Source organism: Peromyscus eremicus, chromosome 13 (genome assembly GCF_949786415.1).
Source record: "Peromyscus eremicus chromosome 13, PerEre_H2_v1, whole genome shotgun sequence".
NCBI classification, from domain to species: Eukaryota; Metazoa; Chordata; class Mammalia; order Rodentia; family Cricetidae; genus Peromyscus; species Peromyscus eremicus.
Window position 1 is genome coordinate 50873506 of NC_081429.1, and position 71343 is coordinate 50944848.

At 43.4% G+C, this 71343-nt stretch overlaps 2 protein-coding genes and 4 non-coding genes across 9 annotated transcripts in view; 1 reads left to right on the forward strand and 5 right to left on the reverse strand.

The window, feature by feature from the left end:
* Window positions 1–18608: 18608 nt before the first annotated feature.
* Window positions 18609–44857, reverse strand: Nop58 (NOP58 ribonucleoprotein). 3 transcript variants are annotated; one of them, XM_059277920.1, is made up of 15 exons: window positions 44602–44857; window positions 39862–39938; window positions 37741–37793; window positions 34182–34303; window positions 31998–32134; window positions 29735–29799; window positions 28302–28436; window positions 27036–27181; window positions 26229–26355; window positions 24929–25092; window positions 23679–23813; window positions 23329–23390; window positions 21052–21185; window positions 19282–19451; window positions 18609–18864 (listed from the first exon to the last, which is right to left on the reverse strand). In XM_059277920.1, exons 1-15 carry the CDS (start codon window positions 44644–44646, stop codon window positions 18814–18816), a joined length of 1623 nt encoding a protein of 540 aa, XP_059133903.1. In that variant the 5' UTR covers window positions 44647–44857; the 3' UTR covers window positions 18609–18813. The 3 variants fall into 3 exon arrangements, with proteins under 3 accessions (XP_059133903.1, XP_059133904.1, XP_059133905.1); XM_059277921.1 differs by lacking the exon at window positions 44602–44857 and adding an exon at window positions 44297–44321; XM_059277922.1 differs by lacking the exon at window positions 44602–44857 and adding an exon at window positions 37417–37531 and having other exon boundaries at window positions 39862–39935.
* Window positions 26088–26168, reverse strand: LOC131923725 (small nucleolar RNA SNORD11). Its single transcript, XR_009382661.1, has one exon. It is a non-coding gene; the product is annotated as a small nucleolar RNA SNORD11 (small nucleolar RNA).
* Window positions 26897–26978, reverse strand: LOC131923726 (small nucleolar RNA SNORD11B). The gene has a single exon (XR_009382662.1). It is a non-coding gene; the product is annotated as a small nucleolar RNA SNORD11B (small nucleolar RNA).
* On the reverse strand, window positions 37551–37635 carry LOC131923721 (small nucleolar RNA SNORD70). The gene has a single exon (XR_009382658.1). It is a non-coding gene; the product is annotated as a small nucleolar RNA SNORD70 (small nucleolar RNA).
* Window positions 38576–38660, reverse strand: LOC131923722 (small nucleolar RNA SNORD70). Its single transcript, XR_009382659.1, has one exon. It is a non-coding gene; the product is annotated as a small nucleolar RNA SNORD70 (small nucleolar RNA).
* Window positions 44858–64748: 19891 nt separating the features above from the next.
* Sumo1 (small ubiquitin like modifier 1) overlaps window positions 64749–71343 on the forward strand; it is a 23444-nt gene continuing 16849 nt past the window's right edge. The window contains exons 1-2 of one of the 2 annotated variants that reach the window (XM_059278256.1): window positions 65137–65321; window positions 65640–65698. In XM_059278256.1, coding sequence (XP_059134239.1) covers window positions 65303–65321; window positions 65640–65698 — 78 coding nt within the window. In that variant the 5' untranslated portion in view covers window positions 65137–65302. Of the gene's footprint in view, window positions 64918–65136; window positions 65322–65639; window positions 65699–71343 lie in introns of those variants that run through there. The other variant, XM_059278257.1, reaches the window with a different exon arrangement.

Consider the following 71343-nt stretch of genomic DNA (forward strand, 5'->3'; position numbering starts at 1 on the left):
TTAAAATGAGAGGATGTCAGCAGGGCATGATGCCACGTGCCTTTCGTCCCAGCACTGGGGAGGCAGAGGCAGGTGGATCTCTGTGAGTTTGAGGCCATCCTGGGCTACACAATGCCAGCCAGATGGCTCAGTTGGTAAAGGCACTGGATGCCAGACGAGGCAAGTGTGACAGCTTGGGGTGGAAGGAGAGAGTCCACAAAGTCGTCCTCTGACGTCTGCGCGCACGGCGGCGTGGGCACCCCTACCCCAACACCCAGAGAGAGGAGAAAAAGAGAGAGATGAGTCCACAAAGTCGTCCTCTGACGTCTGCGCGGACAGCGGCGTGGGCACCCCTACCCCAACACCCAGAGAGAGGAGAAAGGAAGGAGAGAAGAGACCACCATCACGCCTTTAATCGTAATAACTGTGCCCATACCACACTATGTTAACCACGAGGAAACCCGATGAGAGAGGCCTCTGGAACTCTGTATTACATTCATACATTTTTCTGTAACTGTATTACTATTCCAAAATAAAAGATTTAAAAAAAAAATCATAGAAAATGGGAGAAAGAATGAATCTTCCACCACCGGCTGGAGAATTCACTTTAAAATATTAATCCTCCTTGAAAGTGTTCTAACTAGAGGTAAGGAAGCCAGCAGGGTGAGGAGCCCTCAGAAATGATCCCTTAGCTCTATACAACTCCCTGGCTTAGGGCAGAACACATTAGCATTTGGTGAAAGGAACTGAACCTTTAGGAAGAAAACCTTAAACAGCTCACATTTCAACGTAGGGACCTGCCTGTCCTTGCCTGTGGCTTTATTCATCCGTCCCTGTTTTCTGATAGAAGCTGGGATCTGACATCTGAAAGAACATTTTCCCACTGATTTCCCATGCTAGCCCGGGGCCTCGCAGAACCAGGGGGGTGAGCCTTCAAGCAGAGCTCTGAACTCGGGGAAGGCCCCCAAGAGCACGATTATGCTCAACGGCTTCCTGCCTGATTTCCCTTCCTCCGCTTGGCCGCACAAGCATAAAGTCCTAAAGATAAAAGGCTTCCATTAATACCAAACCAACGGAAGCCGAAGAGATTTTTTTACTGTGGTTAGGTCATAACTACAATTTCTCTTTTCAGTGTCTCTTTTTCCTCCCTCCCTCCCTCCCTTCCTCCCTTCCTTCCTTCCCTCCTTCCTTCCTTTCTAACTTTCTTTTATCCATTCCCCATCCTCTTCTTCAAATGTGCTTACAGTCAGGATTTTGACTCCCCTGGGCTATTGACAGAATTTATATTCTCCAAGTGCAGCATTAGACACAATTTTTAGTGTTTCCAAGATGAGTAGAAGAAGTACCTTAAAGCCTGGCAGCTTCCTTCCCGAGGAAGGGAGGGCCAGAAGCAATAGAAACAGTCTTTCTCTCCTATACAACATTACTGTTGTGTACTTCCCTGGTCCCCGTGGTGGTAGTTACGGCTCCCTAGAGGAACACAACCGATAGAATGACCGTATATCAAAACAGTGATTGTTAGGCTGGCTTCCACAGTACGGTCTGGGTAATCCAACAATGACTGTCTTCACACCGGAGAGGCTGAGAACCCGTAGCTCCTCAGGCCACCAGGCTGGACGCCTCGGCCTAGCAGGCACTCTGCCAGCTGGGCTCCCTCTCCAGTCCTTCTCATACTGATCTTGGGAAGCCTCTTGGAGGTCTGCGATCCGCTGGAAGAGGCAGATGTGGTTGGGTAAATAAACAGCTGCAACCCTGAGAAGTTTCAGGTAGAGGGATGTGGTTGATGTTAGAAAGGCGGTCGGGAGGCCTGGCTGAGGAAGTGTTGCAGAAGGTGGACCCTGTGAGCTGGATAAAGAGTAGCCAAGCATCCACTCAGACAGAGGTTTCCTGAGAAAAGAGCCACTGTTTGATTTTGTCATTGTGGGAATGTCACAGAGTGTAGTTATAAGTCTAGATGGTGTGGCTCGGCACACACCCAGGGTATATGGGAAAGCCTATTGTCCCCAGGCAACAAACCTGTGCGTCTGGTTTCTCTGCTGACAGCTTTAAGCATCTAAAGATCCAAGCATATCTAAACAAGACCGGCACAGCAAAATCCAGGCATGGTCACACACGCCCGCCTGCAGTCCCGGCCTGAGGCAGCGAAGGCAGGAAGAGAGTGAATTCAGGATAAGTGTAGACAACACAGCAACACCTTGTCTGAAAACAAGAAAGAAAATCAGAGAAAAAGAAGGAAAGTTCAAGTAAAAACAGGATGTGAAAGCTGGGTGTGACGGTTCGTGCCAGTAACTTCGTGCAGAGGTAGGAGGATCAGGAGTTCAAAATCTCCACAATCTAAACAAGACATTAGGCAACAGCTTCTCAACTCCATCCTAGTCCCCCCCCCCCCCGTGCCTCGAGACACACACACACACACACACACACACACACACAATGCTGAGGATCAAATCCAGGGCCTGCACAGGTCCACTCAACTGCGTTCCCACCACCTTTCATTGTCCCTGTCTGGCAGGCCCCAAGCCTGGATGAATTTCACTCTGTTTTTAGGTACCAACACTCAGGCTGTTAATAGAAATCCCCCCCTGGGCAGGCAATGCTTTTCTGGATTCATGGGTACATCCCTCCACAGTGGTCACTTCCCATCTCCCTCTCACCTCCTGGCCCGCCTCTGCAGGTGACCTCAGGCTTTCTACAGAAAACAGAATCGGACTCCCAGGAATAGGTGGTAAATGCAGCCCATCCCCTAACTCCCCTGTTCCCATGTCTGCTAACATGTGATTTCCTTTTCCTTTTCTGAGTCCGATCTTTGCTTCTGGACCCTGGGTTTCCTTCTCTCCTGTCTTCTCTGTGAGCATGTACTGTGAGTAAGGCTAGGCCATGGAACAAGGTTCCCTCATCTCACCTTCCAGAGGCTCTTTCCCCTGACATGTCAACACACACACACACACACACACACACACACACACACACACACACGCCACTCCCTGCCAACTAAACCAGAACTTCAACAACAGAGACCTCCGTCTGGACCCCATTCACCACCCCAACTACAGACTAGTTTGTTTGTTTGGTTGGTTGGTTGGTTTTTTCGAGACAGGGTTTCTCTGTGTAGCTTTGGAGCCTGTCTTGGAACTCACTTGGTAGCCCAGGCTGGCCTCGAACTCACAGAGATCCGCCTGGCTCTGCCTTCCAGGTGCTGGGATTAAAGGCGTGCACCACCACTGCCCGACCCTCTTGGATTTTTCCTCTCTCCTTTTTACAAGGCTTCCTTCCCTCGATCCAGAGTGTTCACTAAACCAGCCATAGTGACGTTTGCCAATAATCCTAGCACCTGGGTGGCTGAGGCAGGAGGACTGCATGAGTTTAAGGTTAACATGAGCCATCCAGCAAGATCTCAAAAAGGGAAGAAAGAAAAAGCCAGATGTGGTGGTACATGGCTGTGATCCTAGCCCTTAAGGGGTAGTGGCAGGAGAATGCCTTTAAGTTTAAGGCTAGTCCCATCTACAGAGGGAATTCCAGGCCAACAAGTCCTGTCTACACAGGGAGTTCCAGGCAGGCCACATCTCATAGCGAGACCCTGTTTCAAAACCAATGAAACCAGATAGAATGTTCATCTTTAATTACCTCCCTTCTCTTGTCAAATGTCCGTTTACTCAGGTATCACTCATAAATCACTAGAAAAGAAAAAAGAAAAAGAGAATTCTAGTGGTTCAAATTATTCCTTGAAGAATTTCTTTTTCCAAGACAAGTTTTCTTTATGTAACTAACTACCCTGGCTATCCTGCAACTCACTCTGTAGACCAGGCTAGCCTTGAATTCACAGAGATCCATCTTCCTCTGCCTCCCAAGTGCTGGGATTAAAGGTGTGCACCACGATGTCGAGCCACAAACTTGTCTTTATGTCAAAAAAAAAAAAAAATTTAAGGTCTTCTGTCATGTAACTATAGAATTAGAGATTCAAATTACATAACATTGTAATTTGAATTTGGTTCAAAATTATTTCCATACAAACAGTTTAAAAAAAAAATCCCTGTAGGACTGGAGAGATGGCTCTGCAGTTAAGAGCACAGGCTGTTCTTCCAGAGGTCCTGAGTTCAATTCCCAGCACCCACAAGGCTCACAACTAACTCTAGTGGGATCTGATGCCCTCTTTTGGCATAAAGTTGTATATGCAGATAGAGCACTCATATAAAATAAATCTTAAAAAAAATTTCTGTAGCTGGGCAGTGATGGCACACATCTTTAATCTCAGCACTTGGGAGGCAGAGGCAGGCAGATCTCTGAGTTCAAGGCCAGCCTGGTCTACAGAGAGAGTTCCAGGACATCCAGGGCTACACAGAGAAACCCTGTCTCAGAAAACCAAAAAACAAGAAGAAAGATTTTATTTTATTTTATTTTATTTATTTATTTATTTATTTATTTATTTATTTTTATTTTTTTTTATTTTATTTTTTTTTGGTTTTTCGGGACAGGGTTTCTCTGTGTAGCTTTGCACCTTTCCTGGAACTCGCTTTGGAGACCAGGCTGGCCTCGAACTCACAGAGATCCGCCTGGCTCTGCCTCCCGAGTGCTGGGATTAAAGGCATGCGCCACCACCGCCCGGCAAAAGATTTTATTTTTATTTAATGTGTATGGGTATTTATCTGTATGCATGTTAGTGAACCACATATGTACAGAGCCCATGGGATCCAGAAGAGGGCCGTATGCATGCTAGGCAAATGCTTTACCATAGAATTGCATCTCTAGCTCTAGCCTCTAGTTCGGGTGAAAGAAAAACAAAATTCCTAACAGGTTTTGTGCAATACTACTGATCCACACCATTTTGGAAGGCATATAAATCAGCTGGGTTGTGGTTTGAAAGCGGTCCTGTTTGTGTGGTAGAAAAGTGACTGACCTTCCTCTAGATACCCATAAGTCCGTCCCTTCTAAGCCTGGATGTTGTGGTTTTACCCATGGGCTCCAGCCAGTCGCCTGCACATGGCTAAAAGGAAAAGAAGGCTGTGACTTGGCATGATGTTAAAGTCTTGCCACACTCCCCATACCCCTCAAAGCTGAGATTCCTGGAAGTCAAAGAGAGGGTTTTCTCCAGAACACAATTACAGTAATGCTCTGGCCAGCCAGTCCCCGGGTTTCACGGGGTGGGAGAACATCTGTGATTTGGGATGTGGAAAGAAAACCCAATTCCAAGAATTGATGAGAGATTAAGAAAAACTAAGGAGCAAGCAAGACAGATCTACTAGTGAAGGTTCTTGCCATGAAGCCTGGCAACCGAGTTGATCCTCAGGACCCCAACAAAGGTGGAAGGTGAAAACAACTCCACGAAGTTCTCTTCTGGCCACTGCACATCCGCTGAGCCAGATGCACTCCAACACGCAGCCACACATTAGTGATTAATACAAAATTTCAAAACAAATTGAGCCGGGCGGTGGTGGCGCACGCCTTTAATCCCAGCACTTGGGAGGCAGAGCCAGGTGGATCTCTGTGAGTTCGAGGCCAGCCTGGACTACAGAGATCCAGGAAAGGCGCAAAGCTACACAGAGAAACCCTGTCTTGAAAAACCAAAAAAAAAAACCAAAAAAAAAAAACAAAAAACAAATTGAAGTATAGGAGAAGAAAGACTCTAAGAAAGACTAGGAGAAAGACCAAAGCCCACACAGAACAGGTGGAGGGTGGGAAATTCAGTGATGTCTAGGGCATTCGAGTTAGGACAGGAAGATCATTTAAAGTCAAGTCATATTATCAAATATCTATTAGCCAGGTAGTGGGGCACACCTTTAATCCCAGCCCCCTGGAGCCAGAGGCAGGCAGGTCTCTGTGAACTCCAGGCCAGCCTGGCCTACAGAGTGAGTTCCAGGGCAGCCAGGAATACACAGAGAAACCTTGTCTCCAAAAAAGAAAGAAAGAATAACTAACTAATAGTACATATTTGTTTTATATATATTAGTGCTTAATTATGTATGTGTACCTGCATGCATGTCTGTGTACCATATGTGTGCCTGGAGCCCTTGGAATTCAGAAAAGGGAGCTAAACCTCCTGGAGTGTTATGAGCAGCCATGTGGGTGGTGGGAGTTGAACCCAGGCCCTCAGCAGGAGCAGCCAGTGCTCTGAACCGCTGAGCCATCTCTCCAGCCTCCAATCAGGTCGTGTTATGTGGGGACGGCATTTCACAGCCTACTGTTCTGCAGTGTGTGGAAAGAGTGGGAGTTAAAGAGACAGCCCTGTCTTGTGATTCTTCCGCTGTCAAATGAGGATGAGGCCCAGTGACTTCAGATCCGCGGTGACTTCCCATTCTGGAGTATAAATGATGATATCGGAGAACGCAGTCATGTTCAGGGAGGCAACTGATCTGAACAAACCATGTTTTTTCCTCCTCTTTACAACCCATTTTGTTTCTCACCAGAAGAATCTTGGTGATGATACTGTTGAAACCAAAATACACACTCACACACACATACACACACACTGCACACTCACACACATACACATTACACACACACACTACACACATACACACACTACACACTCACACACATACACATTATACACACACATACACACACACTACACACTCACACACTACACACACATACACACACTACACACACACTCACACACATACACACACTCACACACACTACACACTCACACACAGTCACACACACACACACACACACACACACACACACACATGTATTATCCCGGTGTGCACCTGCAGCTCCAGTTACTCAGGAGGCTAGAGGCAGGAGCATCACTTGATTCCAGCAGTAGTTCGGAGACCACATTGCAAGATCCCATCTCAAAACATAGCAGAACAACAACATAAAACGAAAAGCCCCTGAAGATTTCTACAGGGAAAACCCAGTAACAACAGAACAGTTACGAGTGCTACAGTTTCTCATAAGGGAGACAAGGCCTGCAGCTCCATTTATTTTTTAAGTATTTACTTTATGTGTGAGTATATCATCTGCATGTATGTGTGCAACACAGGTGTGTCTGGTGCCTGAGGAGGCCAGAAGATGAAATCAGTTCTCCCAGAATTGGCTACAGACAGTTGTAAGCTACCGTGTGGGTGCTGGAAACTGAACATGGGTCCTCTGTGTGCTCTTAACTACTGAGCCATCTCTCTAGCTATACGTATGTATGTTCTTCAAGACAGGGTTTCTCTGTGTAGTTTTTGGTGCCTGTCCTGGATCTCTCTCTGTAGACCAGGCTGGCCTGGAACTCACAAAGATCCACCTGCCTCTGCCTCCCAAGCGCTGGAATTAAAGGCGTGCATCATCACTGTCTGGATGTTTTTATTACTTTTAAATATGTATAGCGGTGTGTGTGTGTGTGTGTGTGTGTGTGTGTGTGTGTGTGTGTGCACATGGATATGTGCGTGTGAGTTCAGGCCAGAGGCTTAGGATCTCTTGGAGCTGAAGTTACAGATGGCTGTGAACCACCTGAAGTAGGTGCTGAACCAAAGTCAGGTTTCCTGGGAGAGCAGCAGCAGCAGCAGCAGCAGCAAGTGCTCTTAACCTTAGCCATCTCCCCAACCCTAATGATTTAGAGAGAGAGAGAGAGAGAGAGAGAGAGAGAGAGAGAGAGAGAGAGAGAGAGAGAGAGAGAGAGAGACTTCCTACTTTTACATAAGTCCCAGGAGTCAAACTCAGGTCACTAGATACCTGCTGAGCTATCTGTTGGATTTTAAAGTTAAAATTTTTGTTTTGTTTTCCAAGACAGAGTTTCTCTGTGTAGCCCTGGTTGTCCTGGAACTTGCTCTGTAGACCAGGCTGGCCTAGAACTCACAGAGATCCACCTGCCTCTGCCTCCCAGTGCTGGGATTAAAAGTGTGCACCATCACCGTCCAGCAAAATTTTTGTTTTGATTTGAGACAGGATCTCAGTGTGGATCCCTGCTTTATTATTATTGTTGTTGTTTATGTTTGTTATTTTACCTGTGAGTTTGTGTGTGAGTGAATGCCATGTGTGTGGGTGCCCATGGAGGCAGAGAGGGCACCAGATCCCTTGTAGCTCCCATTACAGGTGACTGTGAGCTGCCTAGTGTGGGTACTGGGAACTGAACTCGGTTCCTCCGGAAGAGCAGTGGGCACTCTGCTGAGCCACCCCCTAGCCCCTCCACTTTGTTGATGAGACAAGATCTGGCACTCATCGAGCAGGCTAGGTTTGCTGGCCAGCAAGCCACAGGTGTCCACTCCTCTCTGCTTCCCCCAGCACGCAAGCACACCAACGCGCCAAATGGATTCTCTGGATCAAACCCAGGTCATCAAGCCTGTGCGGCAACTCCGCCAACAACTAGCTCCCCAGCCCTGCACCTTCCTGTTGTGGAGTATTAGTTTAAGATGTGTTACGTAGCTGAGTGGTGGCGCACGCCTTTAATCCCAGCACTTGAGAGGCAGAGGCAGGCGGATCTCTCTGAGTTTGAGGCCAGCCTGGTCTACAGAGGGAGTTCCAGGACAGCCAGGACTGTTTCACAGAGAAATCTTGTCTCGAAAAACCGAAAAGCAAGCAAACAAACAAAAAGATGTGTTACATTTGTTTAAGCTGTGCAACATTTGTTTAATGATTCAAAGATGTGTTGCATTCTTTTATTGTTGCATTTGTTTAACTCTGTGAAGCTGTGTTACTTTGCCTGTCTAATACACCTGATTGCTTTAAAAAGAGTTGAACAGCCAATGGTTAGGCAGAAGAAAGTCTGTGAGGGGCTGCCAGGCAGAGAGAGTAAACAGAGGAGGAGACGAGAAGAGGGAGGAGCGAGAAAAGGAGGAGAGGAGGATGCCAGGGGCCAGCCACCCAGCTACACAGCCATAGAGTGAGAAGTAAAGAAAGGCATATAGAATAAAGTAAAATGGAGCTGGAGAGATGGCTCAGAGGTTAAGAGCCATTTCCAGCACCCACACGGTGGCTCACAGCCATCTATAATGAGATCTGGCGCCCTCTTCTGGCCTGCAGGCATACTCGCTGGCAGAACATTATATACATAATAAATAAATCTTTAAAAAAAATAAAGTAAAAAGCCCAGAGACAAAAGCTAGACGGGATAATTTCAGAAAAGCTGGCTAAAAATAAGCTAAACTAAGGCCAGGCACGTATAAGCAAGAGCAAGACTCCATGTATGCATAACAATACTTTACTGTCCAGTTTACAAGGAAAAAACTTTTTTCCTTTATACAGTCCCACTGTGTAGCCCTGGCTGGTCTGGAACTTGCTCTGTAGACTAGGCTAGTCTCAAACTCACAGAGATCCATCTACCTCTTGCCTCCTAAGTGCCAGGATCAAAGGTATGTACCACCATGTCTGGTTTGGAACAAATTTTGAGAAAAGGTCTGTTATGTAGTCTGGGCTGGCTTTGAACATGGTCTTCCTGCCTCAGCCTTCTTCCCAGTGCTGGGGCTACAGGCATTGACCAGCGCACCTAAAGGAACTTTTGCATACATTATCTTGAGGGGCTAGAGACATGGCTCAGGGGTTAAAAGCTGCTCTTGCAGGCTTGGTCCCCCACACCTACACGGTGTTTCACAACCGTCTGTAACTATTTGCATGTGATCTAATGCCCTCTTCTGGCCTCAGGGGTACCAGGCATGCATGTGGGTCATATGCATATAAGCAGACAAAGAATCCAGATATTTAAAAAAGCAAAAACAAAAAACAAACTTAAAATCAGATTTTTTTTTTTTTAAATCTGACCACTAGTACAATTGCCTTTCTGTCTTGACAGCTAGCTTGTGGCCTCTCCATCATGCCCTGTTGGATATCAGCCTGTCGCTGACCAGCAGATTTTCGGATATAAATAGATGCATTGTTGTCTGGCTGATTCTTTTCCTACAGTCAAGAACATTTACTCCTGCTGTTGGGCCAAGGTTGAGAACGCAGTTTCCTGAGTTCCCAAGACCGTACATGTTGTGTTTCCTATACGTCTATGCCACGGAAAGACTCACAGGTGAGCACCCAATTGCCAGTGCTCAGGGAAAGGCAGTTTGGGGTGTCAAGATGGATGTAGCTGAGCCAGGCGTGGTGGCGCACACTTTTAGTCCCTGCACTCGGGAGGCAAAGATAGGTGGATCTCTGTGAGCTCAAGGCCAGCCTGGTGTACATATCAAGTCCCAGGACAGCAAGGATTAAAGGATTACATAGGGAGACCCCGTCTCAAAAAATAAATAATAAATAATAAATAAAGTAACGGAAGGGGGGAGTTGCCTACCAAGGAGTCAGTCTGCACAGCCACCTGTTTTCTCAAAGGCTCAGCATCTCTTGTCCCCCAACCCTGCCCTGCCCCCCCAGACAGGGTTTCTCTGTGTAGCTTTGCGCCTTTCCTAGATCTCGCTCAGTAGCCTAGACTGGCCTTGAACTCACAGAGATCCGCCTGCCTGTCTCCCGAGTGCAGGGATTAAAGGCGTGCGCCGCCACCACCGCCCGGCAGGCTCAGCATCTTATGACTAGAGGAAACCACAGGCATTAGCTTCTCAGCTCAACTCGTACTTCCTAACTTTCTCCTTACGCCCTAATCCTGTCACCTGAGCTCGCCATCAGCTACTTCCCTGCACTCTCCCTCTCTCAAGAAGGGCCTCTGGTCAGGGCATGCCTTGTCCATCAGGAGCCTCTGAGCTTCCTGTTGTGAGAAGTCTGAGGGCAGAAGCTACTGCCTTCTATCCCCTCGGGCTGCCTTGCTGTCTTGACCAGAGTCAAGCTACTAATAGATGTCCCCAAAATAACCGTTGGCCAAGAATTTCCTAAAGATTTTAAAGTATTTAGGAATAAGGAACCCAAATCAAAATAAGCAGCAATGCCCTGGGTCTTAAAAAATAAGGTTTTTTTTTATTATGACCATTTAAATTCACCAGAAAAAAGGAGACACTATGATGAACTGCAAAGCAATATACCACACTTAACAATTATAACATCTTGCTCTACTGGCGCCATCTATTTATAGCCGTGAATTTTGCTGAACTACTTGAAAATAAATTAGATGTCAGGATATGTCTCCCTATCCTTAAAAACTAAGGTTATCCTACATAACTACATGTACCATTATCACATTTAAAAATCACACAATTCTCCCAAATCCTTCACTACTTTCCTGTCTCCAAGATCTCCGATCTCTTTTTTCAGGGAAGCATGGTCAATCAAGGCTCACACACTGCACTCAACTTTTTCCTGCATGTGTATCTGTGCACCACATGTGTGCCTGGTCCCAGAGGCCAGAGTGTGGAATTGGAGATATAGATGGTTGTGAGCTGCCATGTCGGTGCTGGGAATTGAACCCAGGTCCTCTGGAAGAACAGCCAGTGCTCTTAACCACTGAGCTGTCTCTCCAGCTTGCATGTGACTCTTTCAAATCCCTCTTAATCCAAACCAGAAGTCAGAAAGTCTTTCCAAAGGGCAGGTAGTAGGATTTTAAACTTTGTGGGCTGTTTGCAAACACTCAGTTCTGTTGGAGCCACACATAGCCACAGCTACACAGTCAAAGATAAAATAATTCAGTGAATGAGCACAGCTGCTTACATATTTTACTTAGAAAAGATGGTTATAAACTAAGCCTGGTGGCACAGACATGTGTTTCCAAGTATTTAGGAAGCTAAGTCAGGCTAAGTTCATGGGCCTGCTTGAGCTAGAGTGAGTTCAAGGCTAATGTGGACAACTTAGGGAGGCCCTGTATTAAAATGGAAAGGGAGGGGTGGGGGGCACTGGTGGGGTTTTGCATTCGATGTAGAAACCACCACATAACGGTTTGTTATGAATGTATTATACCAGTTGTTGTAGCGCACACCCTTAAAACCCCAGCATTCAGGGGGCTAGAGATGGCTTAGAGGTGAAGAGTCCTTGCTGTCCCTGCAAAGGACCTGAGTTCAGATTCTCAGCACTCACATGGCAGCTCACAACCACCTGTAACTCCAGTTCTAGGGGACCCAGTGCTCTCTTCTGACCTCCAAGGCACCAGGTAGGCATGTGGTACAGACATACATGCAGCAAAACACACACTAAAAAAGTAATAATAAAGGAAAAAATCCCTTCAGGAAGTTTTGGGAGTTCTAGGCCCACTGGAGACATCGTAAGATCTAGCCTCAAAACAAAAGAAAGACACATTTTTATAAAAAAGATTAAGTAAGAGGCCAGCCTGGCCTACAGAGTAAGTTCCAGGACAGCCAGAGAAATCCTGTCTTGGGGGTAAGGAAGAGATTTATTTATGGGTATGTATGCCTGTTCACATGTGGGATCTGAGGAAGCCAGAAAAGTCAAGTCCCTTGAAGCTATAATTTTAGGCTGCCAGACCAAACTCTTCTCTCTAGAAGTGCAGTAAGCATTCTTTCTTTTTTTTTTTCTTTCTTTTCTTTTTCTTTCTTTCTTTTTTTTTTTTTTGTTTTGTTTTTTTGTTTTTTTGAGACAGGGTTTCTCTGTGTAGCTTTGCACCTGTCCTGGATCTCACTCTGTAACCCAGGCTGGCCTCGAACTCACAGAGATCCGCCTGCCTTTGCCTCCCGAGTGCTGGGATTAAAGGCGTGCGCCACCACCGCCCGGCACAGTTTACATTCTTGACTGCTCAGCCATCTCTCCTGACCCAAGAATAATGAGAGGCAGAGGCAAGCAGATCTCTGAGTTCGAGGACAGCCAGGGTTAGTTACACAGAGAAATCCTGTCTCAAACAAAAAGTTAGATTTGGGTTTCATCTAAACAAGTTAAATGAATCAGTCTGTTAAAAATGATAAAAAGGAACTGTTAACCCCGTACCTCCCAGACCTTTCTAGATTCCAGGGTGTGACTCTTCAAAAACAATCACAGTGTTCTCATGTACCCTCTCACAGCTTTTGAGGCAGTCTCACTAAGCAGAATGGCCCAAGCTGGCTCCAAACTCTGATCTGCCTGCGTTTAGCTTTTCTGAAAGCTGCTGGTGGTCCAGTCCACCATGCCGAGGTACTTTGTTTCTGGTGTGTGTCTGTACACGACCATGTTTGTGAAGGTGGATGCATGTCTTGGCCAGAGGACAACCTTCCATGTTGTTCCTCAGGTACTGTCTCTACCTTTCTTACTTGAGATAGGTTCTTTCGGTGGTCTAGAACTCATCAAGTAGGCTAGGCTGGTTAACAATCTGTTTTGGCCGGGCAGTGGTGGCGCACACCTTGAATCCCAGCACACGGAAGGCAGAGGCAGGCGGATCTCTGTGAGTTCCAGGCCAGCCTGGTCTACAGAGCAAGATCCAGGACAGGTGCAAAGCTACACAGAGAAACCCTGTCTCAAAAAACAAAACAAACAAAAAAACAAAAAATAAAAAAATAAAAATAAAATCTGTTTTGGCTTCCCCTGTCATGAAATTACAAGATCCTGTTTTCTGAGAATCTTCATGCTTGCAAGGCTACTTTCCCAGGCCCCTACTCCCCTTTTAAAGCATAACAAACATAGATTTAAGCAAAAGTGGGAAAAGAAGTCCCTAGACGCCCCCAAGTAATTTCTAACGTTTGTGTTGCACATCCAGATCTGAATGTTTGGGATCGCGCTGGAAAATAGACCCAATTGGATTAAACATGTAAATTTCTCTTAAGGAATACAGAGTGAAAGTGTGACCCAAATCTTCATTTGCAGCGACGCTATGAAGGCGGTGAACCCCTAGCAGTAAGATCTGCTAACTCGCCCTGACACATGGTTTGTAAAATGATGGACGGCAGCACTGTAGTCTCACTCACAGCCAAAGTGCTTAGTTCTCCTGACACCCGACAAACAGCCACCCCAGGGCTGTACTTATGAGCGTGTTTGCCTTTGGATACTTTCGGGAGATACACTCAAAAGCTATGCTAAAATTACCTTTTAGCTTTCAAAGCTGCATTTTGAGGACTTAAAAGCTGAATACTAGAAGCCCTTTTCTTGTACCAGCATAAGTTAGACCTAGGGGAATCATTTTCAAAGTTATTAATTGATGGAGGCTCAAGGCTTGGTGGCTTGGCTAACACCACGAGCAGAAAAGTCCAGCTTTGCAATCAAGCTGAGGGAAAGCTTTGGTGGTCAGCTATCCTGAGCCTCATCTGTAGAGCAGCAGTAAGCAGGTTCAAGAATGAGACTCAAGGCGTTTTCTATGTGGCTGAGGACGACTTACTCATCTTCCTATTATCACCTCCCAAAAGCTAGCTTGTACCACACATCACTAACTTATTTTTTTCTTTTTAAATTTTATGTTTGTATGTTTATTTTTTTAAAGGTATGATTGCTCTGTCTGTGTGTATGCCTACATGCCAGAAGAGGGCATCAGATCTTATTATAGATGGTTGTGGGCCACCAACTGGTTGCTTGGAATTGAACTCAGGACCTCTGGAAGAGCAGCCAGTGCTCTTAACTGTTGAGCCATCTCTCCAACCCCCAACTTATTTTTTTCAAATGAGATTTAAAAAAATAAAAAGGGTTCCTAATGTCTTCATGTGGAGAAAATGTTCAACAATACATACATGGTAAGAAATGGAGGGCTGGAGAGTTCAATTCCCAGCAACCACATGGTGGCTCACAGCCGTCTATAATGAGATCTGGTGCCCTCCTCTGGCATGCAGGCATACATGCAGACAGAATACTGTGTACATAATAAATAAATGAATCTTGAAAAAAAGAAAGAAATGGAGCTGGCTGGTTGTAGTTTGTAGTGCTCGCCTTCAATCCCAGCTCTGGGGAGGCAGAGGCAGGCAGATCTCTCCAAGTTCAAGGACAGCCTCTACACATAGAAACCCAGTTTTTAAAAAACCAAAGGGAAAAGGAAAAAAAAAAAGGAAAAACAATCTTAAAATGATTATCAGACACTTCCCAATGGAACCCTCTCACTAAAGTGTTGTGGATATAAATTACTGAAATGCTTTTGGAAGCATACTGGTACACAACAGAATTGAGGTGGCCCTCCCCCTTCCTAGGCAAGCACATTAATACTGAAGACTCCTAGCTCCCCCTCCCCTTTTTGAAACAGGGTCTCATTATATAGCCCTGGTTGGCCTCTGCTTCCCCACTGCGGGGATTTTAAAGATGAGTGCCTTTAAAATCAGGCCCCTGGCACTATTTTTACATTCTACCCCAACAGTAATGCTACAGCAACAAATCTCTCCATTATTTGAGCATGTTCTAACCATGTAGTCCTGGGTTGCCTAGAACTCTCTGATGACCAGGCAGGCCTCAAACTTGTGATGATTCTTCCTCTGCTTCCTGAGTGCTGGGTTTACAGGAGTATACCACCACAAGGCACTCACTACAGTGTAATTGCTAACAAACCAACTAGGAGCTAGGGATATAGCTCAGTAAGTCCAGGAATGGTGATGCATGCCAACAACATCATAATGCAGGAGGTGGAGAGGCAGGAAGATCAGCTCCAGACCATCTGCTACACAGCAAGTTCACGGCTAGCCTGAAACCCATGATATTCGTACCCATCCTCAAATCTGAAAACATTCAAAAAACCCAATCCTCTGAAGAAAAAGACTGGGGGATAATTGGATATAAAAAACAAAAAATGGTGAGGGTGTTGTACCAACACATGACGCCATCATTAAGTTTACAGTCAATGAAAATGAGATGGACAACTGCTCAGATTTTGTGCAATGTCCACAACTGCTCGTAACACACCTCACTGTTGACTCTCTTAGAGGTCTTTGCATTGTACGTTTGGTATATTTTGTGCAGCTGAATGCTCTCAAATTCAGTAAACACAACTAAGTTACTTGCCTCTCACACAAATTACACGAATTTCTTATAAAATTGGAATTTTGAATTGTCCAGAGCATAGTTGAGGTGTCTAACCCTGAAGCACTCACCTACCTACCATGCAACACTACAGCTGAGATCCTGTAGTGGAGCTTATTTTACCAAAACGCAGAACATTACATTAGGTTCTAGCCAGAGAAATCCAGGGCTAAGATAACATGAAACAATCTTCCTCATTTATTTGCCCAGATCCCATGTTCTAACTACTACCAGCAGTGAATTTCTAATTTAAATTTCACTTCTGGGATCATGCCTTTTATAAAAACCCTCCAAAGCTTGTTCTACGGTAGGACACATGCTTACCATGTAAGTGTGAGACCCTTGGTTCCATCCCTAGCACAAGGCTTTCAAATGTTTCTAACTCCTACTGGTTTTGAGAACCCACATTCTAATGTACTACTTGTAATTTTGCTTGACAACTAACTCAAACATCAAAACCCAGAATTTTAATTTGACATTTGTTCTAAGAAATGGTTTCAAGAAAATTACCAAAAACTCTAGGGAAAAAAAACCACACACACACTTGCACAAAGAAACCACTGAAAACAATGTATTTTAAAACTGGTAAAAATGGGCTGTAAAGATGGCTTAGAGATGGTCTTCTGGAGAGCATTGGCAGTTCTTCCAGAGGACCAGAGCTTGATTCCCAGCAGCCACATGGAGTCTTTTAACTCCAGTTCCAGGGGATCTGACACCTTTTCGGGCCTCCACAGGTACCAGCAGGTCTCTTGTATAGACATACAGCAGACAAAACACCCATACAAGACATTTAAAAAAAACTAACATAATATAAACTAAAACTGGCCAATAGCTGGGCAAGGTAGCTGAAATCTATAATCCTAATACTTGGGAGAGAGGCATGAGAATGCCAGAAGTTAATGCCAGCCGGGGCCAGTGGTGCCAGAGCTAGTGTAATCCCATCTCAAAACCAAAGCAACCGTGAATAAAACGTTGACTTCTAACAATAAATGGCCACAGGACAAAGCAGATAACCAAGGCGGGCTGTCTTTGATACCTAGAGCCTACGTGACAGAAGTTGTCTTGAAGCCTCCACACATGACCAAGGCAGGCAAGAATTCACAAAATAATGTTGTTCCCTTTTCCAAATGGAAAAAAAGCCAACGCACTAAGTCGTTAAGGTTAATTTCTGAAAACATTTCTGATATTTGTTCTGGTGTCTTGATGTACAGGAGACTGGCTGGATACCTGCTAAGATTAAGTAGCTTTCTTTAATTTTACTAGAATGTAATAGTTTTCCGTGCATTATACATTCACTACATACATAATATTATATGCCAAGATAGGGCAGGAGGAAGGGGAAAGACTAAGAAAATAAGACCAGAATATCTTTTCTTTAGCATCAAGACTCAGAACTCTGCCACCCTACTGGAGGCCTTCATCCAACACGACCCGACCCATGTGTCTGTGTGGTACACCTGGGCTAGAAGGTAAGCCTGAACCAAGCATTCAAAATAAAGATGGCCTTAGATAAGCAAGGCAACGGAAGAACTTTGTGACAGACAACTAGATAAAGCTAGGCTGCACTCTGTGAAACCGAAGAGCCAGACAGCAAGGGGCAGATACAGTTTATTCCAAAGCACAAATTTACATTAAGACTTGAAGGGGTAAATGGAGAATTTCCTGTTGGTAGTGGTATTATGGCTTCATGCATACTAGACAATACTCTACCTACTGAGCGTATCCTCAGCCAACAGTCAGATCTAGTAGATTTTATAGGCAGGTGTGCTAGCACACCTCAACACTCTAGGCTAGCCTGAGGCACAACAGTTGACCTAATATGAAACTAAAAAATTACACAGCTCAGTTAAGCCTAATCAAAGAAATAAATTCAAATATGATATTTAAACATTTAGTGTGCTAGGTAGTTATGATGTCAATCCTTAAACTTGAAAACAGGGCAGGTGGTGGCAGCATACACTTAGAACCCAGCACTTCAGAGGTAGAGGCAGGTGGATCTCTATGAGTTCAAGGCCAGCCAGAGCTACATAGTGAGATCCTATCTGCGAAGAAACAAACAAAAACAAAAAACCAATGGCCAATAATTGTGACAGAACCCCCTTGAAACTGTGAGCTGAAGTTTTATGGCAGTTATGAATTATCTTGTCATTATACTTTACAGGAAGTATTTTAGCATAAAAATCAGCAGGACTCAAAAGAGCTAGCTCAGCAGTCAAGCAGCTCTTACAGTGGATCTTGGGTCACATACTGGTTTACAACCACCAACCATAAGTAGCTCCAGGGGATCCAATGGACTCTTGAACTCCAGCAGGACATACAGATACAGATACACACACACACACACACACACACACACACACAGCCAGCTTACAAGTGAGATTCTGGGTTCAATTCCCAGCACAAACATGAGAGTTTAAACTAAGAACCATTTCATTTCACCCTTTAAGAATAGGGAACTAGAAACTGGGAATGTAGTTCAGTTGGTTAAACCGCTTGGTAAGCATGAATGAAGCCATCTGAAGATGGGCTCCCCAGCACCTCATTAAACCTATTGCAACACAGGTCTATAATCCTAGCACTTGGGAGGAAGAGACTCCTCAGAAGTTTAGTCATCCTTGGCTACACAGAGTCTAGGCATGAGACCTTGTCTCAAAAACCATACATCAAAAGTAGTGAATAAAATACAACTATTCTCTTACTTTCTGAAGCAGGTTTTAGAATCAAGAAGACAAGAAAAACACACAAAATCTTAAATTGGTACATCTAATTACCACCTTAAAAAAAGCTATATCCAATTTTGGAATTTGTAATTTTCAATCATTGACAATTCACTTTTCAACAATAACAATCAAAATCTAATTAATACTAAGTCAAACATAGAAAAGGCTAAAGATTCTCTACCTAAAATATAAAGAGATCACAGAACTACCTTATAATACAAAGAAAATATTTTATTTGTGTATCAAAGACTAAAGTTAGTTAACAGCTGATGTCAAGACACAAAAAAAGTTTGAGAAGCTACAGATAATCACTGTTGGATTGACTCAACCTTCCTTGATTATTTTAAAGATCATCTGATATGCTCATACTCTTAAGCATGATGTATCCAGGTGACAGAATGATAGTTTCTTTCCATTAATCCTCAGCTTCTTTCTTTTTTTTCTTTTTCTTCTTTTTCTCTGGACTCTGAAAATAACCAACAAGAATGCTTTTGAAATAGTGGCAATGTAATCTTTCCTTATAAAGTATAAAATCAGAAAAGAAATTTTGTACAAAAATTTAAAACTGCAATTCCAGGAAAGCAAGTTTCAACAAACGGTGAGCTTGGGGTGTGGTGGAGTAGTCACACCTTCAGTTCAATCCTTAGTACAGCAAACAAACAGAACCAACCATATTCCTTCCTCCCTATAGTAAATTCTTTTCATGGTAAAAAACTAAAAGAGAAAATGCCTCTATAACAAAAATTACATTTTTGTTATCAAACACCTGGTTATTTCTGACCAAGAATACAATACCTATTATTAACATCTATGCTTAAGGTTTGTTTAAAACGCCCTGTCATAAACTCAAAAGATAAAAAAAGCAACAACTAAAATCACATACAGGAATTGCTGTGCTGGTGCATGGCTCTTCGTCGGAAAGCGGCTCTTCCTTAATGTGTTTCTTTTTATCCTTCTTCTTTTTCTTCTTTACTGATGGCTCCTCTTCTACTACCTGTTCTTCTTCCTCCTCTGCCTCCTCCACCACCACCTCCTCCTCCTCCTCTACTTCAGCTGGTTTAGGAAGAATTAGAATTGTATTAGGCTTACTTCCCCCAAACCCTAGACTATTTTTCTTTCTGTCATTATAGGCAATTCTCCAGTATTTATTATTATGATCATTTTGTAATTGGAAGCGTCTAGTAGGATTCTTCCTCCTTGTCTAATACTGTTATTCCAAGCTCAGAGAAGTAATTTTTTAGTGATGAGCTATTACATAGTAGAAGTCAACATTAAAGTGAAGGTCAATCAATTATGTAGCCTGATGATCTGGAAGAGTCAATTTTATTAGAACAGGTCAAGAGGTGAGTTTCTGCAGCTCCACCTACTCAAGAATGTCTGCCTGGACTGAACACTGACCCTGAAGGTAGAGGAATGGCTCAGTAGGTGAAGTGCCCACTCACTGCTCAGGAAGAAGGACCTGAGCTTGGCTCTGTTCCCCAGCGCCCACGCAAGGTCAGGCACGGTGCTGCAGGCCTGCCACCCCACAGCTGGGGACAAGTAGACCTGGAACTTGGTCAATCAATCTAGACAGTGAGATCAGGTCTCAAAAACAATCACAAAACTAAGGCAGAAGACACCGGATATTCACCTCTAATCTCTAGAAAACATGTATATACCCACAGGGACCCTAGCCATAATTATGAATACTCATGAGAGACGGGTGAGACATGAAGTAAATAATAAATGTAAGGATAAAAATAAAGCAGTTAGGGAGCTATCAGAAGGGGAGTTACACATTGACATTTTAACACAAGGGTCAAAGATGGAGGAAAGTGGTACCAAGCCAAGAGTATGCAAGATTACATATGAAGTATGTATTTGGGTAGATGACTGGCAGGTACATGAGAGCCAATGGACCAATATACAGCTGAAATTGTTAACTGCTCTGGAGCATGCTTTCAAATGCTAGAAATAAGACTTTAGTTTTGTTTTTTAAATCTTTCAATTAGGAAAATAGAAACACAAATTAATAAACCTATTATAGTTTCTCTACCAATTCTCTACATCTATTAATAATACATTCTGACAACAAAGGTATTTAGAAACTAATCATTGGATCTCTTTTACTCTGACCATACTAGCAGACACTCAGTATCAGGTATATATGGGGCCTTTGCTTATTATCAACTCGACTGGTTTCTCTTAGATACTCTGAGAATGAACAGCAGGTTACACTAATCCACATCTCTTAATCATGTGACTGAAACTCAGGTAATCAATTTAGAAGCCACCTAACTGTACAAATAGCTCACATGTAAAGACACTAAAATCTAATTTAATAACATCCTAACTTCCCAAAAAACAATGGCATCTGTTTTCATTGAATGCAATGCTAGGCATATTTCCAATACCTAAGAAGTCTATAGTTTAAAAAGATCAAGATATTTGAGTGTATTATTGAAGGAATTAAATTTAAAATTCCAACTAGGGCCAACAAGATGGTTCATTGGGTAAGGCATTTGTGGGGAAGCCTATGGACCTAAGTCTGTTTACTTTCTGGACCCAGTCATACAAAGTGTCCTGTGACTTCCACATGTGTACTGTGCCATGCTCCCCCATCCCCAACGAAGTAAGTAAAAATAGTTTTGTTTTTTTTTTTATTCAAACTAACCTTTAATTTTAATCTTGGCTTTTTTTGCTTTCTTTTCAGTAATTTCATCCTCTTTATCTACCTCTTCTATTTTGCGTTTTTTAGAACAAGTTGGAAGTGTGGAGTCACCAGAGGGATCATATGTCTTCACTTCACTGAAAAAACCAAATAAATTGTGGAAAATCTTTACAAATACCTGTAATTGAAATAATTCAAGAAAAAAGCAAATACTGTCGGGTAATACAAAGGACACAATGCTATTTCATTTTAAGTGGGTTTAGGGTAGTTTAGGTTAGGTCAATCACACTCAAGAAGTGAGGCAAATAAATTCTGATTTATTAATCTACGCACTTACTACTATACAGAAAAACAAGAGCATCAAAAGGAAAATGATCAAGTGAAATCACTTTCCAATTAACTGTACTTATTAAATTTTTAGATCACTGGGTAACAACACAACACAAGATGTTATACAATCCCATTTCAGACAAACCTTCACCACAAGCCCGTAAGTGGTATAACAATACACTGATCCCCTACAAAGTCAATTCATGTTTTCAGTGCATCGAAGTACAGGAATCTGAAACAAAGTGAGTAATGTTCTATCCATTGAATTGCTGTCGGTGAATGGCTGCTAAACTTTATAAGCTATAAATATTTACTATTTAAAAGCAAAGAGGCAGCCAGGCGGTGGTGGCACACGCCTTTAATCCCAGCACTCAGGAGGCAGAGGCAGGTGGATCTCTGTGAGTTCGAGGCCAGCCTGGGCTACAGAGTGGAGATCCAGGACAGGCACCAAAACTACACAGAAAAACCCTGTCTTGAAAAACAAAACAAAACAAAAAAAGCAAAAAGCCACACAAGTCAACCAAAGGATGGATTCTACATGTTTATAATGAATGCTGTTAAATATTAATTACCCTATCTACTTATAACCTATGATTTCATTAAAATTCACACATACCTAGAGATCATAGCATATGCTTATAACCACAAAAACTGGGATACTAAGGAAGAATAATAATTTTGAATTCCAGGCCAGCTAAGATATATATAGCAAGACCTCATAATTTTTTTTGCTTTTTAAAAGACAGGGTCCTGTGTAGCTTAGATTGGCCTCCAACTTGCAATATAGGCAAAGATGAACATTATTTTGAGCCACGCTGCATTCATTTCCCAAGTGGTTTACTGGAGGACCTTGATACACAGTACCAGTTTATCATAAAAGATGCACAACTCCATTTCAATCCCTGTAACTTACAAACATCCCACTTAGCCTCAAATGATAAACAAAGCATCCCTCTACATCCAAGTAAGGCCTCAAATACTTCTTTATGACTATGGACTGTATTTTTAGGCCTGCCTGGGGTTTTAGAAAAAGTTTCACTGTAGATAACTCTTTAAGCTTTTAAATGAAGGGCACACTACAGAGTAAGTGAAGTGACTGAATTAAATACGTGTTTATCAAGGACCAGCAAGAGGGCTTTATTCGTAAAAGCATTCGATACCAAGCCTGACCACCTCGTTTCAATCCCTGGACCCCACATGGTAGAAGGAGTACAAACTCCTGAAAGTTGTCCTCTGACATCTACATGAGTGCCGTGGCTTGCCTGTATACACACACAACCCAAACACACACAAATATATTAAAACAAACAAACAAAAAACTAGAAGTCGAGCATGAAAAACTAAACAAGAAAAAATTATAGATGTATATAAAAGATGTATATAGACAGCATGGTGATGACTGTAATTAACATGTTCCTGAAAACTGCTCAAGATTTTAGTATTATCAACAAAGACAAAAAAGATCGAGCCTGTCAACTTGACTTAGTGATTCTACAACTGCACACATTTCTCAAAATACTGACACACTAAATAAATTCGATTTTTAGTTGCCAGTGTAAAAAAGACTCATTGTTTTCAGGTGTGCATGTTCTGACAGTTGAGAGCTGCCATGTGGGTGCTTAGAATCAAACCCAGGTCCTCTGCAGGAGCAGTCAGTGCTCTGAACTACTAAGCCATTGCTCAAGCCCCGTCAGTTGTAACAATGATTCCTGTTGTGCATGAATGTTTTGCCTCAGGTATGTGTGTACAAGTGTGCCTGATTGTGAGCCACCAAGGGGTACTGGGAACGAAACTTTGGTCCTCTGCAAGATGACCTTAACACTTCATTGCTGATCCATCTCTCCAGCCCCTTTTTCAAAAGTGTTATTCTACACTGAGTTTACAATTAAAAAAAAAAAAAAAAGGTATTAAATATATTTAAATAACAAGGAACTCTACAATGTACTTTACCTTTTGTGTTCATACTTTTCTGCTTTTGCTAAGGCCTTTCCTGTTCCACTTATTTTTCTTATCTAAGAAGAAAAATGAAAATTACTAAGTCAAAATCTACAACACATCCTTTATTGGACAGCATACATTTTCTTTGCTAATTTGAGTAAACATATCTCAACAGAAAGCATTGTTTAACACAAATGTTCGTGGCTAATGCAAAGATAAATTATTAGCAGAAAATATACTACTGAGCATATCAAGAAATATAAAAAAAGCCATGTTAACAGGTGACTTTGTGTTCATGAAACTATAATTCATTAACTTTTGACAGGTTAACATCTGCCAGACAGGGTGTGGTTCTTTCTTACCCCTCGGTCCTCCAAAATTCTCAATCTGGCCTCCAATTTGGCTCTGTTCTCAACTCCCATTGCAGAACTGGAATCTTCACCAAAAGCATCGTATCGGATAGCCAAAACTGTTTTGGCTGCCAACATTCGAGAAATCTATTAAGAAAATATGAACTCAGAGGCAGCAGTGCTCCTTTCCAAGGAAATATAAACCCTCTCCATCGTTTACTCATGAGAAAATTATAGTCAATCACCACACTACCATTTATTCTGGACTAGAAAAGTCCTAGTCCAGTCTTTACCCTTTTCTTGCTTCCACGCAACAACAAGTACGATGATCTGAATTCAATCCCCACAACCCACAGGATGAAAGAGAACTGATTCCTGCAAGTTGTCCTCTGACCTCTGTAAGCGCACACACATGCACCACACACATACTTAAAAGAGATTCTCTTCAGGGCTGGCGATGTAGCTTGGTGGTACAGCTGGTACCAGCATTATATAGGCTTTTAAACTCAACCTCAGACAGAGGGAGAGAAAGGATAAGCAAGTGTTTGTGGATCCTTCCTCAAACTAATTTATAGTGTCTACTTACTCCTTTATTTCTATTAGTGTGCTCTGAATTTCACAAAATTTCCATTTAGCCCTATTCAGTTAGGTATCTACAGAAACACAGAAATGTGTAAAACAGACATCCAAACTTGATTTTTAGAAAATGTTCAGCACACTAAATATGCTATATCTAATACATATTGGTTTTCTTGACAAACAGAGCAGATTACAATTTAGTACCATTTAATATATAAAAATGCTTTTTATTTAAATATTATAGTAAATTGAAAGAAACTTAAGTTTTAATAAACACTGTAATTAGAGTAGAAGAAAAATGAGTTAGGGGGAAAAAATGAAGCTCAGGGGCTAGAAAGATGGCTCATATATATATAAAATTAGTTTTTTGAGATAGGGTTTCTCTGCTTAGCTTTGGAGCCTTTCCTGGAACTCATTCTGCAGACCAGGCTGGCCTTGAACTCACACAGATCCCAAGTGCTGGGATTAAAGCCACACACCACCACGCCTGGAGATGGCTCAGATACTAACAGCATTTGCCAATCTTACTAAGAACCTGGGTACAATTCAACATAGACATGTTAGCTCACAACCACCAAGAACTCAGGGATCTAATGCCCTCTAGCACACACACACACACACACACACACAAACAAAAAAATGTATCTTGAAAAAAAAAAAAGAAGTGGAAAAACTGTACTTACCTTTCCTTTGTGTTTGGGACTTGACTGGCCCACGAGAGAAGCATGATAAATGAGCCCATATTTAGGGGTATCTCGTCTAGATTTGAGGGCCCTGAAAAGTGCTTTTTCTGCGCCAAGAATCTGAACCGTAGAAGCTGCATGCTTGGCCAAATTCAACAGAGACCCTACAAAAAAAGAAAAAGTTAAAAAATATAATTTTAGGTATATGAAAGATTCTATACTAGTGTACATAATTCCCTGAAAACCCTGAATGCTTCCTAGTGCAAGGCAATCTATGAACTGGAAAACTGAAATTCTACATTCCTTAGCATGCTCACATGAGTGGTATCAATGGTATAGAGCCATGTTTATTTTACCCTTGAGGTAGAAGAGAATTAAGAAACATTTATAGAGCCAGGCGGTGGTGGCACACGCCTTTAATCCCGGCACTCGGGAGGCAGAGCCAGGCAGATCTCTGAGAGTTCAAGCCAGCCTGGTCTACAGAGCAAGATCCAGGACAGGTACCAAAACTGCACAGAGAAACCTGGTCTTAAAAAACCAAAAAAGAAAAAAAGAAACATTTATAGGGCTGGAGGAATTTCCCAGTGGTTAAGAGCATTGGCTGCTCTTCCAGAATACCCGGATTCAAACCCAGCCCCCACAGGACAGCTTACCACTGTCTGTAACTCCAGTTCCAGGGGTCTGATACCTTCACACCAATACACATTAATAATTTTTTTTTAAAAAGGGAAACATATTTAGATGTATGCTAAGACACTTTGATGGATTTGCTGCATTTAACATTGTTAGAAATACATAAACCACTAATGGTACAAACTCAAACATTAGAATTTCAGCTAGTCTCTTATCTCTTACTGCTGTTAATGTTACCTATCGACTGAAACAGGGCAAGAAATCGAAAAGAGCCCACAATATTCTGACCTTACAGCAAAGGGTACTTGGAATATTTGTCTGATACTGCTGAAAGAATTATTCCAGTTAAGCTGGAATAATAAGAGATCTTCTGTGATGACGTATAACAATGTGTCCAGTTAATACTGTAATTTAGAAACTTTATTCAAAACTTGGTCTGATGAATTTTCTTGATGCTGAGGATTGACTGAACTTACAGCTAAAATACGATAGTGAACTAATTTTAGCCTTCTAACCAAGAACCACAGTGTCTCAGAAGAGGTAGTGACTGAAGATGCCCTCATTATTCAGAAAATCAGGCAAAGCAACAGTAATCATCATTGAACTGTGGTCCTTAGTCTGTACTAGGTGTTATACTCATTTTTACAAATCACATTAAAACTGTCACCTGCATGAGCAATGAGCCGTGCTCCAACTAACTCCCCAACCATGACTGTAACATTAGGTGCGATGGCCATCATTCGATTTTGCAGATATTCATATAGCTGGGTTCTATATTCAGAAATTTCAATCACCTAAAATGAGGAATTAAATGAGGAAGTCACAAACATTATGAGTAAAGAATATGTAATTAATTTTGAAAATATTAGACTTCAATGGATACAAAGAGAAATGGACAGGTAACTTACTGACAGTTCTCACTACTAAAATGGCTGGGGCAAGATTACATGAGCATGGAGTTTGAGGCCAATCATAGGGAGCTGGAAATAGCCACCTCTAAAACTAAAAATAAAGCTAGGCATGCAAGCACATGCTTATAATCCCAGCACTCAGGAGTCTGAGGAAGAATTACAAAAAAAAAAAAATCTAATTGGTACATCTTTGTAGTCTTAAATTAAGAACTGGGTTAAATCACTGTTCAAAATATAATGCTTGGGCCAAGTGTGGTGGTTCATTCCTTCAATCCAGCCTGGTCTACATAGGGAGTATGAGGGCAGACAGGGCAACTAGAGGCCTTGTCTCATAAAACCAAAACCCAAACAAACTAAAACTAATGCCCATAATATAAATTACTTTATCATCTATTGAATCGCCCACACCTAAGCACACACAAAAAGATGGCATCAGATGAGGTAGTGACTGAACACCTTCATATACTGTCAGGTGAACAATAAATGCAAAATCATCATTGCCATCAGCAAATCATTACAGACCTCGAAAGACGGCAACTACAGCCTCTGTGGGTATCATGTACCTGGGTACACAGATGTAGAATGTTGCAAATATCTTCTTCAGAAACCTCTGTTCCCATGGATATCTCTGCAGCTGCTTTCACTTCTGCCTCTACCTCCTCTGACAGCAATTCAGAAAGAGTGGCAGACGCATAGTTCTTCCTGTCACCTATGGAATGTGTAGAAGATGAAGCAGAATCATTCTTGGGATATTATAAAAATAGCAAAAAAAAAGGGGGGAGGCAGGGGCAGGGGCGAAAACCCAAAATGTGAACAAGTCTGACCTAGGCTTTTCTTATGTAAAAATGATTTAGAAATAAATTTTCAGCTTAGCAATAGTGGCATACGCCTTTAACTCCAGCACTTGGGAGGCAGAGGCAGGTGGATCTCCTGTGAGTTCAGGGATAGCCTGGTCTACAAAGCTACTTACAAGCAAGCCAGGGCTGTCACACAGAGAAACTTTGTCTCAATTCCCCCCACCCCACAATCTCCAAATTTACTTTGGAAAAAAATAAAACAAAGCATCTTGCTGGCCTCTGCCTCCCTAGTGTGTGTGTCACCATCACCATCGGGCTGAAACTACAGTGTAAGAGACCCGAACTTTTGCTGCACCTCGAAGCCAGAGTTAACAATACACCTAGAGGTCACTTAAGACTTAACACTGCACTAGGCAGTGGTGGCGCACGCCTTTAATCCCAGCACTTGGGAGGCAGAGGCAGGCGGATCTCTGTGAGTTCAAGGCCAGCCTGGGTTACAGAGTGAGTTCCAGGACTTCCCGGGCTACACAGAGAAACCCTGTCTCCAAAAGAAAACAAACAAACAAAGACTTAACTTTGCTATCCTACTATGTACTCATCCTATTTTTTTAACCTGCTTCTAAGAGAACTGTACCAATTAACCTCATTTGCCTTGGATTTCTCATGTGATCAATTTTTACATCCTAAATTAATGCATAGCTGTAATCTTACAATCTACCATAGAAGTTGAAAACAACATTTATGGATACTGGTTGACAAACAATAATCTTTGTTATTTGGGTCAGTTGGGATCATTTGAAGCTAGTGACTTTATCTGTTATTTGTTATTTAAAAGAAGCCACTTTTTAAAAAAAAAATCAAAGTTAAAGCTCAGTTTTAACATAACAGAAATGAAATAGCTTCATTTGAAATTTTAAAACTATAGTAATCTTAAGTATGTACTACAATTCTACTGAGTTATATTAATTTATTATTATTACGAGTTATAGTCGCTTATTTTGAATAATTTATTAAGGGTAAAAATTAACTCACCAACTTTCTGTAAACACTTGCAGTATGTCAAATTATCTGAAATAATTTTCCCTAACTCAGGGAAGTGCCAGCCATACCATTCCCTACACCGCATAATGTAGTTGTTTAGTTCTTTATCCAAGTCATCTAATAAGGCTGCAAAATGAAAGAAAAACAACAAATGAGGGACTGATGGTAGTTACCACACACAACAAATTGTCTCAAAGCATTTTCAAGCATTTAGTGGCGTTACGTACATTCAGGCCATACAACCATTAACACCATCTGTTTTCAGAACAGTTCCATTACCCTGAAAATCTTTTTTTTTTTTTTTTTTGGTTTTTTGAGACAGGGTTTCTCTGTGTAGCTTTGCGCCCTTCCTGGAACTCACTTGGTAGCCCAGGCTGGCCTCGAACTCACAGACATCTGCCTGGCTCTGCCTCCCAAGTGCTGGGATTAAAGGCGTGCGCCACCACCGCCCGACTCCATTACCCTGAAAATCTTATAGCCCTTGAAAAGCAACCTCTGGAGCCAAGTGTGCAGGCACCCACCTCTTATACCAGCATTCTAGAGGCAGAGGCAGGTGGATGTTGGAGTTCAAGGCCAGTCTTGTTTACACAGTAAGTTCCAGGCCAGCTAGGACTAAATAATGAGACTCCATTTCCAAACAAACAAGTATCTGTAATGGCCCAGTGAGTGAAGTCACTTCTTGCCAAGCAGACACCAGAGTTCAAACCTCAAGATTCACATGGTGGAAGGAGAGAACAAAACTTTCTAGGCATCTCTTTTTGTGTCTGTGCCCGATTCCCCTCAAGGAGGCATTAAGTAGGATCCCTCTGGAACTGGATGGTTGTGAGCCACTATGTGGGTTCTAGAAATTAAATCCTGGTCCTTTTCAAGAGCTACCTTTCCACACTGTTGGCTTCTCACACAGGCAAAGTTTTCTTCATTGTGGCATGTATTACATTATTTCTTTTGAAGGCCAAATGGAATCTTATGTGTGTCTGTGTTTCTTTATCTACATTTTGTTTATTCATTGAATGATAAAAATTTTCCTTCTCAGCTAGTGTAAGTAATACTTCTATGAACAGAGGTGTGGTAACACAAAGGACCAAGTCCATGATTTTAACTCTTGATGCAGTTAGTAATAGAATTGTTGGTCAAAGCAATTTTTATTACTTGCATGTTTCTTAAAATTGTTCAATTCATGAGAATCTAAAAAAGCCAGATAACAAACAGAACACTTAACTACACAGATCCTTCTTGCAGTTTTAACATTGATGGACAACGAAATCAATCTGTAGATAGGATTAACAATGTGATTCCTTTTCCTACTCTGCTTTCCCAATCATCTACTCACTGAAGTTCTAGTTCCTCTTTCTTTCAACAGATAAAACAGTAACAACCGCTGGGAAACCCAGAACTACACAGATCGGACTCTGCCATGTACTTACAAATTGCCTGAACAATCATCGTGTCTACTTTATCAGCACTGAATTTCAATCTGTATCGAGACAGGCTGGGGAGATGAAAAGAAAACTAGTCAGAGAGCATTTTAAAAGGCACTTTTATTAACACATCCCATTTCCACCTTCCCCTGATTTGTGTGTTCATGTGAATGGGTACCTATCTCCAGTGCAGCTGGAGGCCCACCTTGTTTTTGAGGCAGGGTCTCTCACTGGACTGGAACTTGCAGAGTAGTTGGGCTGGCTAGCAAGGGACCTACCTACCTACCTGTCTATCCTTGCCCCTGGGATTTAAGTGCTGCCAAGCCCAGGATTTTTATGGGCATTCTAGGGGGCGTGAACTCAATGATTGTGCAATAAATACCTCAGCAACTGAGCTAGCCTTGAACTTGCTACTTAGTTGAAAATGAATACATCTGTACCGCTGCAGCCTGTATTTCCATATGAATTTGTTATGGTGAGTAGGGTAAATTAATAAGCTAGAGCAAGTTACATTGATCTTGTAGAGTTTTGTTGTTGTCATACAGTAGAGCTTCAAAGCACTCCAAAGGAAAAAATAACAGCATTTGTATAACATCTGAAAACAGAAAATTATAGGGAACTATACACGTGAAGGTATCAAATCTCGCCACTAATGACATTTGTAGCCTTACAACTGCATACTGTAGGGGTTTCCTTTACATTGCAGGACATTTTTATTATCTCTGACTTTTATCATAGAGAACTGTTATTTGTTTTTTGAAAGTATTCAACTATTTTTAAGTTATATATGCTCATAACCTTTTCCCATTTCCCCCAAAACAGAATTTCTGTGTTGCCTTCCTGTCTGGAGCTTGTTCTATAAACCAGGCTGTCCTGGAACTCACAGATCCACCTGTCCGTGCTTTGAGAGTGCTAGTACTAAAGGCCTGTGCTATCACATGCAACTGCTGAAATACTACTTTTGATGATTACAGCACAGCAACATTGCATATGCTAAGGATCTACGGCTAATAAGGAGTCATGGCTCAGCAGGTTAGTGTACTTACTATACAATCATGACCAGTGGAGGTCAGATTCCAACACCCATATACCAAGTCAGCAATCCATGCCTAAAACCCCAGCTCCAAGAAAGAAGGATTGATGGGGTTTATTGATTTCTAGCCGAGCCCAGGAAACCCATGTCCCAGGTTCCAAGAGAGCCTCTGCCTCAAAAGAATAGGAGGAATGATAGAGGACAACCTCTTCTGGCCTTTAGACACACACCATGCATATACGCACACAGCAGATAAACAAAATGACCACAGCACAGAAAAAACATGAAATAAATAATCCAACACTAACGGGGAGAAGAAATTCTATGATGAGGTTTTAAGAATACAGGCAATAAGCCGGGCGGTGGTGGCACACGCCTTTAATCCCAGCACTCGGGAGGCAGAGCCAGGTGGATCTGTGAGTTCAAGGCAAGTCGGGTTTACAGAGTGAGATCCAGGACAGGCACCAAAACTACACAGAGAAACCTTGTCTCAAAAAAAAAAAAAAAAAAGAAAAAAAGAAAAAAGAAAAAAGAAAAAAAGCGCTGGAGAGATGGCTCAGAGGTTAAGAGCACTGGCTGCTCTTCCAGAGGTCCTGAGTTCAAGTCCCAGCAACCACATGGTGGCTCACAACCATCTATTATGAGATCTGGTTCCTTCCCTCTTCTGGCCTGTAGGCATACATGCAGACAGAACACTGTATACATAATAAATAAATAAATCCTTTAAAAAAAAACAAACAAACGAACAAACAAACAAAAAAAAAGAATACAGGCAATAGCTGGGTTTGGTGGCATATACTTTTAATCCCATTACCAGGGAGGCAAAGGCTATCTGAGATCTCCAGGACAGCCTGGGCTACATAGAGAAACCCTGTCTCAAAAAAACAAAAGAACACAGGCAATAAAAGTCAGATTCTGGGGCTGGAGAGATGGCTCAGAGGTTAAGAGCACTGGCTGGTCTTTCAAATGTCCTGAGTTCCATTCCCAGCACCCACATGGTGGCTTGAATCCATTTATAATGAGATCTGGTGCCCTCTTCTGGCAGCAGGCATACATGTAGGCAGAACACTGTATATATAATAAATAAATCTTTAAAAAAAAAAAAAAAGGCCAGGTTGTATGGGTTCCTATTATCAACTACATTGAAGGGGAGCAACAGTAGCATCTTCCTCCTAGTAAATGAATACTTGTAACATTTTAAGTATAGTACTCACATGTATGTATGTTAAGTCTTACCTGTGTGCCAATCCCAGACACATGGCTGCCATCTCACGTGGTTCTACTCCAGGAATCAAACCATCCATTTGTGATCGAATCCCTCTCATAAGCTCATTAACAACAGGACTATGAATACAGCTGAGATTCAGTTTTTCCTATAAGAACATTTACATTAGATGAAACAAAGTTTTCCTGAAAATCCCTATTTGTGGGTTTTCAGACAGTGACTTATAAGAAGAACTCACTATTGTAGACCAGGTTGACCTGAAACTCAAGAGTAACAATCCTGCCTCAGCCTCCTGGAAGGACAAACATGAGGTACCACACTGGATTCTGAAATAATATCACCTTTTCAAACAGTATTTATAAGGGCTGGAGAGATGGCTCAGTAGACAAGAGCACTGGCTGCTCTTGGAGAGGACCTGAGTTCATCCCTACATCCACACAGTGGCTCGGTTGCCTGAAATTCCTGTCCCAGAGGATCTGATGCTCTCTTCTGACCTCAACAGGGACCAGGCACATACATGGCAAACAGACATACACAAAGCGAAATATTCATACAATAAAAATAAGTAAAGATACCTAATTTTTAAAAGGGGGAGAAAAACAACAAAAAAGTTGAAGGGCTGGGAGGTGGTTGGCACTTCTTTAACCCAGCACTCTGGGAGGCAGAGGCAGGCGGATCTCTGAGTTCAAGGCCAGCCTGGTCTATAGAGCAAGTTTCAGGGCAGCCAGGGCGGCATAGAGAAACCCGACTCTACCAAAAAAAAAAAAAAAAAAAAAAAAAAATTGATGGAAACAAAATATGAAAAACTTCCAGGCACATTAAGAAACAATAACCACAAGAACAAAACACCAATTACCCTTCTAATTAGGCTATGATTTCCAAGCTCTAAAACTTAATAAATCTGATAGGAATTTTTGTTTGTTGAACTGAGTGAACCATTGCTTTTTTATTTGAATTTTAAGATTTCAAAAAAACTATGTGTATGTACCTACTTGAGTTTCTGTGCCCCAGTAAAGTGCAGGTGCCTTCAGAGGCTGTTGGTGTCAGATGCCTGGAACTGAACCTATGGATGGTTGTGAGCTGCTGATGTGGGTGATGGGATCTGAAGCTGGGTCCACTAAGTGTTCTTCACAACTGGACTGAGTCATCTCTCCAGCCTCTTTCTTAACTTTAAATTATCCAAGTATTTATATATACACACAACATTTTAAACAAAAGTAGAGGTAAAAAGTTTCAACCTTCAGGTCTTTTCTCTAGGGATAAGTGTGTCCCTCAAATACACAGGGTATTAATGTGTAGAATGAAGACATATAAGAAGTATTTTATTGACTCTGGATTTTGTATTACACAATTCGACTTTGGAAGCAAATGCCCGCCCCCCAAAAACAAAAACCTCTATTTAAAATCTTAACATTTTCCTGTACCTTTACCTGTCCACATATATTTGGTAACTCCTTGATAAAGACCGACTCATACATATACTGTTTTATACATTTTTTGAAGATTTTTTTGTTTTGTTTTGTTGTTGTTCCTTTTTCGAGACAAGCTTTCTCTGTGTAGTTTTGGTGCCTGTCCTGGATCTCTCTCTTTAGACCAGGCTGGCCTTGAACTCACAGAGATCTGCCTGGCTCTGCCTCCATCCGAGTGCTGGGATTAAAGGCGTGCACCACCTTTAATTTATTATTTATTATGTATACAGTGTTCTGCCTGCATGTATGCCTGCCTGCCAGAAGAGGGCATCAGATCTCATTATAGATGGATGTGAGCCCACCATGTGGTTGCTGGGAATTGAACTCAGGACCTCTGGAAGAATAGTCAGTATTCCTAACCTCTGAGCCATCTCTCCAGCCCCCCAATATTTTTATATTATCTCATACAAGTCATTACAGGCACACACCACCATACTTCACTTAATGTTTTCCCTCTTGTATTTTTATGCCAGCCACTAAAAACTTCCACTGAACATATCTTTATCGAATAGGAAAATGTTTAAAACAGACTAAGTAAAGAGCTTATTTTATCCTCTTTGTGTTCATTTATTTTCTACGATGTATAGGGAATATTTGTTTCTGCAACTTTTACTGGAGCTTATTATGCTGCCGCCTAAAAGAAACAGAAGGATTGATTATGAGAGCACGTGGCAACCTCCTACAAAGGTCAGGCTCTGCAGCACTGACGGGGACGGCCCTCCTTACCTTTATCACCCCTCCTAGTTTAGCGTCAGCCACAGCCAGAGGTTCATGGGCTTCTTTTACTATTTTCTTCAGAACTTTCTTCAGCTGCTTATTGATTTTGCCCTCCATTAGAGCCGTGAATGCTTTTCAGGAAAACAAAAAAAAAATAAGTATAACCAAGACAGCTCTTCTGATGTAAATTTTAAAGCAAATATTTCCTTTTAAAAGACCCAAATGTATTTTTTCCCCCTGAGACAAGATATCTCTGTGTAACTAACAGCCCTGGCCTCAAACTCAGAGATCTGCCTGCCTCTGCCTCCCAAGTGCTGGGATTAAAGGCGTGAGCCAACACCGTCTGGCCCATGTATTTATTTTATAAAAGCCATTCATAAATGCCAGGAATGGTGATTTGCATACCTTTGATCCCAGCACTTTGGAGGCAGAGAGAAGCAGGAGGATCAGTTAAGGCCAGACAGGGTATAACACAGTGAGATTCTGCTCAAGAGGTAAATAAAACGGTTGTTAGAATTCAACCGTTCATAGCTCACCCTACAGCCTTGGCTGGCCTCATACTTGTGCTCCTCCTTTAGGCTTCCAAGTGCTGGGATCCAGGAGTGTCCTATGACACCCGGCTATTCCATTCTACCTTCTAACACTGTGTACACTGGTTCCTAGTATCTACCTTTTCATAAAGAGACTTCTTCCTTGTATTCTTTCCTTACTTTAATTTTTTAGTCTTTTGGGCCAGGGATGGAGTATTTGCTTAGCATGTGAAAAGCTTTGGGCTTGATCCTCAGAAACACACACTTTAAAATTAAAAATTTAAAGTTGAACATCTTATTTCTACTTTAATAAGTCTAAAGTTTTGTTGTTTTCATATGTAGTTATTTTGCCTACACATATATCTGTGTGCCACTTGCATGTCTGGTACCTGTAGAGGCAAGAAGACAGCATCAAGATTCCCTGCAACTGGGATTACAAACACCTATAAGCTGCCAATTGCTGGGCACCGAACCCAGGTCCTCTGAAAGAGCTGGGTTCTCTGGAACAGCATCCTCTCTCTAGCCCCTCGCTAGTTTGCAATCGTCTATATCGCCCAATTTTAATTTTAACCTAGCACAGTAACCCTTCCCTTAAATATATTTTTTCTAAGTAAAATCTCTATACTAGACTAACTTCTAGCGTCCATTCTAGGTTATCACATGCAAATAGCTATCATTTCATCAAAAAACTGTCTTAAATATTTTAAGAAGTAACTTCAAAAGCTGGGTGTGGTGGTACATGCCTTTAATCCCAGCACTAGGGAAGCAGAAGTGGATAGATCTCTTTCGAGTCAAAAGCCAGCCTGGTCTACACAGCAAGTTCCAGGACAGTCAGAGCTGTAGAGAAACTCTGTCTTGGGGGGGTGGGGTGGGGGAAGGGCTAGAGAGATGACTCAATGGTTTAGAGCACTGGCTGCTCCTCCAGAGGCTGAGTTCAATTCCCAGCATCCACATGGCAGCTCACAACCCTCTGTAACTGTAACCCCATGGGATCTGATGCCCTCTTCTGGCGTGCAGACAAAACATCTATTTGCATACAATAAATAAATCTTTTTTTTTTTTGGTTTTTTTTTTTTTTTTTTTTTTGGTTTTTCGAGACAGGGTTTCTCTGTGTAGCTTTGCGCCTGTCCTGGAACTCACTTGGTAGCCCAGGCTGGCCTCGAACTCACAGAGATCCGCCTGGCTCTGCCTCCCGAGTGCTGGGATTAAAGGCGTGCACCACCACCGCCTGGCCTTTTTTTGGTTTTTTTGAGACAGGGTTTCTCTGTGTAGCTTTGCGCCTTTCCTGGGACTCACTTGGTAGTCCAGGCTGGCCTCGAACTCACAGAGATCCGCCTGGCTCTGCCTCCTGAGTGCTGGGATTAAAGGCGTGCGCCACCACCGCCCGGCAAATAAATCTTTTTTAAAAAAGAAAATATCCTGAAAACAAACAAACAAAAAACAGGGGGGAAAGAAGTAACTTCAAACAAATGCAGGGCCAGCAAGATGACTCAGTGGGCCAAGGCTTTGTCACCAAGCTGAACAACTAAGTTTGAACCCTAGGATCTAATGTGAAGAGAACAAACTCTATTTGTCCAATCTAAGAGGTATTGGATACCTCTATTAAATGTCATACATGAACTTCCAATACATAATATAATATTAATATCAAACCCCACTAGACTCTAAAGCTAAAATTTTTTAAGATTTATTTATTATGTATACAGTGTTCTGTCTGCATGTATGCCTGCAGGCCAGTTCTCATTACAGATGGTTGTGAGCCACCGTGTGGGTGCTGGGAATTGAACTCAGGACATCTAGAAGAGCAGCCAGACAGTGCTCTTAAGCGCTGAGCCATCTCTCCAGCCCAAAGCTACAAAATTTAAATTGTATACTATGATCTACAGTTACTCAGCTTTGGGAATGTCAAGCCAAAACTGCTTTATACGACCAGGGAGATGGTTCAGTAGGTAAAATGCTTTGCTATTCAACCCTGTGTAACTAAATTCCTGGAATCCACGCCAAGATGAAGGGAGAGAAGTGATGTCACAAAATGGCCTCTCATTCTCATAGATGTGTCACGGCATGTGGACCTGCCCCTCCCCCACCAACTGCCTCTAATTTCTTTCACTTCCAAAAATGTTTTATTATGAACTTTCTGTGTGTTACCTTTTCTAACAGAGATAATGCCTCTCTCTCACAGGACTCTTTCAAAGACTTTTATCAATTCATTAGTGACTAATAGTAAAGAAACTTGCTTTGTGTCTGGCCCTTCCTTTAATCCCAGCGCTCAGGAGGCAGAGGCATGAGGATCTCTGCGAGTTCTAGGACAGCCGGGGCTACCCAGAGAAACCCCCCCAAAACAAACGAAAATCTTGTCTAGTTTTAAACCATTCTTATAGTCCTTTGTTCTCAAATTATATCAAATAATTGGCTGATTAGTAACACAAAACATGCCTGTTCATCCATCAAGAAGCCAATTTTGAAGGCTACAACCACTCTTTCCTTTAAAATAAAACAAAAATCATTTTCCCGTATACAAACTCATGCTCCTTGGTGGTTTGCATGTGCACATTATATGTATTTTAAATAACTCTACCTTCCTTCAGTTTTCAATACTGATATGCTTTTTGTATACTCTGGAGAGCTTTCTTACCACTTGTTATTTCGTGGCTATTCTTTACTTTACCCTTGAATTAAGGAAAGTATTAGAGCTGGGAACATGACCACATTACCTTGGTCCCTTGTAGAACAGCTTTTACTGAACTGTGCTTCAGCATTAGGCTATTGGTTTCCACAGGGAGATCAACTTAACCACTTGTCATCTCTCATCACATGGGGGAAACCAGCCTATAGTGAAAAAAGCTAACTCAATGTTGTCTCAGTGGTAGTGACGAATGGGTTAGATCACTTAAATTCAGTTCCAATAAGGATACATCATTGACAACATTGAGTAAGATTAACTCAGGCAACTGAAGAAAACAACCTTTTAATAAGAAAAAAAAAGTCAAATTTTTTTAAATTAAAAAAAGAAAATAAATTCTCTAGCCTTACTTTACCTGCTAATGCTTCCGCTGTATCCTGAAATTTCTCAAAATGTTTTAGCTTTACTCTAGAATTGAAACAGAACAAATACATTATTGGAACAAACACAATGATTCTGCAAAAGCGACATAGCCAGCAAAAGAGAAGCTGGAGGTCTCTACAGCACATACTGCCCAAACAAACTTGCTAGATGGGGTGGCATGTGTTTGTAATTCCAGCTACTCAAAAGCCATAAGAGGACCACAGTCAGGCCCAGTGCAGGTAACTACTTAATCCTTGTTTCCACTTATTTAAAAAATATATAAAAATAAAAGAGCAGGGTGAGGTTGCATGTCACTAATCCCAGCACTTGGGAGGCAGAGGCAGGAAGATCTCTCTGAGTTCAAAGCCAGCATAGTCTATATATTAAGCTCCAAGACAGCCAGGACTACAAAGAGCTCCTGTCTCAAAAGCAAACAAACAAAAAAGCTGGCAATTTAGTTCTATGTTAGAGCATCTCCTAGTATATATATCCAAGGATAGACCAGGGTTCTATCCTCAGTACCACCAGCTACCAACTAGACAAACAAACACCAAGCACAAGTGAACAATAGCATGTTGCCCACCCGTGGGGGCCTACGCCTTTGATCCCAGTGCTCAGGAGGCAGACGCAGTTGGATCTCTGAGTTTAAGGCCAGCCTGGTCTACAGAGCGTTCCAGGACTGCCAGAGCTACATAGTGAGGCCCTGTCTCCCACTACCCCCCCCCAATATAAAAAGATTATTGTCAGACTTGCTTTCCATTATTACCTACATAGCTTACATTCACGATGGATGTTTTCTGTACAAAGAAATTCATTGCTGTACAAAATTCATTGCTGTCTCAGTGGTAGTGACGAATTTGTTAAATCACTTAGACTCAGTTCCAAAAGGAATACATCATTGACAACAATGAATAAAAATTAACCCAGCAAAGCAGATACCCTTTTAAAATGGAAAAATTAGTCTTCTATATGCCTAAAACAGTATTATCTGAAACAAAGTTTTCTTACCTGGGAAGGTAAAAGCTGGTAGAGTCCATCAAAGGCACACTTAAAAGCACACAGACATTAAGAACAAAGTACTGATTTTACCCATTTTGGTCCTATTCTGCCTGGTCTCTGTTGTAGAAGTGCCATCTGAGTCTCTCAGCACTTGTCTAAATGTTCAAGGACCCAGAAAGACATAAACTGGATCGCATTAAGCCAGTTACTCTGAAGCTTGATTTTCTTCAGTGTACCATGAACATCTCTCAATTCATTAACAAAGCTATTACTGGAGCACCACGCTGCTATGACTCTATTTCACTCTGCCCTTTCTCTGGGTTTATCACTCTTTATTCTTTTGTATATTTATTAGCAGTAGCAGATGAATATGACCAATACAGACATCCATAGATATGACCCCTCCTAATCCACAAGTACCAATAGGATCACTGAGTTTCTTCTCAGGACCACATTCACCCACGAGCTTATTTTAAGGTGATTTACAAATGATGAAATAGCAACCCTGAATCTACGTTGAAAAAAAGCCTGCCAGTCTCTCCCAACCCATTTAGTTACCACTGTGGTTATTTTGTCAAAAGATCTTGACGAAATACTGTACTTTTTAAGGACTTACCACCTAGTTAATTAATTATACCTTAGACCTAGGAATAAAAGTCATGGAAGATGAATACACTATATAGAATAAGTTAGAAAGTGTTTGAATTATTAGCCCACAAAAACTAACTCTTCCATGCTTTGCATAATTACTCCCTTCTTTTATCTATCTATCTATCTATCTATCTATCTATCTATCTATCTATCATCTATCTATCTGAGACAAGGTTTCTCTGTGTAATAGTTGGAGCTGTCCTGGAACTCGCCTTGTAGACCAGGCTGGCCTTGAATTCACAGAACTCCACCTGCCTTTGCCTCCCTAATAGTGGGATTAAAGGGGTGTGCTACCACTGTCCAGCTACAATTACTGCTTTTAAAAGAAATTTACACTTAATTCATGTTAGCCTCTTCAAATATCTCATAAAACATTAATCTTGGGGCACTGTCCACTGTGGTCTACAATACAAATTAGCTGTGACAGCTTATGCCCTAAATCCTTAGATTCAATATTACTTACATTTTATTTGCTTTTTCTGGAGTTTCAAATTCTTTCCATAAACTGTCAACCTCTTGAAGTTTCTTCTCATTCAAAACCTGCAATAAACCAGTTTTCTTCAAGTGGCAGTTTAGACATAATCATGTACATTCCACAAGTATTCATGTAAAATACAGGTAGAGAAATACACTTCTCTTATTGAAATGAGCTAGTTTTTTTCTTACACAGCATAAGTTTTGGTCAAATTAATAGTAAACCTAGTTACAGCCTTTCAGAACCCTTCCGGTATTTTTTCTGCTCCTATATGATATTTAAGTTGATTCTATTTTTTTCCCTAAGCTCCTAAACATCTTTTGTATTGATGCATGTTAAGTGGTAGTTTGTACTACTTTTCCAGAACTCAAGTCAGGTTCCCAGCATCTACACATGGTGGATCCTAATAGCCCATGTTTCCAGCTTCAGGGGTATTGGGTGCCTGCCCTCCTCAGGCACCTGCATTCAAAGTGCACGTATACATAAACATATACATAATTAAAAATAAACCCTTGCCTCACCTCTCCATTGCTGGATTATAATGGTTATGTGCCACCATGTCCAGTTTATTTATGCTTTGTATGTGTCAGACAAGCATTCTTATCAACTAAGCTATATCCTCTGACCCACTTTTAGAGACTATACGGATTCACATAAAATCAAGAGTAAAGATTTTTGCTTCAACACCAATACTCTGTATGATAAAGCAATTCCAACAGGATAAGGCAGATCAATCCTCAAATCTACACTCCGCTTACCAAACACCCCTGAAATAGTTAATCTAATTGGTGTTGTAAAAGAGCACACTAACCGTGACACAAGACAATATACAGCTATGCCTAATTTTATGGCAATACAGCTGGTAATTGTCAGACCAATAATATCATAGAACAGTTACACATCAACACTTAATCAGTTATAATTTCATAGGCACTTTTCATGAAAAGAAAGCACTGCAATTATTATGGAACTTTGCAGTTAAGGATCTGCTGCTATTTTAATTTAGTCCCAGTCTCGGTAAGAGTGCTTACCTAGCAAGCCCTTGGTTAGCTTCCCAGCACTACATAAAAACCAGATGCAGGGAGCATGCCTGTAATCTCAGCACTGGTGAGGTGGAGGCAAGATTACAAAGTCAAGGTTTGCCGGGTAGTGGTGGCGCATGAGCACGCCTTTAGTCCCAGCACTTGGGAGGCAGAGGCAGGTAGATCTCTGTGAGTTTGAGGCCATTCTGGACTACAGAGTGAGTTCCGGGAAAGGTGCAAAGCTACACAGAGGAACCCTGTCTCGAAAAACCAAAAAAAAAAAAAAAAAAAAAAAAAAGAAAGAAAGAAAGAAAGAAAGAAAGTCAAGGTTGGGTTATCCAGACTACACTGCAAGTTTAAGGTCAGCCTCTCTCATACATATATATGTATTAAAATATAACTAAATGTAATCTCTAGCCCGGCAGTGGTAGCACGTGCCTTTAATCACAACACTCAGGAAGCAGAAGGAGGTGGATTTCTGAGTCTTGTCTACAGAGTGAGTTCCAGGACAGCCCGGGCTACATAGAGAAAACCCTGTCTCCAAAACAAAAATAAAACAAAACAAAAAAAGGAATCGCTATACATTTTTAATTTTTTTTAAATTACATTTGTTTATTTTTTTTTTTTCAGAGAGTTTCATTCTGTAGCCTTGGCTGTCCTAGAACTAGCTCTGTAGACCAGGTTGGCCTTGAACTCAGAAATCTACCTACCTCTGCCACTGAGATTAAAGGCATATGCCACCACCGCCCAGCTCCATTGTTTAATTTTATGTATATGGGTATTTTGCCTGCATGTTTGTCTGGTACCACTTGTCAGGAGTTGGATTCCCTGCAACTGGAGTTACAGAGAATTGTGAGCTGCCATGTAGGTGTTGGGAATTAGCCCAGGTCCCCTGGAAAAACAGCCAGGGCTCCTTCCTAATGGCTGAGCCATCTTTCTAGCCCCCAAGTTTGATTTCTTTACATTTTAACTAAGAGATAGTTACAGAACTTGAAAAGTTGGTTGCCATCAATCGAACTTGTAAGACTGAAGGAATCAAGCAACTGAAGGGAACTACAGTGTGTTACAATTTTAAGCTATAACTTGTACTGAGTTGCATACACCAGTTAGATTACAGCTAGTTTATTTTGTGTACGATAAAACTTAAGAATCCAAGAGGCAGGCAGATCTCTGTGAGTTCGAGGCCAGCCTGGTCTTCAAAGCGAGTTCCAGGAAAGGCGCAAAGCTACACAGAGAAACCCGGTCTCGAAAAAACCAAAAAAAAAAAAAAATAAAATAAAAATAATAAAAAAAAGGCCGGGCGGTGGTGGCGCACGCCTTTAATCCCAGCACTCGGGAGGCAGAGCCAGGCGGATCTCTGTGAGTTCGAGGCCAGCCTGGGCTACCAAGTGAGTCCCAGGAAAGGCGCAAAGCTACACAGAGAAACCCTGTCTCGAAAAACCAAAAAAAAAAAAAAAAAAAAAAAACTTAAGAATCCAGAGACACCCCACTACATTCCACAAGTACAGCAAAACAGATTATTTTTAATTAAGGCAGATTCCACACAATAGTCCCAATTTTAATACTGTTCAGAGACTGCAACTATACGCAGTGTTCACTAACTGTCAGAAAATAGTAGAGCATAACTCTTGAAAAGTTCACATTTTCTTCTAGTTAAAAAGTATTGGATTGCCAGGCAGTGATGGCGCACGCCTTTAATCCCAGCACTCTCGAGGCAGAGCAAGGGGGATCTCTGTGAGTTCGAGGCCAGCCTGGTCTACAGAGTGAGATCCAGGAAAAGCGCAAAGCTACACAGAGAAACCCTGTCTCGAAAAACCAAAAAAAAAAAAAAAAATTGGATTAACAGAATGGTCATATCTGAGAGATTGTGTCACCATTCTCTTCTGAGATTTCTTTATTTTATGTATGTGATTGTTCTGCCTGCGCGTGTGTGTGCACCATCTGCTGGAAGAGGTGAGAAGAGACCCCCTAGAACTGGAGTTACAGATGGCTGTCCACAACCATGTGTGTTCTGGGAAGCTAGGCCCTCTGCAAGAACAAGTGCTCTCAGCCACTAAGCCATCTCTTCAGCCCCGGAACTGTCACATTTAAAACTAAAGTTAAAGCAACAAAGGAAATGTAATAAAGTCATGGTGATTCATAGTTATCCAAATAAATAAATATATGGAAAAACAGTAACACAAATTCCTTCAAACCAGCAGTGCCCACCAGCAGATCCTGTGTTCTTCCTGCACTGCACAAACACACACAAGCCTCAGGTTTAACAGAAAACTAAATTTGAATTATACATGATTTTTTGTTTGTTTGTTTTGGTTTTGGTTTTGGAGACAGGGTTGATCTGTGCAGTTGGTGTCTGTCCTGGATCTCGATAGATCTGCCTGGTTCTGCTGGGAATAAAGGCGTGGGCCACCACCACCCAGCTGAATTATACGTGTTTTATCTAGCACTTTTGCCCCATATAAACACATAAATTTAGAAAATGAAAATTTTCTATTAGTAGAGTTCAAAAGACTCTACCTCATCGCTCCGCTCATCTCAGTAGCATCCCACTGCAGGAACACACCAACGTTCGATCATTTCCATGCTATAAGCTAATTCTTAAACTTTCCCTATTTAAACAAATAACACTCAAATTGATAGCAGCCATCTAGATTTCCCACCTAAGCTTCAAGTTTGAAATTTTGAACTCCCCGATTTACACAATTACATCACCACAGCTTACTGGCAAGCCTCACACTGGCCAAACTGGAAATCATGAGCACCGGTGCCCCAACAACCTTCCTACATCTTGAACAAAAAACATTCAAAATTTCTCCATCTCAATAATTCAAGCAACCTCACTGAGTTAAAAAGGGGGGAGTGCATAACATTGGTAGGTATGGGCAGAGGAGGTCTATTGTAGATATGATAGTACCTCAGGAGGAACAGAGGGACCAGAAGCCGAGCGGCCATGAGTGAGCCAGGAGACCAAGAGCACCAGGAGACTGGCGTAGCCAAAATGGATGGGTTATATAGGAAGCCGGAGGACCCTGTAACAGGTGGACTGGCGGCCAGTCAGTTCTGATATGTTAATAGGCACCTTAGCCATTTGTCCTGAGTTGGAGACCGAACACTCATGTTGTCTACATAAATTTCTCTTCCTTTTGTCTTCCTGCATGGTCACACGGTAAAACAATCTCTTAATAAGACAAACTACACTAAGTCACTACTCAAAAGTTTCATGCCCGAAAGGACCCTGATCTTGGGCTCGGGCTTTAAATCTAATTAGTCTAAATAGTGTTCCGGATCAGCCAAGGCTGCATAACCGGACCGTGCCTCAATGAATGAATGAATGAATGAATAACTGATCTTAGGTTGGGGATATAGCTCTGTCACAGGACGCTCGCTGGCTTAACACGTACAAGGCCGTCGGTTCTATCTACCGTGAATAACATTCTTATTAAGTGAACGCTTTATCATCACTTGCAAAACGGGTCCTGTCCATTTTTCAAACTGAGCAAAACCTCGAAAGCGCAGGTCATCCGAAAGTCCGCCGAGCCACGTGTTCACCCCAACACCGGGCCCTTGACTTCTCACATCCTTTCGGAGCCCGGGAACTTAAAAGGCACTCAAATGCGCTCGGTCGTTCCGGCCTCCCTTGAAGTCGCATCCCGCTCCGGGTCTGTCCCGCACAGGCCTTTCGGTTCAACACCTCCAGGCGACGTACCTTAAAGATGGCGTAGCCAACGGACGTTTCAAACAGGACCAACATGGTGAGGCCGGGTTACGGCGCTGCGCGGCTGGCCGCGAGCTCTCAGGCCACCGCAAACAGCCTAACCTCTCGGCCACCGAAGGCCCGCTAGGCCGCAGACGCGAGCGCGCAGACACGCCGGCCTGCCGCGGAGCTGCGAGACCACGCTGCTCAGACGCCCCACACCTCTCCGCATGGAGCTGCAAGTACGCGAGTCTCCTTCGCCGAGCATTCTGGGGTGTCGACGTCACTTCCGGCCGATCGCTGCCGCAGAGCGTGCGGTCACTTCCGGGCTTTTCCCGCCGGCAGAGGGGTGAGGGGGTGGGACATCAAAATATCGCGAGATTTCTAAAGCCCTGAAATGTTTTTTTTTTTTTTGGCGCCGCAAGTTTACGCGGTTAATTGCAGAGCGAGGTCTATGTAGATTTTGTATTTATAGATTTATAAACATAATGTATACATATGTATATAATTTACAGCGCATTATACCACGCTCCGCCGTGCTGTAAATGACATATTTTACCTTTAGAGAAATACGGAGCTAAACCGGGCGGTGGTGGCGCACGCCCTTAATCCCAGCACTTGGGAGGCAGAGGCAGATGGATCTCTGTGAGTTCGAGGCCAGCCTGGTCTTACAGATAGTTCCAGGAACAGCCTGTGCTGTTACATAGAGAAACCCTATCTCGAAAAACCAAAAGAAAAAAAAGACAAATTCAGAGTTGACTGAACGCTTGTCTGCTGTTGGCATCTGGAATTTAAAATGGTCCGTACCAGGCTGTGCATTTTTTCCCACGTCAGAGCAAACAACACTGTGCGTATGAATGCAGCCCAAGACTTCAAAAGAATCTGGTGTGGTGGTGCACACCTTTAACCCCGGCATTCACAACCACAAAGCTGAGGCTGGAAAATCGATGCGTTTGAGGTCTGCCTGGTCTACCTAGTGAGTTCCAGGACGGTCAGGGATATGTGGTAAGAACTTGTCTCAAAAAGCCTAAAAACCAAAATTGACACCTGCTGTCTTTAGACTTTACTCCCTTTCAAGCCTTGCCTTGAAGAGAAAAACATCAGAATGACACCATGGCTTTTTTTTTTCTTTAAATATTTTATTTAGCCAGGTATTGTGGCATAGGTCTTTAATCCCAGCACTCTGGGATATCAAGTTTCAGGACTACATAGAGAGACCCTGTTTTTTGTTTTAGTTTTGGTTTTGGTTTATTTTGTTTTTGTAAAGTTTTACTTAGGAGTTGGAGAAATGGCATTGCTGTCCCATCATCCACATGGAGCCTCAGAACCATTAGTAACTCCAGGTTCAAGGGCTCCAACACCTTCTTGTGACCTCCGTGGGCAACAGGCACACATGGGGTGTGCCAGCATACATGCAATCAAAACACTGATATTTTTAAAAAAAATTATTTTATGTGTATGAGTTTTGCCTGTTTTACGTAAGTGCACTGTGTAGTGTCTGGTGCCCACAGGAGTCCGGGAAGTGGAGTTGTAGGTAGTTGTAAGCAGCCACCTTGGTGCTGGGGACCTAATCTAGTCCAGTGCAAGGGCAGCAAGTGCTTTTAACCTCTGAGTCCTCTCTATCCCCAACACCAGGAACTTTTATAACCAGGACCATTCTTGGTTGTTCTTTTTCTCTGGTCAAACTGGCTCTGAGCACAGATTTTGTTTATAGCAACAGATTCAGATATCTTCTGTTTTTCCTTGTATTTAAAATGATCCCAAGGTATGAATTTAAGCATGTCTCAGTGTGATTTTCTTTTATGGGAACTTTCAGCCTCAGTGGCTGGGTTTATTTTGAGACAAGGTTTTACGTATCTCAGACTGGCCTCAAACTCACTATAAGCTGAGAATGACCTTGAATTTTTGTTTGTTTGTTTAAGACAGGGTCTCTCTATGGATCCCTATCTGTCCATCCTGGAACTATGTAGACCAGGGTGACAGTGAACTCACAGAGATCCACCTACCTCTACCTCCACAGTATTGAGATTACAGGCATATGCCACCACAGCGAGGTTATTCTTGCTGCGTAGGGAACCCAAGGCTAGTGTGTGGTAGGCAAACACTCTACTAATGTGAGCCACATCCCCAGCCCTGTTTTGATTTTTTTGAAACAGGGTCTCCATATCTAGCCCAGGTTGGCCTTGAATCATGGTCCTCCTGCCTTGGCCTCTGGAGGGCTAAGATTAGATGTCTGTGTGACCATGTATGTTCAGTGACTGGATTTAAATCCTCCAGTTCTGAAAAGACTGACCTGTAGGAAATAGAAAGGGATTGCTAGGGAAACCTAGGCAAGTGCACAGTTGATTGGAACAACAGTGAAATTCATCATATTTAGGGAGACAAGTGAAACCAAAAATATAAGGGAGAGGAGAGGAAGCAGGCAGAGAGTAACACCAAACAGCTTGATTCGGGCGACGGCTGGACGGGTAGATGGATGAGCTAGAAGCCTAGGTCTCTTTATAGTTCTAACTCCTACTATTTTTGTGTCGTGTTCTTAATACATGTCGCTTCCTAGAGAGTTCTATCTGCAGCTCATGCTTACCTGTGTCCAAATAACTATGTGGTGTTATTCATCATATAAGATCTGATGAGGTAATTCTTAACATTTAAATAAAGAAATGCCATCAGGAAGTAAAATTCTTTTCCTTACATCTAAACATTTGTATCTGCCACTTACATAATTCCCTCAATGCTGTCCTTCAGAGCTGTCTCAGATTTGGATTTGGATATTGGCCAAATTAGTAATTGTCTGAAAACTCCCGGTAGTACGTTATTGAACAAAGTACTGGGTCAAGGAGAGGTAGTACAAAGAAATATTTTTTTTTTTTTTTTTTTTTTTGGTTTTTCGAGACAGGGTTTCTCTGTATAGCTTTGCGCCTTTCCTGGGACTCACTTGGTAGCCCAGGCTGGCCTAGAACTCACAGAGATCCGCCTGGCTCTGCCTCCCGAGTGCTGGGATTAAAGGCGTGCGCCACCATCGCCCGGCGGTACAAAGAAATATTAAAGGGAAAATATAAGGGGCTGGAAAGATGGCTCAGTCATTAAGAGCGCTTGCTGCTCTTCCGGGGACCAGAATTCAGTTTTCAGGGCCCATATGAGGTGGCCCACAACTGCCTGTACCTCAAGCTCCAGGGTATCTGATTTGTTCTTTTAGCCTCCTTAGGCACACCTGCATATGTGTGGCTTACACACAGATACACATACATAAATAAAAATAATAAATTTTGCAAAAGAGAATATGATCGAGAATAGGTAATAAGGACTTACAGTTTTAACATGGTAAGATGACAATAAGAAACATGTTTCCAGCCAGGCTGTGGTTGATGGTGGACACCTTAAATCCCAGCACTCGGGAAGCAGGGGCAGACGGTTCTCTGTGAGTTTGAGGCCAGCCCGGTCTACAAAGCCAGTTCCAAGACAGCCAGGGCTACACAGAGAAACCCTGTCTTGAAAAGCAAAAACAAAACACAACAAAAAAACGAAAGAAAGATGGTTCTGCCCAGTGGTGGGTGGTACACATCTATAATCCCAGCACTCAGGAGGCAGAGGCAGGCAGTTCTCTGAGTTTGAGACCAGCCTGGCCTACAGAGTGAGATCCTGTTTCAAAATGCCCCCCGCCCCCCATGGTTCTTCCCACTACAAACCGTAGCTCCATCTCTGTTCCAGCTAGAATACAAGCTCCATAAGAGTTTGTCACTGATAGAGCCGGCCGGCCAGATGGCTTAGCAGGTAAAGGTACCTGCTGCCAAGCCTCACACCTGAGTTTGATATCCAGGAAATACAAGTTAGAAGAAGGGAACTGAGTCCTGTTGCAGACTGTTCTCTGACCCCCACTCCTATAGCATGGCCTGATTATTATGGCTTTGATTTGCTCTTTCTATTTGCTAAGATAAACCTTTTTCTTAACAAAGCATGGCAGGAGTGGCACTTTTTATTTATTTATTTTTTTGGACACAGGTTCTTACTGTATAACCTAAGTTCATCTTGAATTCACAATCATCCTGCTTAGCCTCTTCTGTGCTCCGACCACAACTGTGCGCCATGTCCAGCTGTGAGGGGCAGTTTGCTTTTCTTTTCTTTTTTTAATCAGTGTGGGTTGGATGGATAATCATCATCATTGCGATTAGGGAGCAATGTAGTGTTCAACCAAGTTCACTCACTCTCTCCATCTCTCTATCCTCCCCCCTTTCTGTTGGACATAACACCCACAGATTTCCATATTCTTTTTTTTTAAACCCATTTATTATGTATACAGTGTTCTGCCCGCATGTCAGAAGAAGGCACCAAATCTCATTACAGATGGTTGTGAGCCACTATGTGATTGCTGGGAATTGAACTCAGGACCTCTGGAAAAGAAGTTAGGATCCAGGACAGGCACCAAAACTACACAGAGAAACCCTGTCTGGAAAAAAACAAACAAAACCAGAATGAGTTCCAGGAAAGGTGCAAAGCTACACAGAGAAACCCTGTCTCGAAAAACCAAAAAAAAAAAAAAATTATAGCTGGGTAGTGGTGACACACACCTTTAATCTCATATACATATTTATGCTTGTGTGTATGTATGTGTGTACATACAATACATGTGCAAGACTCAAAATGGGGGTTGCTGCGGGCTGCAGGAATATATCATAAGAACGCAACTGGGTATGGCAAAGTCACTACCTGGAGGGATCAAGGATTTCCTCCAGAGGAAGCCAAATTCCAAGGCGCTTTTGATGTTATTTGGCTTGTTATATATCATCTGTTTTCTGTTATGAAAATCATGTGTGCCTTCACAGTTTTCCCAATTGATTTTTCCCTAAGAAGGGCTAACAGTGTGGACTGATCACTCTCTGGACATACACATACATGGTATTTGGAGAACAGCCTCAGGGAAGGCTTCCTCTAGAATCAGATATTTCCCTTAGCCACTTTCAAGGACTAATAGTAATAACAGCCCACATGCAAGTCTCCTGATTTAAGGTAAATTCCACAAGGAAGCACCGCCTAAGTCACAATTTAGCTTGGACCCTCCTTTCTTACAGCCTCACTAACTTTATAGACCTCTAACTCCTTACCTAACCACTTCTAGGACTATTTAGTCTGCTCTAACAGCTATGCTCAGCCTGAACCCCAGTTCAAGCCTCCCTGTAATTATCATCATTGGCAGCATCCGGCCAGGTCCACCCACAGATGGAGGAAAGTACCTTATCAGAGACACCTCTGTATTCTCTAAGAACAGACTTAAGCATCCAGGCTACCAGTTTGAGAAGGCCTGGTGGATGTGCCAATTAAGCTTAACTTCCTCCTTTCCCAAATCTTACCTCTAGTTCCAGATCTCCCTTTAACTATCACCAGAGGCTAGTACATCTAGCTGTACACAGGTTGCCTAGAGACTGAGCATACTTTCCCCCACCCTGCAGAAAAATGGCAAATAGCTTGGACAGATAGGAGCCACAGGGAAAAAAAAAGGCAGTTTTATTTTCTCCCATTGACCTAGCAATTTATAGATTCTTAACATTTTCTACCAATCACGTTTAAGACTATAGTGGAGCACATAAGATTCCCTCTTCTTAGATGTTACCCAAATTTAGCCTTTAGTTAATTCATTTCCCCACTAGTCACTTCCCTTTTGGGTTGCAAATGATAATTAACTATTACTGCCCCTCTATGTGATTCTTATCACCCCTCCGTTTGACCCTGGAAGCCTGGCTTTGCACTGCCAAGGGATTACTGCTTGTAAGTGTATAGATACCGGGACTCCCAGGGCATGGGAGAGGATGGAGAAGAGAAAAGAGAATGGAAGAACTAGATGGATAAGAACTTGAGAGGAACAAACTGAGATGGGGAAGAACTAGATTGAAGGGCTAGAAGAGAGTACTAGAGGAATGAGATGGAAGATGAGGAAGAGCCAGATGGGGAAGAACAAGATGAGAGAGAAGGAGATGGGAGAGGAGCTGATATGGGCAAGAACTAGATGGATGAGAACCTAGAAGGAGCAGAACTAGCTGAAGGAATTAAGATAGAACCTAGAGGGGACAGCAGATAAATGTAAAGAGAAATTGGACAAGAGAGGAGCTAGGCATGAGAGCAGAATAGAAGCTGTGTAGAGAGAGAACCGACACAGAAGAATAAAGTGTATGGACGAAGGAGTTTCGTGTCCATAGACTCATTTCTTTTCATCAAAGATTAATTATCAGCTGGTTGTAGATTCTTCCCTGACCCTGGGAGGGGACTATCGAGGGGCTGGACCCCCTTCGTCCCCGATAGGGGGTGCTATTCATTAATGTGTGAAGGTTGTAGTTTGGACTTTAAAAATACTCATCTTTTATTTAAGCGTATATGTGTGAGGCTGGATAAGTTTATGTGCACCATGGACGTGTAGGTGTCCGTAGAAGCCAAGGGCATCAGATCCCTTGACTGTAAGCCGTCCGATGTGGGTGCTGGGAACTGCTCTTCCCTGTAAGAGTAGGAAGAGCTCTCAACCACTGAGTCAACTCTCCTTTGCTGGCCCGCCCCCTTTTCATTTGGAGACACAGCCTCATAGTGTAGCTCTGGCTGTCCTGGGACCTGTTATTGTGTAGACTAGGTGGGCCTTGAACTCACAGAGATCTTCTGCCTGCCTCTACCTCCAGAATGCCAAGATTAAAGGCACATGCCACCATGCTGGCCCTGTAGTTTGGACCTTAAATGTCCTTCAAAGGCATATGTGTTAAAGGCTTAACCGATATATCGACAACATTGGAAGGTAGTGGAAACTTTAAGGTTTGGTTTTAAAGAGAGGTCCTTAAATTACCAGGGATGGAGTTCTCAAGAGGAAATTGGGAACCAAGTCCCTTCTTTCTCTTCCACATTTTTTTTTTCAGTCAAATGGCTGGTTCTACATGTGTCCACGATGCTGTACTACCTCAGCTCAGCTCAAAACCAAAAAGTGCAACTGATCACGGACTAAAACCTCTGGAATCATGGTCAAAATTAACCTGTTCAGTCTGGCCTGGTGGACATGCCTTTAATCCCAGCACTCGAGTGGCAGAGGCAGGAGGATCTCTGTGAATTCAAGGCCAGCCTGGTCTACAAAGTGAGTTCCAAGACAGCCAGAGCTACACAGAGAAACCCTGTCTCAAAACAAACAAACAAATAAATAAATAAACATTTTGGGGGAGGGGACAGGGTTTCAATCTCCAGCACCCACACGGCAGCTAACTTCTCTAGCTCCAAGATCTGACATCTTCACACAAGCATATGCAGACAAAATACAAATGCAAATAAAATTAAAATAAATAAATTGTTCTAAAAAACAACCTTGGCTGTGTGGTGGCGGCACATGTCTTTAATTCCAGCATTTGGGAGGCAGAGGCAGGTGGATCTCTGTGAGTTTGAGGCCAGCCTGGTGTACAAAGCGAGTCCCAGGACAGAGAAACCCTGTCTCGAAAGCAAACAAACAAAACAAAACAAGACAAAAAACAACCTCAACGCAGACTCCAGGAATAGCACCAACTGTATGACCTTTCTGGCCAAAGCCAGCAACCAGAACATTGTTTTCTTCAATGAAATTCTAGCGGCCACCACTGGACACGAAAGCAGAGGTCGTGTTGCTGTTCTTGATTGGCTGGACCCTGACATGCTTTTGATGGCAGAACTGGGCTCTTTGGCTTCAACTCCTACTTTGTCCGGTACACTCTCCTTTGCAGGGAAGCACCAGGAGGGTCGGCCTTCAGGCCTATGCCTAAACAGGCCTTCGGGATTGTTTGTCTCAACTCTCAGGTCCTGTCCATGACTACGGAGCTTTGGCAGGACAAAGACCCACCCTGCCAGAAGAAAAGGGCCCAAATCTCTAATGTTGAGTCCAGATTTCTCTCGGTACTCAGCACCATAGCCAATTGCTTCCCTGACAGCATTCCTTAGATGATGATCTAGGGATCATGTACAAAGAGTGATTTTTTTCCTTTGGAAATATATTATTTTCTAGCCAGGCATGGTGGCACACACTTTAAGCCCAGCACTCGGGAGGCAGAGGCAGGCAGATCTCTGTGAGTTTTCTAGTCTACAAAGTGAGTTCCAGAACAGCTAGGGTTGTTTGTTACACAAAGAAACCCTGTCTCAGTATACACACACACACACACACACACACACACACACACACACACACTCCTTACATTTTCTTTTCTTTTTTTGGTTTTTCGAGATAGGATTTTGCTGTGTAGTTTTGGTACCTCTCCTGGATCTAGCTCTGTAGACCAGGCTGGCCTCGAACTCACAGAGATCCACTTGCCTCTGCCTCACGAGTGCTGGGATTAAAGGCATTCACCATTTTTGCCCGGCTACTTTAGGTTTTCTATGAAAATTTTAAGTCATAACCTCATAACCTAACTAATTGACAAAATCTATTGTTCTATCATCCGCATTTCTATCTCTGTTATCAGTGACTCAATCCTCATCTTTTTGAAAAGATGTATGTATGTATGTATGTATGTATGTATGTATGTATGTATGTATGTATGTATACAGTGTTCTGCCTGCATGTATCCTTGCAGGCCAGAAGAGGGCACCAGATCTCATTGGGTGGCTGTGAGCCACCATATGGTTCCTAGGAATTGAACTCAGGACCTCTGGAAGAGCAGTCAGTGCTCTTATTTGTTTTTATTTTGTGTGTATACGTGTTTGCCTCCATGTGTGGGTGTCCACCATGAATATGTCTAGTGCTCATGAAGGTCAGAAGGATAGTTGTATCCCCTGGAACCAGAGTTACAAAAGGCTGTGAGCCAACATGTGTGTGCTGGGACCTGAACCTGGGTCCTCTGCAAGAGCAGCAAATGTTTTTAATCACTGAACTATCTCTTCAGCCTCCAATTTTTATATTTGTATTTTTTTAGATGTTTATTTTTTAAGTATATGGTGTTTTGCTTGCATGTATGTATGTGTACCACATGTGTGTTTGGTGCCTGCCGAGGTCAGAGAAGGACATCAGATCCTGTGGGACTGGAATTACAGATTGTTGTGAGTCACCTTGTGGGTGTTAGGAATGAAATCTGGATCCTCTGCAAGAGCAACAAGTGTTAACCCTGAGCCAACTATCCAGCCCTATTTTATCTATCTGTCTATATATCCATCCATCCATCCATCCATCCATCCATCCATTTATCTATCTATCTATCTATCTATCCATCCATCCATCCATCATCCATTTATCTATCTATCTATCTATCTATCTATCTATCTATCTATCTATCTATCTAATGGTTTTTCAAGACAAGGTTTCTCTGTGTAACCCATCTGTCTTGGAATTCACTCTGTAGACCAGGCTGGCCTCGACCTCAGAGATCCGCCTGCCTCTGCCTCCTGAGTTCTGGGATTAGAGGTGTGTGCCACTACTGTCAGGCTGTTTTTTTCACCCATTTTTGGGACTGGGTCTTACTGTGTAGCCCTGGCTGGTCTGGGAGTTGTGGTGTAGACCAGGTTGGCCTCAAATTCAGAGATCTTCCTGCCTTAGCCTCCAGAGTACTAGGACTAAGGGTGTCCACCCCACTTCACCAGTTTACTCTTTCATTTTCTCTCTCTCCCCCCCTCTCTTCTCTCTCTCTTCCTTCCTCCTTCCTTCCTTTCTTTCTTTTTGTTTTTGGACTACCAATGCAGCCACCTGACAGGTTGCTTTCTTTGCCTTCTTTCATTTGACTTCCCCACACTGAGAGCTGACTTTACCTTCTCCCTGTAACCAAAACTCACACACCTCCCAAGCACCTCTACTCCCAGCCCTCTTCCTTGCAGTGCTGATTCCAAAATCTTTAAAGTAGCTTCGTCGATTTTGCAGGCATGAACTCCAGCTCTCCCCATGGATGCCTTTTATTTTTTAGTAGATTCTACAGGCATGAACTCCAGCTCTCCCATGGATGTTTTCACTTTAGTGTCCTCCTCCCAATCCATCCTCCCCCACAGAGCGCTGGTCCTACTTGTCCCTTTTTGAGCCATTTGTCTAGATCTGGGAAATCTCTCATGTTCCTTCTAGTCAGCTGTTCTCAAAACACGGTCTGTGTGTTGCTCGGACTTTAGCCTTGGGGGCATAGAAGCGAGGATTCCTAAAACTTTTACTATCTTAGCATGGATCAAGAGATCAACATCAATTGTACTGATGTTTATGATACTCTTCACTGCAGCACACTTTTTAAAAAGCCCGGGGGTGGGGGGTGGGATGGGGTGGGGGAGGGAAAAAGAGCCCCAGGGGTAGAGCACTTATTTAGCATGTATAAAGTCCCAACACTGAAGAAAACAAAAACCACTTTTACCTAAGGTTATTCCTTTTTTCTTTCTTTTTTGAGACAGAGTTTCTCTGTGTAACAGCCTTGGCTGTCCTAGAACTAGCTCTGTAGATCAGGCTGGTCTCAAATTCACAGAGATCTGCCTGCCTCTCCCTCCCAAATGCTAGGATTAAAGCCATGGGCTACCACACCTTGCTGAGACTATTCTTTTTAAAATAGTAAAAGTTGGGGCTGGAGAGATGGCTCAGGTGTTAAGAGCACTGGCTGCTCTTCCAGAGGTCCTGAGTTCAATTCCTAGCAACCACATGGTGGCTCACAACCATCTGTAATGAGATCTGGTGCCCTTGTCTGGCCTGCAGGGGATACATGCAGGCAGAACACTGTACACATAATAAGTAAATCAATCTTTAAAAAATAATAAAATAAAATAGTAAAAGTTAATTATCAGGCAGAGGCTGAAGGAGCTCTGTGAGTTTGAAACCAGCCTGGTCTATATAGTGAGCTCCAGGACAGTCAGGACTACGTGGAAAGACCCTGCTCAAAAAATAAACAAGAAACTAACCGGGTGGTGGTGGTGCATGCCTTTAATCCCAGCACGTGAGAGGCAGAGGCAGGCGGATCTCTGTGAGTTCGAGGCCAGCCTGGTCTACAGAGCGAGATCCAGGACAGCCAGGGCTACACAGAGAAACCCTGTCTCAAAAAACAAAAAAACTAAAAAAGAAAAACAAAATTTAAATTATTCACATTTTCTTTAATTCTTTTCTTTTTTTGTTATTTGTATTATTTTCTTGAATCTGTTTTTAGGCTTAAAAACATGTTTAGAAATAGATAATACATTAGCATTCTGAAAGAAAGTAATTGGGAGAAAAAAAATCAGTACCATGCAATTTGGTAATCAGTGGGCAACAGAAGTGGCTTAGCCTGTGCTCTCTCTAACCACAGGTAAGGCTGCTTATTTCATGGTCCCAAATGCAGACTACAATGATTATTTGGCACTGTGGTAGTTTGAATGTAATTGGCCCTCATAAGCTCAGAGAGAGTGGTACTATTGGGAGGCTTTGTTGGAGTAGGTGTGGGCTTGTTGGAGGAAGTATATCACTGTAGAGGCAGCTTTGAGGTTTCATGTAAGCTCAAGCCATGCCCAACATCTCAGACCACTTCCCGTTGCCTGCAAGTCAAGATGTAGGACTCTCTGTGGTGGTATTTTACTTGTACTGAAATGTGATTTTTTTTTTTTTTTTTTTTTTTTGGTTTTTCGAGACAGGGTTTCTCTGTGTAGCTTTGCGCCTTTCCTGGAACTCACTTTGGAGACCAGGCTGGCCTCGAACTCACAGAGATCCGCCTGGCTCTGCCTCCCGAGTGCTGGGATTAAAGGCGTGCGCCACCACCGCCCGGCCCTGAAATGTGATTTTAATTGTATGTTAATAAATAAAGTTGCCTGGGGGTCAGAGTTATAGAGCCATAGCAAGTGCGTGGCGGTGGTGGCGCACGCCTTTAAGGACCTAGAGGGCGGTACATACAGGCAATGACAAGGCAGTCACGTGTTTAGTTTACAACCAATGAGAAGGCAGAACATCTAGACTATTTAAAGACATACACACAGGAAGTAGTCCTCTTTTTCGGAGAGCTCTCTTGGCTGAAGCAGGATAGCTGAAGCAGGAAGGGTAAGGCTCTTAGTTCTGACCTCTTGGCTTTCTTCTCTGAATCGGCTCTGTGTTTCTTATTTAATAAGACGGTTGGTTACATCTACAACTCTCAGCTCCTTCTCCAGCACCATGTATGCCTGCATGCCGCCACATTGGGCCATGATGATAATGGACTAAATCTCTGAAACTGTAAACCACCCCAATTAGATGTTTGCTGTGGGATGTTTTGGATGCTGTATGTGTTGCTCTGATTGGTTGATAAATAAAAAGCTGATTGGCCAGTAGCCAGGCAAGAAGTATAGGTGGGATGAACAGACAAAGAGAATTCTGGGGAGAGGAGGGCTATCAGCAGCATGTAATGGCACATAGGTAAAGCCACGGAACATGTGGTGACATATAGATCAATAGACATGGGCTGAGTTTAAATGTCAGAGCTAGTCAGTAGTTAGCCTGAGCTAATGGCTGAGCAGTTTTAATTAATATAAGCTTCTGAGTGGTTATTTTATAAGCAGCTGCGGGATCCTTGGTGCTGGGCGAGCAAAGGAAAACCTTCAACTATAAATGTTTTCCTTTATAAGAGTTGCTGTGGTCATGGTGTCTCTTCACAGCACTAGAAACCCTAAGACAGGCAAAATGACTGGGGACTTAAAGGTAGGTCAGTTTGCCATTCTTGTCCTTGTTGGTCTGAAAAGAAGATGAGGTCCAGGAGTTGTTTTCATAAGACAGTGATTTGAACACCCTCGAGTGCATGAACCCATCACCACCCATGACAAGCTTGATGAAAGACACAGCTTTAAAAAATATTGGAAGGGTGTGTGTCATGGTGTACCTGTGGAGGTCACAGTTCTTGTCGGTTCTTTTCTTCTGTCTTCTGGGTCCTGGGAATCGAACTTAGATTGCCAGGCCTGGCTGCAAGCTCCTTAATTTACTTGAGCCCTCTCACCATCCCCAAGGACATGGGCTTTAAAGATGGTGAGCTTCTTATTTTCTTTCTCTGCATAGTGAAACTTCACCTGGCCAGCTGTCTCCTGGGTGGCCAGTTGGTGCTTCTGACATCATCTTAGCAGCAGCCCAAAGAACATGTCAGAGCAAAACTTAGGAGGATACCTGTGAGAGAGACCATATATCTTTCTCTATATGTCAAAAAGGACTTTACAGATATAAAAGATGCTGTTAACACACACACACACACACACACACACACACACACACACGTTTATGAATTTATATATAGTGTTTTACTATGTAACACACAGACACACAGCCTTGCTGTATAGTTTACACTGACCTTGAAATCTGCTGAAAACTCGGCCTCTCCAGTGCTGAGGTTACAGGCTTGTATTACCACACCTGGCTTGTAGATGTAAACGTCTTGTTAAATAAGAAACACAGAGCAAAGTTAAATGCCCAAGAGGTCAGAGTAAAAGCTAAGAGCTAAAAGCCTTACCCTTCACTGCCGATGTCTTCCTCAGCAAGAGACCTACTTCCTGTTGTGTTTGTCCTTTTTATTGACTTTCTATGCGTTCTCATTGGTTGTAAACCCAACCACATGACCTCCTCATCACTGCCTGTCTGTACAGATCTCCAGGTCTTCTATGGTTGGTATTGAGATTAAAGGCATATGTCTCCATGCTGGTGGTATCCTTGAACACACAGAGATCTGCCTGTCACGTGATCGGGATTAAGGGTGTGTGCTACCACTGCCAAACTTCTGCTATGGCTTGCTATTAGCTCTGACCCACAGGCAACTTTATTTATTAACATACAAATAAAATCACATTTCAGTACAAATAAAATATCACCATACTGGCTGAAGTCAAAAGTCATATTGAAATGAAAAGACTAACCTGGGTTTCTTGTTTAGGTTCAAAGTAATAACAAAAATCCTTGTAAGAGAAAGAGACTTACATGTCTGAATCATTGGTGGGGGGGGAGTGGGACACAACATGACCATGGACACAGAAGTGACAAAGAAAGAGGAAAGAAGGAAGGAGGAAGAAAAAGTAGAGTCAGGCGGTGGTGGCGCACGCCTTTGATCCCAGCACTCGCGAGGCAGAGCCAGGTGGATCTCTGTGAGTTCAAGGCCAGCCTGGTCTATATAGCGAGATCCAGGACAGCCAGGGCTACGCAGAGAAACCCTGTCTCGAAACAAAAACAAACAAAGAGGCCATCTCTGTAGCCAGGTCTGTGGAGGTGTGGTGGTTCCTGCCTCCTTTCAATCTCCCTGCAGAATCCCAAATGGATTCTACTCTCCTATAGCGGATTATCTAGAACCCAGGGCAGGAACTCTCCTCAGTACAAAGGGTTAGTGAAAGGCAGAAGGGGAAGGAGAGGACAGGGAAGGCACAATCGTGATCAAATCTGTCATGTTATGATCCGTGGTTTACAACACACTTGTGTTATGCTACTGTCTTAGTCTGTTTTCTGTGGCGCTAAAAAGATGTCCCAGTCCGTATAATACATAAAGAACACCGAGAGACCCAAGCCTCAGCAGAATTGCAGTCATAGCCAAAAGGCCTGAGCAGGATGCCCCTCTCACTCCAGACTGCCCCTGACCTTGCCCTAGTTACAGGGGGAGCCATGATCTCTTCAACCCACAGGGAAGGGTCAATCAGGAGCCATGGACTCCTCACCCCACAGGGAAGGTCCATCAGGAGCCACGAACTCCTCACCCCACAGGGAAGGTCCATCAGGAGCCACGAACTCCTCACCCCACAGGGAAGGGCCCATCAGGAGCCACGAACTCCTCACCCCACAGGGAAGGGCCCATCAGGAGCCATGAACTCCTCACCCCACAGGGAAGGTCCATCAGGAGCCACGAACTCCTCAACCCACAGGGAAGGTCCAATCAGAAGCGGAAAACCGACTCCAGGCGTCCCTCTGCTGAGACTACAATGTTGCAATTCTCTAGACCCAAGGGAGCCAATAGCTCAGTCCAGGCACTCCTAACCAGAGCTTGAGCCAATCAACAGGTCTTTAACTGGGCGGTCTTGGAATTCCCGTGTCCATCATCCCGCCCCCTTTTTCTAGCCACTATAAAAGCCGTTGCTCCAGGTCTCTCTCCTGCTCTGCTGCTGAGTGGATTGGATGGAGATGCCCGAGTTCGTATTAAAGACTCATCAGATTTGGTCTCTTGGTGATCTTTTGGGGGTCCAGACTTTGGGTATAGCAAACACTGGGAAGTGTTTGGTTTTATTTTTGGTTTCTGGTTTTGTTTGTTTTTCTTTTCTTTTTCTTTCTTTTTTTTTTTTGTGTGTTTGTTTGTTTTTTGTTTTTCGAGACAGGGTTTCTCTGTGTAGTTTTGGTGCCTGATCGTGGATCTCGCTTTGTAGACCAGGCTGGACTGGAACTTAGAGATCTGTCTGGCTCTGCCTCCCGAGTGCTGGGTGGAAGGGTGATAAACGATGGCGCTAGTGCAGTCATGTAGTGTTGTATCCGTTTTGCGGAACCCGCCAGAGACCACCAAAGAGCCGGTTTCTGATGCAAGCACAAAAGGGTCCTTTTATTCAGGTTAACCTGGGCCACCACACAGCAGATGGAAGGAAAGTGTAGAGGGTTTTTTATAGGGAAAAAAAAAAAAAACACAAGTTGGGAATTGGCAACTTGGGATTGGGTAGAAGGGATATGGAGCAAGGTGCTTTTTTGGAACTATTGGTCTAGACTTAGGGCGCGAAACCACATTTGAAACCATTGGGTTAGACTTTTGGCGGGGAACCACAACCCGCTAAACAGGATTTTCTGGACTGCTCAGCAGGATTATCTAGATATCTTCAAGGGCCTAAGCTGCAGACGGGATGTCTGCAGGAGGATACCGCTCATTCCAGTTGTCATGGCACATTCCTGAGCCTGTAAAGTTAAGTCTAGACCTTCACAGTAGCTGGAGTGAGGGCAGAATCCTAACACTGGGATTAAAGGCCTGCGGTTTTTCAAGATAGGACTTCTCTGTGAAACAGTTCTTGCTCTCCTAGAACTCACTCTGTAGACCAGGCTGGCCTGGAACTCAGAGATCCTCTCTGAGACACTAGCCAATAGTAAGTAGTGGCTTGGTCCGAAGGACATGGTCTTCTCTGAAGAGACACGCCGGGATAAGAAGCCGAGGGGGGCGGGCGCTTGCTCTCTTGGGCTCTGCAGAGCTGGCAGCCGGCCGTGGGGAAGCATGGCTGGCAGTTTGGTCCCCATCCCTCTTGGGAAGGAAGAAGGCAGCTGGGTCAGTGGCGGCGTCACAGCTTCGTCGTCGTGTATCGTAAGTGTAGTGTACTAATTTTGTCTGTCAATAAACTCTGAATTGGCCCCAGACTTCCTTCCCTGTTTACCTCTGCCTCTCTCCCCAGTGCTGGGATTAGAGACGTGTGCCATCACGCCCGGCCTGTTTGGAAGGATTAAGAGCAATGCACCAACATCGGACTGGCTCTGGTGAGGGCCTTCTGGCTACACCACTACACGGCAAACAGTAGCCCAATAGCAGGAACTCACAGAAGAGGCCAGAGGGGCTCAGGCGTCAGCCTGCTTTTTTTTTTTTTTTTTTTTTAAGGTTTTTCGAGACAGGGTTTCTCTGTGTAGTTTTGGTGCCTTTCCTGGATCTCACTCTGTAGACCAGGCTGGCCTCGAACTCACAGAGATCCGCCTGGCTCTGCCTCCAGAGTGCTGGCATTAAAGGTGTGCGCCACCACCGCTACCTCGAACTTTTTTTTTAACGTCCCTTTGTCATGAGAACTAAACCACTCATTGAAACCAACATGAAGTCATTTTAATGGCAAAGCCCTTACAACCTCATCCTTCCACCAGTCCTGATTCTCTAAGGTTCTAGATAAGGTTTTGGTACTACCCATTAGAGGCCAGGCCTCTAACACACGAATCCTTGGGGAGCAGAGACCACAGGGAAAACCATAGTACTTAGAGTTGGGGGAGTCAGAAATCCTAACATCAGGGTCAAGGGCACTTGCTGATCTTCCAGAGGACCAGGGTCCAGCTCCCAGCACCTACGTTCCAGCTCACATCTGACCATAACTCCATTTCAGGGGATCTGCTGCCCTCCTCTAGGCCTTGAGGGCACCAGGCACACATGTGGTGGACAGACATATATGCAAGCAAATCTCCCATGCACATAAAATAAAAAATGTTAATAAAAAATTAATAAAAATGAAATCCTAAAATCAAGATGTATTTGGCTTTGGTTTCCTGGATATTCTAAGCAACGATTTGTGTTCTTACCTGTTGTTCTGGCTTCCAGAGGGAATGTGAACTTTGTTTCCTGGGCCCCTTTATTGTCAAGGGCAGCAGCTGAGCACCCCTGCATTCTGATGTAAAAGCCTCTGTATTTTGAGCATATTTTGCAGATTCATTGTTCCTGACTGACCACCGGAGAAACAGCAGATGCCATGGCTTCTATACCCCTGATTTGCTGTGCCATTTCCCCCCAGGCTCCTGGAACACCACTGCTGCAGCCTGCCTCCTCAGCTCCTTCAAGGAACGTTCCTGAGATCTTCTGTGTGACTCCAGGTTCCCCCCTCCCCACTTCACCCCTTGTCAGCTTGAAGTAGCCTTGAGAATTCAGTGCCTTTGTTCCCCGACTTGCTCCCATAACTCACCTCTTTTTATAATAATCAAAACGGAGGAATGTTAATATTCTGATCTTCCCCTTGAAATCCCATCTCTTGGCGCCACCCTGAGTAAAAGCCTCTTTTAAGGAAAAACTCTGCCCCTTCCTCTCCTTCTCTCTTTTCTGCTTTTCCTCCCATGAGGTGTGCACCCTTGACCTCTCTCTCTGTCTTTCTCTTTGTCTCTCTCTTTCCTATCTTTTTCTTCATCTCTCTATTCTAATAACCTCTCCACGTGGAGGCAGTGTCCGGGTTGTGAATTACCGGCAGCTGCCACCAATGCCATGCCTGCATGGCGTGCATCTGCCCAGCATGTTTCCCTGCAATGCGGGATACCCTTGGGGTCCCCCCCTGCAAAATAATTCATGATACCCAGAGATCTGCCTGCCTCTGCCTCCCAAGTGCGGGGATTAAAGGCATGTGCCACCACTGCCTGCCTCAGAACTGTCCCCCGCCCCCATGGGGTTTTGTTAGGGTCTGAGGAATACCTCACAAAACAAAGACCACCACTCACATATGCAATCTGCAAGAGTGTTGTTTATTCCAGCATGCAGGGGTCTGTCAGCCAGACAACAAAATGGCTGTTACACAGTGAAACCCTGACTCAAAAAACAAACAAACAAAGTAAATTTAGGGGTTGGAGAGGTGGTTCAGCGGTTAAGAGCACTGGCTGCTCTTCCAGAGGACTCGGTACCCCCATGGCACCTCACAACTGTCTGTAACTCCATCTCCAGGGGATCTGACACCCTCACACCAGTGCACATAAAATAAAGTTAAATAAATTATTTTTTTTTAAAAAAAGATCAGGTTGCAGACAAGCCTGTAGGACATTTTCTGAATTAGTAATTGATGTAGGAGAGCGCAGCCCATTGTGGGTGTGGCTACCCCTGGCCTGGTGGTCCTGGGTTCTATAAGAAAGCAGGCTAAGCAAGCCATGGAGAGCTAGCCAGTAAGCAGCACCCCTCTATGGTCTCTTCATTAGCTCCTGCCTCGAGGTTCCTGCCCTGTTTGGGTTCATGTTCTGGCTTCCTTCAATGATGAACTACAATGTAGAAGTGTAAGACAAATAAACTCCTCCCCAATTTGATTTTTGTTCATAGTGTTTCATTGCAGCAATAGAAACCTTAACTAAGACAGTCTTACGTATACACCTTTGAAACATTTTAATTTTGTATCTGCAGTGAGATAGGGATTCAAATTCCTTCTTTTGCATGTGAACGTTCAGTAATCTCATTACTAATTATATTGTTAATTTTTAAATGTTGAATGTGTATGGGTGTTTTTGTCTACATGCATGTCTATGCTATATGTGCAGGCCTGGGCTTGTGCTGACAGAGGCCAGAAAAAGGCATCGGATCCTCTGAGACGAGAGTTACAGGTAGTTGTGAATGAGTACGTGGGTGTTGGGAATCAAATCTGAGTTCTCTGGAAGAACGACCAGTGCTCTTTGGCCTGCCATCTCCAGTTCCCTCATTACTAACTATAGAAAAGATTCTTTTAGGCTCCCAGGCAGTGGGACCGGGACCTGTCCTTAGTGCGTGAGCTGGCTTTCTGGAACCTAGGGGCTATGCTGAGACATTTTGCTCAGACTTGGTGCAGGGAGGAGAGGACTGGACCTGCCTCAACTGAATCTACCAGGCCGAGCTGAATCCCCAGGGGAGACCTTGCCTTGGAGGAGGCGGGAATGGGGGGAGGATTGGGGGGGAAGACTGGGGGGTGGGAGGAAGGAGGACAGGGGAATCCATGGCTGATATGTAAAATTAATTATAAAATAAAAAAAGATTGTTTTTTACTAATGTCTTGTAGTGTGAAGGGTTATTGAGTTATTGATTTATCTTCGAATTTTCAATTTTATTCCCTTTGCTCATATATCCTTAATCCTCACCGAATGCTTGTGCTAGAAGGTCATGGTAGTCAAAGGAAGAATTTTAGGTCTTTCTGTGAGGCAAGGCAACTCAACTAGCTCCTTCTGTCCCCTTCAAAACTTCCAACAACATTCTAGTCATCGATGGCCCTCAAAACTGTGTTCTAGAGCTGGGGGGCAGAAACAGGAGGATCTCAGTGAGTTCGAGGCCTGCCCGATCTGCACAGCCGAGTTCTAGAACAGCCAGGGCTACATAGTTGAGACCGTGTCTCAAAAAACCACCACCACCAATAAATAAAAAGAGATGTGTCCTCAGGGGTGGTCTTTTCGTTGTGGTTCTTAATCAAGGTCACGAGTGCGCCGGCTGCCAGCAAGGGGAGGTGAATAACAATACTATACCGGCCACCCACTCTATGTAGGGACGGCTGGTGAGGACGGGGAGAGACAAAGAACGACCCTGGCTCAGCCATCGGCAGCGCGCAAGGTGTCCGAGAGGGAGGGAGGGAGGAGTCTAGGGTGTCAGTGTGACCCCGAACACTCAGCCTGGTGGCGGAGCCCCGGTCTGCCCGGGGGCTGGGGCAGACGGCCCAGTTCTCCCGCCGGCGGAACACCGGCTCTTCCCCTCGCTCCGGGGCAGGCCATTTTTACAGGCCGGACCCCCCACCTCCCCCACCTCCCCCACCTCCCCACCCCGCCGCGACGGCGGCGGCGGCGGCGGCCTCCGCCAAGGCCTTTTCCCGCCTCCTTTTCCCGTCTTCCCCCAAGTCTCCCCGGCGCGCGGCGGAAGTGACGCGAGACGCAGCGGAAGTCCCTGCAGCCGCGGTGTTGTGCTGTGGGGGAAAGAGACAGATTTGTAAACCTCAGAGTGCGGTTCTGCCTGCCGGAGGCCGCTGTGGTGCGGAGATCTCCCTCCCCCGGGTGAAGCCACCGTCACCATGTCTGACCAGGTACCGGGCCCGGGGCCTCGGGGCTCTGGGCTGTCGGGCCGCGGGGCTGGGGGCCCCCCGGGGGTGGGGGGGGGGAGGAGGACGGAGGCGCGGGGGAGGGGACGCGGCGGGGGGAGGGGGCCGCCGCTGGGGAGGGGGCCGCGAGGGACGCCGAGCGCGCGCCGGGCCGAGCCGGGCCGAGCCGCCCCGGGGGCCGCGGGGCTCCGGGGCTCCGCCGCCCGCCGCCGCCTTTCTCCGCACCCTCCCCCCTCTCCCGCTGCCCGGCGCCGCGGCGGCTCCCCGGTTTCTCGCGGGTCCGCCGGGGGGCCCAGGCCCGCACCCCAAGGCCCCTGGGAGCCACCCAAGGGGAAACGTCCGTTTCCCATCGGAGGGCTGGTGATGGCAGATGCAGGGCCCCAGGCCTAGTTATGTAACGGGAGAGAATCCCGGGCTGGGAGGGCTAGGTGGCCCCGAAAAGCGGCTCGACTCCACTTGGGCTTCCTGGTCTTCCTCGGGAATCGGGCGGGGGGCGGGGGGGCGAGGGGAGCCTTCCTTGCCCGAGGTCACCCGGAACCCAGAAGACGCCGCGTCCCGTTGTGTGTGCCCGGTGGGCCTCTCCGCCGCGCCTCCCTTTCTGAGTCTTTTTTTTTTTTTTTTTTTTTTTCCATCTGGGGGTGCGGAGCGGTCGGCTCTTTTTCTGTACTTTCCATTTCTTACTCGGGATTGGTCCTTCCACTCTCTAGCGGTTGGAGCGCTCGGAATAACCGAGAAACAACGAAAGTGTTTAAGAGCATCACCACCAGTAAGCCATTTCGTCTGGGCATTGGCCTGCAGATGAGTGATACTTTTTCAAAAATGGCACATCTCTCTTTTTTTTTTTTTTTTCCCTTATACGGTCAGTTTCATGCACATAAACGACGTATCTTGATTAGATGCATCCCCATACTCCCTCTTCCAGGTGATATTTTTGAGGAAAAGAGAAAAACTGTATGTGTATTGTACAGTTGCAGAATATTTACAGAAAGCTGCCAATCAATAGTAAAATACTGTGTCTCAGTATTAGTGTCAAGAATTTGCATTCAAATAGGAGTACTGCCACCTAAATTTTTCTTCATCCTGTTTTTGTTTACCACTTTGTGGGTAGTTTTTAATACATAAGGTTTTTGTCTGGTCTTCCTTTTGTTTGCTTAAACGACTTTGAATTTTCAAAGTATTTTTTGACATATCTATAGTGATAATTATTCAGTAAACTTATTCAATTCCACAATGTAGTTGAACTGTTAATTTTTTTATTTTTTTATTTTTTGAGTTTTTTGAGACAAGGTTTCTCTGTGTAGCCCCAGCTGACCTGGAACTCGCTCTGTAGACCAGGCTGGCCTTGAACTCAGAGATTCGCCTGCCTCTGCCGAGGTGTTTTTATTTTTATAGCCTACCCATATGTAGATTGATTTACTTATTAATAATCTGGATAGAAATGACTTTATGAACATCTCCCCACAGTTGTTTACTTAGTTACAAGTAAGGGAGGAAAGATAGCTGTGAAATGCTTAGTTTCATCAGCTTTTTATTTTGGAAGGAACTGGAAGGCATGTTAGCCTGATGGAAGGGCAACATACAGAAAGAGTTATAAAATGAATTTTAGAGTTACTTTTGCTCTGGTTTGAACTCACGTCATTTAAGAGTATGAAGAAAGGGGAAAAAAAGGACCGGAGGACACAGGCTGTTTTCAGGGGATCTGTGAAGCCACACTAGGCTGTAGTACTCACCCCACCGGGGTTACTGGGCATTGGACTTGGGACCTCACACATGTCGATGCCAGGCAAGCACTATACCTCTGAGCTCTGTCCCACCTCTCCTTTTAGTCTCACTGCACTGCCTCGGTTGGTCTTGAACTTCACTCTGTAGCACAAGGTGTCTTTGAACTTGGAATACTCCTCCTCCACTCAGCCTTGCAGAGTAGCTAGGATTAGAGTTATGCTGCCATACCTGGCTAGTTGGCGTGTGACTTACTATTCATGGGTATTCAGTGAAGTTTTTTAGAAACATGACATGAAAATGGAAGCAAGTCTTTTTTCTTTTTCTGTTTTGAGATAGGGTCTTACTGTGTAGCCTTGGCTGTCCTGGAACTCAGTATGTGGACCAGGCTGGCCTGGAACTCACGGAGATCCTCCTGCTTCTGCCTCCCCTGTGCTGGGATGAAAGGCACCACTATACCTGCAAAACAAATCTCTTTTTTTTTTTTAAAGATTTATTTATTTATTTATTTATTTATTTATTTATTTATTTATTATGTGTACAGCGTTCTGCCTGCATATATGCCTACAGGCCAGAAGAGGGCACCAGACCTCAGTGAGCCATCATGTGGTTGCTGGGAATTGAACTCAGGACCTCTGGAAGAACAGCCACTGCTCTTAACCTCTGAGCCATCTCTCCAGCCCAAAACAAATCTTTTTAATTGAGCTGCGCATTAAAGCAATAGGCAACAGTATGAAATAGTGCTACTTATAGGAATTTTGACTTGAAAGAAAACGTATGCTAACATTTTAGGGGATATTTTGTTTCCAAGGCAGAGTTTCTCTGTGTAGCCCTAGTTGTCTTGGGACTCGCTCTATAAATCAGGCTGGCCTCAAACTCAAGAGATCCACCTGCCACTGCCTCCTATGTGCCGGGATTAAAGGTGTTCAACACCATTGCCCAGCTGAAATACTTTGTTGCAATCTCATTACCATCTAGTATGTTTGTGGACAACTATTTGTTTGAGAAAGTACTATAGGTCTCATCATTGGTACATGATTGTCCCAAAAGATGAGGATCATCCTATAACCATTAATAGACGTTTGCTTAGTCTAATTTCACATTTCATCGAAACTAGAAGGATAATATCAAAGGGATAAGAGTAATTTGAACCAGTATTTTCCCTTCTTCCTTTCTTAGAGTCTAGTTAAAACTATTTTTTCCTTCCTTCCTCCCTCCCGCCCTCCCTCCCTCCCTTCCTTCTTTCGGTTTTTTGGGACAGGATTTCTCTGTGTAGCTTTGGAGCCTGTCCTGGAACTTGCTGTGTAGACCAGGCTGACCTCAAACTCACAGAGATCTGCCTGGCTCTGCCTCCCAAGTGCTGGGTTTAAAGGCGTGCGCCACCACCACCCGGCTTGTTTTTCATTGTAACAAGAAGAAAAAATCAACCCAGTTGGAAATAAACTTCTATCACCTGACTTTGGAAGTGGGTCCTGTATTATTATATCAATCAGTCAAATCCCGAAGGTCATTCATGGGAAAGATGGCTCTCATTTCCCAATAGGAGTAAGAAAGAACTTGGAGTTCTCTTCAGTCTACCACATGACTTGTATTCCTGCTGCTCTGATGGCTTTTGTTTCTGCAGTGTTCTCTATAGGTTATGTTTTTAATCTGCTGATCTTGGCAACAGCTTGAATTTGCAGGAAGATAAGAAATGGATGTGTATTAAAATGTTTAGTTTTGTATACCATTCATATCATAGAACATATTAAACTAAAGCAGTTAACTTTAGAATCTAGTTAGTGGTAGATACCTTAGGCATTCCATGTCCTAGGAGAGGAGTGCTGTATAGTCTGTCATCTTTCTGACTGAGTGAGGTGGTGTTAGTAGATATTACAAACCGATTATAATGAAGCACTTCAATTAGACTATAACAACTATTTTATAGTATATTGAAATAATATAATTATGGTTAGAGTATTCACAATTGAGTCATTGGAATTTCAAAACTGTAAAACTATGGTTGGTTGGTTGTTTTGAGACAGGATCCCTATGTAGTCCTGGCTCCTGGGATTAAAGGTGTGCACCAGCACACTCTGAAAGTAAAACATTTTTCAAGTAGTTGTGATACTCCATAGTAGTTGGGTTAGCTTTGTTATAACACTTAGATGTAATAATCCTTACATGAGTAGCTTTCTAATGTGTGTGTGTGTGTGTTTTTTAAGATTTCATTTTATGTGTATGAGTATTCTGCTTGTATGTATGTATGTGCACCGTGTGCGTACCTGGTGCCTCTGGAGGTCATGATAGCATCAAATCTGAAACTAGAGTTAAGGATGATTGTGAGCCCACATGTGAGTGCTGGGAGCTGAACCTGGGTCTTCTGGAAGAACAGCCAGTGCTGTTAACCATTGAGTCGTCTCTCTAACCATACATTGGGATTGTTGTAGATAATAGTCTATTAAAACTTCTTCAGCATTCCCTTCTGGAATTCCCTGAAATTGTGAATATTTTTATAGGTAATGGTGATCTTTCAATTTTTAACAGATTGTAGGCAAGGTCACACAGATAATGCTATTGATCACCTTAGTTTTGTAGTTCAAAATTTGGATATTCTAGCTGGGCAGTGGTGGTACATGCCGTTATTTAGTTCCAGTACTCTGGAGGCAGAGGCAGGCAGATCTCTGTGAGTTCAAAGCCAGGCTGGCCTACAAAGCGACAGGTCATTCAGAGCTATACAGAGAAACCCTGTCTTGAAAAACAAAAATAAGCAAACAAAAATTAGATGTTCTGGCTAGAAAAGAAGAGCACATTAAGAATAACTTCAGCCAGGTGGTGGTGGTACATGCCTTTAATCCCAGCGCTTGGAAGACAGAGAAAGTCTGGCCTCGTCTACAGAGTGAGTTCCGGAATGGCCAAGCCTACACAAAGAAACCTTGTCTCAAAAAACAAAACAAAACCAAATTTGGATATTCCTGCAATGTATTTGTAAAGCTATGCTGTGATTTCCTCCTCTTCCTCTCCTTGACTCTTATCTTTGCATTTAGTTACCTTTTTGCAGTTAAGAAGGATCTGAAGGAAAAGACAGGAAGGAAAGAGGAAGGGTGGAGTTGCGTTCTCTTGCTTTATCTAGGGCCAGTTATTTAAAGGTTCATGGAAATGTACAGATGGAAGACATCTACACCAGATCAAGAGCTCATGTAGTTCTTTTATTTTACTGAGACAGACCAGGATGGCTTTGAACTCGAAGTGATCCTCCTGCCTTTGCCTCTGCCACCACACCCTGCGTAATACTGTACTGTATTTTAAAATACACAGACTAGCTGAATGTTGCCACAAGTCTATAATCCCAGTGAGAACTTGTCTCAATCCCCCAGAAAGGAAAAAGCAAAAACAACAAGAAAAACAACACAGTAGTTCAAACTTTTTATTACATTTATTTATTTTTGGTGGTGTGTGTGTGTCTGTGTATTCATGCACACATGCCTGAGCTCACTAAGAGCTTAGAGGACAGCTTTGTGGAGTTGGTTCTCCGTTTCCACTGTGGTTTTCAGGAATTGATCTTAGGATGTCAGGCTTGGCAGCAAGTGCTTTATTTACTGATCCTCCTAGCCCACACACACAGTAGTTCTTTGTTTTTTGTTTTATATTTTCATATTTATTTATTTATTTATTTATTTGGTTTTTTTCGAGACAGGGTTCCTCTGTGTAGCTTTGCGCCTTACCTGGAATTCACTTGGTAGCTCAGGCTGGCCTCGAACTCACAGCCTGGCTCTGCCTCCCGAGTGCTGGGATTAAAGGCGTGTGCCACCACCGCCCGGCTATTTTCATATTTATTTTTATTTATATGTCCCCATGTGTTTGGATGCCTAAGGAGGCCAGAGTCCCTGGAGCTGGAGTTACAATTAGTTGTTAGAGAATTGAACTCTGGTACTGTGCATAAGCCCAAACTCTCTTAACTGCTAAGCTGTTTCTCTAGCCTCCTGTGTGTATATCACTGAACGTTATTGCTATATTACATTTCAGTCTGTTTTTACTACAAGACATTTAGATAGAGTGGTCTGCCTTTTGAAGTATATTAAAGTTGTCATGTAGGCCTTTTTTGTCTTGAGTAGGTTCTTACATCGTAGCCCGGGCTAGGCTCAAACTTGTGGCAGTCTTCCTCTGTCAGCCTCCTGGGTGTTGGGATTACATCTGTGAGGACCCATTTAGTATACACTTGCTTTAAACATAATCCAGATGATACTTGCTTCTAGTAATTTTTTTCCAGGATTGCTTTTGGATTGAATAATAGACTGATAGATCTTAGGTTGAATAAGTAAGTATGTTGTTAGTTTTCCTCATGAAACAAGTGTAGACACAGATTGCTTTGGTGTACTAGGTAGGAGAAAATGAAGAAAGTAAAGTTTATATTATTTCATGTCTCATTTATAGAGCCATTTACAAATGAGGAAATAATGGTTCTATTTTGTTTTGTTTTGAGACAGGGTTTCTCTGTGTAGCCTCCCCTGTCCTGGAACTCACTCTGTTGACCAGGCTGGCCTCCTAGGAAATCCACCTGCCTCTACCTTCCAAGTGCTGGGATTAAAGGCTTGGGCCACCACTGTCTAGCTTTTGAAAAATGTTTACGGGGCTGGAGAGATGGCTCAGAGGTTAAGAGCACTGGCTGCTCTTCCAGAGGTCCTGAGTTCAATTCCCAGCAACCACATGGTG

What these genes read in the sequence shown, in the direction of transcription:
- Nop58 (XM_059277920.1), bottom strand. Translation starts at nt 44,646, where the DNA reads ATGTTGGTCCTGTTTGAAACGTCCGTTGGCTACGCCATCTTTAAG. An exon ending in AACTAGGAGGGGTGATAAAG is followed by an intron (nt 32,135 to 34,181) that starts GTAAGGAGGGCC and finishes ATGTTCTTATAG; the next exon opens with GAAAAACTGAATCTCAGCTG. An exon ending in TTCTACATCTGTGTACCCAG is followed by an intron (nt 26,356 to 27,035) that starts GTACATGATACC and finishes TCCTCATTTTAG; the next exon opens with GTGATTGAAATTTCTGAATA.